Genomic DNA, 71,375 nt, shown 5'->3' on the forward strand with positions numbered 1-71,375 from the left:
TTTCAAAATGTGTGTACAACACACGCGTAATCTAAGAGCTGGGGGAAAGGATCCGTAGATAGTGTTTCCTGCATACATATATCTGGGTTCGAATTCCGAGCACCCAGTGAACGGCAAAGCAGCTCACAACCTAGACGCTGGCTGCCCAGCTGATCTAGCTGAAAGGGAGTCAACAAATATGTCTCAGGGCTGGAGAGACTGCTCAGTGGTTAGAGCACCAACTGCTCTTCCAGAGGTCCTGAGTTCAATTCCCAGCAACCACATGGTGGCTCACAACCATCTGTAATGGGATCCGATGCCCTCTCTGGTGTGTCTGAAGAGATGAAGAGAGCCGGGGGAGGGAGGGGACAATGTCTCAAAAAGGAAAGAAAAAAGGTAGATGAGCTGGCAAAATGGCCCAGTGGGTAACGGTGCTTCCTGCTAAGCTTGATAATATAAGTTTGATGCTTGGGGCCCCATGTGGTGGAAGTGTGACAGGAAGTGTTGGTGAACCCCAAAAGACCACGAAGGAGCCATCTTTGATGTAATAGCATTAGGGTCTCTTTATTACAAGCTAGGGCTTGGGCTCTCCTCTAACCCGACCCTGACACCGCAGGACAGGAAGGGAAGGTGGGAAGGTAGAGCGGCCTTTGGTAGGACAAGGTTTTATAGGAAAATGGGAGCAAGTGAGGGGGTGTAAGGGGGTGTCCAGTCTGGCAAGCGTCTAATAGGATGACTATAAGCTGACAGGTCCTCTGAAGCAGAACCGTATATAATCACAGTCTGAAAGTACATTGGAAATCTTTGATTAACTGTTGCTAGGAAGTGGCTAGGGAGTAACTCTGGCCAAGGACAAGGGTGAGGTCCTTCTTGGTGATAGATATAGCTTAAGTTCTGCTGCAGGTCAGGTTCTCAGGCTGTTTTTCTTTAAGATGGAGGCTGGGCCCAAGATGGAGTAGGTTTGGCCTCTCAGAAGAAGAGAACTGACTCCCTTCTAAGGGCTGCCCTCTGACCCCCACTTACTTTACTTGTGTGCTATGGTGCACATGCCTGCACACACACACACACACACACACACACACACACACACACACACACACACCCTCTATAATGTAGCTGTAAACCCACAAGTATGCAACTGTATTTTGGTGGTTTGGGCATTCCCATAACCTCATCCCTAAGATACAGAATAGTATCTATATCTATATTATATACATTTCTGAGTTGCAAAAAACTAGCAACTGTCTTGCTTGGGGCTGGAGAGATGGCTCAGTGTTTGAAGTTCTCGTTGCTACTGAAGAGGACCCAGGTTTGATTCCGAACACCCATATGGTGGTTCACAGCCATGTGTAACTCCAGTTCCACGGGACATAGTACATGCATATGGTACACATACATGCATACAGGCAAAGCATTCATACACATAAAAGTAAAGTAAGTCTTGCCAGTTGTGGTAGCCGATGCCTTTAATCCCAGCAGAGTTTAATCCAGAGGCAGAAGCAAGAGGATCTCGTGATTTCAAGGCCAGCCTGGTTTACAAAGCAAGTTCCAGACAGGCAGAGCTGTTACACAGAGAAACCCTGTCTCAAAAAACAAACAAACCTTTAAAAACAAAAATAATAAACGGTTGTGCTCTGTCTACTGAAAAGTGGTTGTCAAGGGTTTTACCTGGGGAATGGAGCTCAGTGGAGCTGGTCTTAAAGGCTGGAGACCCCAGGCTGGTGTCACGCAAGCCTGTATGTAATCCCAGCTGCAGAGATGTCCGCAGAGACCGAAGTCCTAAGGCTTCCTTGGAGTCTGCCAAGTTCTTAGCCATCCTATGAGGCACAAGGCTCTGCCTCAAAGCAACAGGAAGCAAGAGTCCAAGCCAGATATAAAAAATGTTTATTATCAGGATAGTGCAGTTCTCGTGGAGCCTATAAACAAGCTCCAAATTACATCCCCCAAGGATATCAAGGCTCCTTCACAGGATAATACACGCATGCTCTGTGCATGAAAGGCCCAGTCTTTGCTTTTTATCTTCTTGCTTCCCGCTGGAAGCTCAGCTGCTGTCCTGTCTTTTTTTTTTTTTTTTTTTTTTTTTTAACATTTTTAGCTTTGGGTGGGTTTTTTGTTTTTTTTTACAAAGTTTGCCACTTCCTCCCATGTGACACTTTTATTAAGTGGCTTATAACAAAGGCAAGTCAGTTTGCTGGGGACAGAAAGATGTTAAAAAACACAGCAAATAAGAGACAAGCCACATAGGCCGCGATCGCGATCCAGAACCTGGGGTCTTTGAGCAGGGTCTTGTCGAAGCAGCTGAACACAGTGTAACCTACGGACATCCCAGCAAATCCGCCTGCAATGTGAGCAGCGAAGGACACCTTGGAGAGAGGGGAAAAGAGAAATGGATGGAGAAAATGCTAATTGTGTATTTTAGTTGTGGCTCTTTTTAAAAAGAATATCTATCTATCTATCTATCTATCTATCTATCACATATAAGTACACTGTAGCTGTCTTCAGACACAGCAGAAGAGGGCATCAGATCCCATTACAGATGGTTGTGAGCCACCATGTGGTTGCTGGGATTTGAACTCAGGACCTCTGGAAGAGCAGTCAGTGCTCTTAACCACTGAGCCATCTCTCCAGCCAAGTTGTGGTTCTCCTACTTGAGTGTAAATATCGTAGTCTTAAAGTCTGGGTCTTGAGGTTAGACAGAGGAGACACAAACTCCTTTGTCCCCCAAGACACGGTAATGTTATAAAGTACAGAAAGCCCAAAAATGTGACCAGGCATGATGGCGTACACCTTTAATCCCAGCACTCAGAGGCAGGCAGATTTCCATGAGTTCAAGGCCAGCCTGGACTACAGAGTAAGTTCTAGGACAGCCAGGGCTATACAGAGAAACCCTGTCTCAGAAAACCAAAGCTAAACTAAAATGTTTTCCTTTTTGTTTATGTAACTTGTTATTATTGTGTATGCATGTTATGATGGGGTTCACATGCCACAAAGCACATGTGCCAGACAGGGTAACTGTGAGGTCCTCTCTCCTTCCACCATACATGGCTTCCGGGACTGAACACAGGTTTCCAGGTTTGCAGAGGAAGTGCTGGACCCCTGTGCCATCTCACCAACCCAAATCTCTCTTTCTTCCTGTCTTTCCTCTTTCCCCTCTTTTTCTTCCCCTCCCTCTTTCCTTCCCTCCCTCTTTCCTTCCCTCCCTCTTTCCTTCCCTCCCTCTTTCCTTCCTTCCTTCCTTCCTTCCTTCCTTCCTTCCTTCCTTCCTTTTTTCCCTCGAGACAAGGTCTTGCTATATAATCCTGGCTGTACTGGAACTCACAGAAAGTCTCCTGCCTCAGTTTCCTCAGTGTTAGAATTATAGATGTGGACAACCAACCCTAATAAAACATGTCACCCGCCCACTCTAAGCACACAAGGCAGAACCCCGTTCCTCTTATCCTCTTGATCATCTTTGCCTTTCGGATGCCCTCCCTCTGTAAAGTCAGCCCAGAGACCACTGTTGTCAAAAACCATTGAAATGAGAAGCAGAATTAAATGACATTAAATAACAATAAAAACAAACTATCACATTCAAAGACTAACCCCAGAAAAAAACTGAACATTACTTTTGTCAGCTTTTTCTTATAGTAAACTTGGACACTTTTTTTTTTTTTTTTTTTTTTTGCTATATCCTCCCTCCCACCCCCAGACACAGTTTCTTTGTGTAGCCCTGGCTGTCCTAGAACTTGCTCTGTAGACCAGGCTGGCCTCGAAGTCACCAGTGCCTGCCCAGATCATTGCTATGTTTTGATCCACTTTTTTTTTTTTTTTTAACAGACAGAGCCTCCTGGTCTTGAACTAACGATGCGGTGAAGATGAGCTTCACTGCTCACAAGTGGGGAGATTACAGGCATGCACCACTCCATCAGTTTTCCACTCTAAGTTCTCTGTGGGCGCGGGAAGCCCTTGTCACCTATTTTTGAATAGCTATCAGCATGGCAGACGAGAGCCAAATGACAATCTGAACTCTGATTTCCTCAGAACTCTTTAATTTTTTTTGTTGTTTGCTTTTGTCTTTGGTTGTGCATATGTGTGTGCATGTACATATGTGTGTTGGATGTCTATGGTTACACATGAATATGCAACCACATGTGCATGTATGAATGTGGAGGTCAGAGGCTAGCTGTTCTTTTCAATCAGTTCTCCAACCATCTATTTTATTATTTATATTGAGATAGGTCTCTCTCTCTCTCTCTCTCTCTCTCTCTCTCTCTCTCTGTCTCTCTCTCTCATTCTCTCTCTCTGTGTGTGTGTGAGTGCGTGTGTCTGTGTGTGTTTGTGTGTGTGTGTGTGTCTCCATATATTTCTGAAACTCAGTATGCAGATCTGGCCTCAGACTCACAAAGATCTTCCTGCCTCTGTCTCTGCCTCTGCCTCTGCCTCTGCCTCTGCCTCCCCTGCCCCTGCCCCTGCCCCTGCCCCTGCCCCCCCTGCCCCTGCCCCTGCCCCTGCCCCTGCCCCTGCCCCTACCCCTGCCCCTGCCCCTGCCCCTGCCCCCTGCCTCTGCTCCTGCCTCTGCCTCCCAGCGCTGGAATAAAAGCTCAATGACCTGGTTGACTGGCGGGTCAACTTGCCCTGGGGATCCCAGTCTCCACTTATCAAGGGCTGGGACTGTGGGCTGGCCATCATGAGTGCTGGGAATTTGGATCCATTGAGACATCTCCCCAGATCTATCTTAGGAAAAAAAAAATTTTTAACTTCCAAATGGAAGTTTGAGCACTTTAATTAGACTGGAGTTGTAATCTCTATTTGATATCCCTTTTCTGTTTGTTTGCTTTATTTTGTTGTTACTATTGTTGCGGTTTTGAAACAGTCTCAGGTAGCCTGGGCTACCTTTGAACTTGCTGTGTAGCTGAGGATGGCCCCAAGCACCAGATCCTCCTACCTCAGCCTCCTGAATACTGAGATTACAGGATGACTCTTTTCTATGGGAGAATAAGTTTTTCCGTTTTTTAAAAAAGGGGGGGGGGGTGAGGGTGGAATTGAAGCTGGAGAGATGTTCAGTGAGTAAAAGTTCTTGTCTCAAAAGCCTGAGAACCTAAAATTGAACCCTGGAACCCATGTAAGAAAGCTGGGCCCAGCAGTGAATACTGTAAGAGAGCTGGAGTGGGTCTCTCTAATCCCAGACTTCCTATGGTGAGACGAAGGCAGAGGCAGGGTGAAAGGCAAGAGCCTATTCTGTGGGTCGTCTTCTGACCTCCACATACACAGCATGAACTTATGTGTGCATGCACATGTGAGAGCACACAAATACACACAAACACACACAGACAAATACAGAAAGGAAGGGAGGGGAGAAAGAAAGTAAACTCACCGGAGACCCATTTGCAGGGACAAAGAATCTTCTGTAGAGAGCGAATCCCATGTCTGAGGCAACTAGAAGAGAAGACGCCCAATGAAGCCTGGGATCTCCACAGTGGGCAGGGTTTTGTTCCCTTTGGCCATGTCTTGCTTTACTCTGCTGCCGTGCCGGTTGCTGGTCTCGGAGCTCTCCCTCCATTAACTCATTAATTCCCACAAGAGCTTAATGAAGTGGACATTATCAGTAACCCATCTATGGACATATTAATCAAACAAGGGACAGACTATTCTCATGGTAGACGTAAGCAAAGAGCAGACCAGATGGCCCTGACTTATGGAGGTGACTGTCCTGGTGGGAGAGGGAGTGTGTGCACTGCTAGGTTTGTTAGCTGATGTCTGTAATCCCAGCACTCAAGAGGCAGAGGCAGGCAGATCTCTGTTAGGTCGAGGCCAACCTCATCCACATACCAAGTTCCAGGTCAGCCAGGGAAACAGCGTGAGACCCCCCTATTTCGAAAACCATTCAAACTAACAAAAGATAACAGTGTCCACATTGTGCCAAGTACCACAGTGAAAATACAAAGAATCGAGGATTGGGGGTGTTAGGAATAGTGTTAAATAGTGATAAATAGTGTTTAAAATACTATTTTTAATTAGTTCTCTCTCTCTCTCTCTCTCTCTGTGTGTGTGTGTGTGTGTGTGTGTGTGTGTGTGTGTGTGTGTGTGTGTGTGTGTGTGTATTTATGTGCCACAGTGACTGTGTGGAGAGAGAACAGCTTGCAGAAGTCAATCCTCTGCTTCCACCCTGTGGAAGTCCTGGGACTCGAACTCCTATGTCTGGATTGGTGTCAGGCACTTTTTCCTACTGAGATGTTTTATCAGCCAAGCTATTGTTTTTAATAGGAGGATCAGGGAGCGCTCTAAGCATCCTTCCCTAGATGGAGCAAGCCATGTTGATATGTAAAGCAAGACTCTTGCAGAGTGAGGAACAAGCATGAAGTCCCTGAGACTGAAATGTCCCCTCAAACCAGCAATATCAAAAGCACTTAGGAACGTCTGCCTTATTTTGCTTGAGATGGGGTTTCACTATATATCCCAGGCTATCTTAAATTTATTATCCACCCCAAGTGGGCCCACACTTGAGGGCATCTTCCTGCCTTGGCCTCTAGAGTGCTGGAATTATCAGCAGGCACCATGACACTTGGCACCAGGAACTTATTAAAGATAAATTCTCTGGATCATCCTATACAGGTGAATGAGAAACTAAGGCTGAGCTTCCTGCTTTAAAGAGATTTCCAATAATTCTGGTGGGACCAGGCAAGGAGCTAGGGAGTGCTTGATCCTCAGAGGCCTTCTGAACCAGGGCCTTTGACATATGACTTTGACATCTGGATGACAGGAAGGCTTTGAGGGTTTGGGGCATGGATGACGTACGTCTGATGAGATTTTGGTTTGCTTTGCTTTTGTGGTGCTGGGGAAGGATCATTCTGGTTAGGTGGGAAATAGGAGGCAAGAACGGGAACAGAGAGAACAGATTCAGGGCTGCCTCAGCAATCCTAGTGAGGGCAATGGTACCATCCTATGCTCAAAGAAACCAGGACAGAGACTATGGCTGTAACTCACTTGCTGGGGTGCTCCCCTGCAGTGCGGGAGAGCCTGGGTTGGATCACTATATAAAACCAGGTACAGGTATGAGAGCAAGGTCTGTAATCTCAGTGCTCAGGAGGTAGGAGCAGGAGGATGAAGAGTTCAAGGCCAGCCTGGTCTACATGAACTTATCTTAAACCTCCCACTGCCCCAAAAGTTGAAAATGGAGAACTTTAGGAAGAAGATGGATTATCGTAGCAGTTTTTAAGCTGCTCCTTGCAGACAGAAGTCGTATATGTCCCAACGTCTGAAACAAGAGTCTGGAACGTAAGCGAAGCTATTCAGGGAGGCGAGATGCACAGCTCACAACACCGAGGAACATCTATCAGCAGCCAGTTCCTCCCGAGGCTAGACTATCCACCGTCCCTTCCCAAGAAGGCTGAAGATAAGATGGAGGGTGTGAAGTGTTAGAAAGTTCACTTACCTATCAGAATGATAACGAGTAGCCTGACGATTCCAAGGGCAGGAATCATTTCTCGAAAATTCTGGGAAAGAGATAAGAGGAAGAATACAAAGTGTAGGCCGTGGCGTTCCAACACCACGTCCTCATTTGCTTTTCCTTTCTTTTTTTGTTTTGTTTTGCTTTTTGTTTTGTCTTTTTGCTCTTGGTTTGGTTTCAGGTTTTTTGTTTGTTTGTTTGTTTTATTTTTCAAGACTGGTTATCTCTGTAGCCCCTAGCTGTCCTGGAACTCATTCTATAGACCAGGATGGCTTCAAACTCACAGAGCTCTCTCTGTCTGCCTCAGCGTCCTGAGCGCTGGGATTAAAGGTGAGGGATACCACACCCAGTTAAAAGCAGTGTTTATGTGTCAAATATTTGCAAGGCAAACCAGAAATGCAACAGCCAACTTTTAAAATGCATCAGGGAAGAACAATACTGCTATACCTTGGACCACAAAACAAAACATAGTGTTTAATTTTATAATGTAAATGACACAATTTCATTAACCAGTAATTAAATACAAGTAATATAAAAATCAACATTTAACATGTCAACAAATGAGGAGAGAAGTCTTTAAAATACATCTAAGGGGGTTGGGGATTTAGCTCAGTGGTAGAGCGCTTGCCTAGGAAGCACAAGGCCCTGGGTTCGGTCCCCAGCTCCGAAAAAAAGAACCAAAAAAAAAATACATCTAAGGCTTTCTGGTTAATATTCTTTTACTAATTCATCCTCTTTCCCAGGAGCAGTTAAGAAAGATTTAACTAACATCTTTCATTTTTTTTAACAATAACTAGAAATGGCAGGAATAGACTATTATTTTTAAATTATTTTTTCAAAATCGTAGTGCGCCTGTATGTATGTATGTGCACTCGTGCGTGTGTGTGTGTGTGTGTGTGTGTGTGTGTGTGTGTGTGTGTACATGCCTTGCATGTGAAGACCATGTGAAAGGTTCTCTCCTTCCACCTTGTGGGTCCAGGAAATCAAACTCAAGTGTTGGACGTCAGCGACAAACGCCTTTACCTGTTGAGTCATCTCACTGGCTTTTAAGAGGTTATTTTTAATCAGACTTTAGTTCCCTGGGAAGAAATCTTATTGTTTGAAAGGGGAAGGAAAAACGACTGAATAAATCAAAATGCAGAATGACTAAGCAGTATCCTGGTGACATCGTGGCACGAAGAGGTCACGGCTACTGGATGGAGGGTGGCCAAAAATCTCTAAAGTCATAAGAACTCAGTGAATGTTGATAAATCAGAAAACAGGAACAAAAAAAAAAAGTTCAGGAGTTGGAGAGATGGCTCCCGAGGACCTGGATTTGAGTCTCACACCTACACAGTGGGTCACAGCCAGCTGTAACTCCAGTTCCAGGATTCGACATCTCCCCCTCCCCCTTTTTTTGACTACCACAGACTCCAGGCGTGCACATGATGCCCACGGTGCTCACAGTGCCCACGGTGTCCACGGTGTCCATGGTGCCCGTGTGCACAGGCAGGAAATACTCACATAACATAAAATAAAATCTTGTTTTTAAGTCCAGAAATGGGGCTGGGGATTTAGCTCAGTGGTAGAGCGCTAACCTAGGAAGCGCAAGGCCCTGGGTTCGGTCCCCAGCTCCAAAAAAAAGAACCAAAAAAAAAAAAAAAAGTCCAGAAATGTGGTATGGTGGTACATGCTTATAATTTTGGCAGGTACAAGGGCAAAGATACGAATCTAGGTGAGGATAAAGTCAAGGCCATCCTCTGCTATTTATCAGGACCCAGGCTAGCCTGGGCTACACGAGAGACCCTGTCTTTAACACTTCCATTCCCAAAACTCTTACCACTATAACATTCATAAAATAGCCTCCCATCAAGGCATAGACTCCTCCTGAAGCACCCACGAGAGACTTAAGGGGGTCAAAAATGGAGCTGGCCAGGGAACCTGGAAACATAAAACACAAAAGATCAGACAGAACTGTAAGAATTATGAGTGAAGTAGGATTTAAAAGAAACACATCTAACGTAAACATATGGGAAGTTTTGACCGTTTTTATATTAACAGGCAACAACTCGACCTTGCTCTGTGTACTGTGTGGATTCCGGCATGCAGGTTAACTGCTTCCGCATCTCTGAAACATGAACATTTATTAGAAATGCAGTAAAAGCCGGGCAGTAGCGGAGCACGCCTTTAATCCCAGCACTCAGGAAGCAGAAGCAAGTGGATCTCTGTGAGTTCAAGGGCAGCCTGGTCTACAGAGCTAGTTAGTTCTAGGACAGCCAAGGCTAGACAAAGAAACCATATCTCAAGAAAAAAAAAAACTGAAGAGAAGAAAAGGAAGAGGAGGAGGAGGAGGAGGAGGAAGAAAAGCCATAAAACAGCGACAGAAGCTCAGATCCTGGAGCCAGAATCACACAGAGTGGCTTTTGGACATTATCTAGCCTCCCGTCTCTGTAACGTGGAAATATTAACTAAGCAGCTCCCAATAGGCAGTGAGGGGAAATAAGAGTTGATACACTGTGTGTGATGGGTTTCGGAGCCTTGCTATTACTTCACCTTCCAGTGAGGTGGTTCGGCCGGTAAAAGAGCTGCTGCTTAGCCCCATAACCTGAGTTTGATCCCTGGGGCCCACATGGTGGGAGGAGAGAGCCGAGCTGTCCTCTGACCTGCACAAGGGTCTACACACACACATACCCACACATCAGTAAGGGTGATAAATCACGCTGTGTTCACGCTCATCTCCCATAATCCTAGAGAAGAGCTGTACCCACTGAGCTATCTCATGGTGTGGAGTGGACTCAGAATCCTTCTTAGCACAAAGTTCAATAACATTCTGGAAGCGAGGCAAAACTCATTTCCTAACCTAGCGCTTGACACCGGAGTCAAAGAACACACCATGAACATTAAGAGGTCTTCTCAAAGCTTCTTACTATTATTACTATTTGGTATCTTCCTCTCATGACCTTTCATTCTTTAGGATGGGATACAATCTTTATTATGTGTAAAAATAAATAAATAAATAAATAAATAAATAAATAAATAAATAAATAAATAAATGTATGTCTCGGGGCTGGAGAGATGGCTCAGCTGTTCAAGCACGGGCTGCTCTTCCAGAAGAGCAAAGTTTGGTTCCCAGCATGGACATAGTGGCTCACAACTACCCCTAACTCCAGTTCCAGAGGGATCCGATGCCCTCTTCTGGTGTCTGCAAGTATGACATGCACGTGACGAAGATAGACAGGAAGCACTCGGGAAGGAATGACTTCTCAGAAGAGATTTCTCTGTTATGAGGAAAGGAGGGGAGGGAAAGGAGAGGGAAGAGAGGGCGAGAGAAAAGGAGAAGCCTCTCTCTTCAAGGTGCATGCCAGGGAACCCTCAAATGTACACATACACTACATACATACATACAATGAGAGGCTGGGCGTAGAACCACATACTTTTAATCCTGACACAGAAAGCAGAGGTAGGAGGACTGCCATAAATTCAAGGTCAGCCTGGTCTATGTAGTAAACTCCTCTTAAAACAAAATTCACCACAGCGTATTCACCAGATAATAAGTGAAAAGAGAATTAGATTTTTGTTGTTTTCTGTGCTTTGATTTGTTTGTTTGTTTGTTTGTTTGGAACAAGGTCTAGCTATGTAGCCTTGGGCTGTCCTGGAACTTACTATCTATGAAAGCAAACTGGCCTTGAACTCACAGAGATCTTCCTGCCTCTGGCTCCTGAGTTCTGGGGATTAAACTTGCGTTGTACCACACCTGGCATGATAACTATTTTCAAAATTGAATTAAAGTTTAAAATCTTTCCACGGAGCATATTGCATGCTGCGGTGGCTTTATTTGCTGGAGGTGTTTGCTTTAGTTTTGGTTTTTGACTCAGCATCTCACCTAGAACAAGCTACTTACAAACTTGTTGTGGAGTAGAGGATGGCCTTGAACTCCTGATCCTCTTGCCTCCACCTCCTCAGCGTTAGGACTATAAGCATATACCCTGCTTCACTGCTTAGTTCCGACAGTCATCTAAATAAGAAGTGAGAACCAGGGCTGATGGGTTGGGGATTTAGCTCAGTGGTAGAGCGCTTGCCTAGCAAGCACAAGGCCCTGGGTTGGGTCCCCAGCTCTGAAAAAAAAAAAAAAAAAAAAAAAAAAAAAAAAGAACAGGGCTGAGCACATGGCTCAGTGGTAAAGTGCCTGCCTACTGTGTGCAAGGATGTGTGATTCGCAGCACCACTGCCTCCTTCCAAGTACGATTCTGCCTAACCCTGGCCATAAGCCTGACAAGGCTAAGACACTTTCCTACCTGCTGTGTGAGGGGAGCGCTACCTTAGTGCTAAATGAGCAAAGACATTACAAGAGAACTAACCTCCATGACTAAGTGACTCAGTGGGAGAGAGCAGATTGATGAGCGCCCTGGGTTCAATCTCCAGCAAAGGAAGGAAGGTTCAGAGGGAGGGAGGAAGGGGGGAATGGAAGTGAGGAAGAGGAAAGGGAGGAGGAGAGAGAACCACGCTTCTGGCCACTGTGGCTGATACTGCAGTCACGTACATACCTGCACACATATGAATAAATAAAAACAAAATAAGCCTTTAAAATTTTGAACAAATTGAATCTAATTATGAAAATCATAATAGACCATGACCGAGTGTCATCCCAAAAGCAAGCTTGGTTGAACACTGGGAAGTCAGTCAATGTCATTCTCTACATCACAAATCAAAACAGACAAATTATACAGAGAGACAAAATAAATTAGTAGGCAGAGAGGGAGGGGGGAAGAAAGGGAGTGGCAGGCGGAGCTCAGCTGGACGCACGCATGTGAGTGGTGGCTCAGTCCCCACTAAACCAAAAACCAAGAAGGGAGAGGAAGGCAAGATACAAACAGGGAGGAAATACCTGCATGTCTTTTTTTTTTAAGATTTATTTATTCATTTATTATATATAAGTACACTGTAGCTGCCTTCAGACACACCAGAAGAGGGCATCGGATCTCATTACAGATGGTTGTGAGCCACCATGTGGTTGCTGGGAATTGAACTCAGGACCTCTGGAAGAGCAGTCGGGTGCTCTTAACCACTGAGCCATCTCTCCAGCCCATACCTGCATGTCTTATACAGTTACATTCCATATAGAATGCGAGCCAAAAGTGTTAAGTGAGCAGATGATTTAAAGAAACCTTTAGCAGAGACGATACGGTGGTAGGAGGGAGCCATTATTAGGAACGCACATTTAAACCCACCGAGTCACCAGGAGGTGCAGAACAGATAGGGTACTACAAGGAAGACCGACCACACTAAACTACGAATCTGTGAAAGAGCAGAGGACATAAAATGCTCTGCTTTGCTGTCATATGCCCTACAAAACATAGATCCCAGGGCCATGTCCCCAGAGAGTCTGGGTCAGTAGGTCAGGTGGGGTCTTCGAGGTGTACTGGGCTCTCCCACTGACTCGAGCACCAGTCAGCTTTGGGGTGCAGATCTGGAGGCAGACATCTGGTCTTTAATGTGTTCTTATGAATTTACAAAAAGAATTCAGATCTGGCCTGGCTCCAACACCCTGCCTGAGCAGTTTCTCCCGATGCTGACACTGTGGATCGGTGGGCGCACCTCTCAGGTAGCCAAGGCAGAGACGGTGGGGTGACACTGCCTATGGAAAAGTAAAGAGAAAAGGCAAACCAGGGACGGCAACTCTGCCAGGTAGGCAAAGGTTACAGCTTTCTTGGCGTCTTGGCTTTCTTTTGACCACAGTGAGTTGCTAGGAACTAATCTGCTTGCCAACGATGATGCCAACAGCAGTGGGAAGCATCCCCGAATAGCAAGAAACACCTGCCAAAAAGCGACGGCCGAAATCACCAGAGGATGCGAATCAATCGTTCACATTCCCCCGCAGGGCGTCTTCTCTGGTGCTGAGGCCACGCACGGACACCAAGCCACGAGCGGAGGGGGAATGTGTAATGGATGCAGGAGGTGTGCAAGTCCACACCTCTGCATTCAAGAACAGGACAAAAAGCTGCATGAAGAAACAGAGAAGATGGAGAAACAGGATCCCAGACAGGTAGGTGGGTGTTCACTAAGCCCTTTCAAAGCCCTCTGTGTACAGTAGCTCAAGACTGCTTCCTGCTGTCCGCACTGCTGCCACTGCACCTTACAAAGCAGGCCCTCCTGGAATTCTCTCAGACAGTGGCTGGCAAATACCTCCCTCACCTCCCATCAGCTGGAAGGAAGGAAGGAAGGAAGGAAGGAAGGAAGGAAGGAAGGAAGGAAGGAAGGAAGGAGGGAGGAAGGGAGGGAAGGAGGGAGGGAGGGAGGAACAAGAACAAGAAGGAAAGGAGGAGGAAGGGATGGGGAGGAGGGGGAAGAGGGGGAGAGGAGGAGGAGGAGAAGCAAACATAATTGAGTTGAATTGTAATCCTTAAGCCACATACATGTTGACATTCAGTTCCCAGGAACAATATTTGAAATCAGGACATCTTATTTGAAAATAAGGCTACACAAGAAAGGGGAAAAGTCAGCAGCAGATGTGGTGGTTCCTGCTGGGTAATTTTATTCTGAGAAGAGGGTGCCTTAATTAAGAAAAGGCTTCCGTAAGATTGGGCCATAGGTAACTGTGTAGGGTATTTCCTTCGTGATAGATGTAGGAGGGCCCAGCTCACTGTGAATAGTACCATCCCTGGGCTGGTGGTTTTGGACTCTATAAGCAAGCAGGCTGAGAAAGCCGCGATGAGCAAGTCAGTAAGCAGCATCCCTCCATGGCCTCCGCATCAGCTCCTGCCTTCGGGTTCTTTGAGTTCCTATCCTATTTCTTTCAATGATAAACAGTGATGTGCAAGTATAAGCTGAATGAACTCTTTTCTCCCCAACTTTCTTTCTGTTCATGGTGTCTCATCAAAGCATGCTGCAGTCCCAGCACTGAGAAGGCTGAGCAGAAGGATCTCATATTTGAGGCCAGCTTGGGCAACATGAGAGAGCTCCTGGACAGCCTGGGAATGTAGCTCACTAGAATGTTTACACAGCATTCAGGAAGCTGCTGAATCCCCAACAGCACACAAATCTGCAGTCCCCTCACTTGGGAAGTAGAGGGAGGAAGATCAGGAACTCAGGAGCATCCTTGCCTACTAAAGGCCAACCTGGGCCACAAGAGACCCACTCTCAAAAAGCAATGGGGAAAAGGTAAAACAATGCAGATATCCTTCAAGGAGTGAACATCTAGGAGGGCCATAACACAGAACTGCTCAGCGGGGGAAAAATAACTGTGCATTCCGAAAAAGGGCACAAACAAAAGACGTGGGAGCAGGTTAGCGCTTGTCAGTGGTAAGGGAGGCAGAGAGGTGGGAAGACAGAGGCAGAGTGAGAGCTCTGGGGTGTTGTGGGTATTTACTGTCTTGACCACATGACCCTGAACATCTTGGCTGTGCTGCTGTGTTACAACGTACAGGATGGCAACATTGGTGTCCAGAGGTACTTGGGGTCTTGAGGTATTTCCGATAACTCATGTAAACCTATAGCTTTCTCAAAATTAAGGTATTTGTTGAGACATCTGTATACTCTGGCTGTCCCAGAACTTGCTATGTAGACCAGACTAGCTTTGAACTCACAGAGATTCACCTGTCTCTCCCTCCCAAGTGCTGGGATTAAAATTGTTCACCATACCCAGCAAAATGTCTTTCTTTGCCAATCTGGCCCTGTTCCTTTCCAGAATCATTAGTGTAGCATATAAGAGGCTTCAAGATCCACACACCAAGCTGTTTGTAGTTCCCAGCTGTGCAGCCTCTCTGGGGATGTGAGATATTTGAGGACAGCCACCGTGACTCATCTTTGTGTGGTTGTATTATCTCTAATATCTAATTACATTATCTCTAACTCTTACCCCACTCCCTAGCATGTTGTATGACATGTTTATACTACGTTACGGTGCAATAAATATTGACTTCAGTTTTTGAAAAAAAAAAAAAAAGTCCATTGTAAACGTCTATTACCTTTGGTTTCCATCCTAAGAGCCCAGAAGTGTTTGTTCCATTACCTCAGAACACTGACCTGCAAGCACGCCTGCCAGGTACACCAGCCCCACTCGGAGGCCTTTGTGGACCATCTCCAAGGGAATACCCAGGACGAGCTGCATAAAAAGATTCCCCACGATGTGCTGGACTCTGCAGAGACAAACAGGGGTCAGATATCCAATAGCCAAGCAGCAAGCAGTTGTCGTGGGAGACTTGCATGCGATATATCTAGAGAGAGAGAGAGAGAGAGAGAGAGAGAGAGAGAGAGAGAGAGAGAGAGAGAGAGAGAATGCCCCTATGGCAGCCAGAAGAGGGCTCCAGATCCTAGAAGCTGTGAGTCACTCCTCGTGAGTCTTAGGATCAAAGCTGCAGTCCTCAAGATTGAGCAGCAAGCCCTCTTAACCATGGAGCCATCTCTCCAGCTCCTATATTCTAGTTTTTCAAAGGGTGAGACTCTCTTATCTGTTTTGCTGCTATTATTTTGTTTTGTTTTTTCTCTTATCTGTTTTTATTGTTGTTGTTTTGGGGTTTCTTGGTTTTTTTGGGGGGAAGGGGTGCATTTGAGACAGGGTTTCTCTCTGTAATAGCTCTAGCTGTCCTGGACTCGCTTTGTTGATCAGGATGGACTTGAACTCACAGAGGTCCACCTGCCTCTGCCTCCTGAGTGCTGGGATTAAAAGCATGTACTACCATTCCCGGCTCTCTTTTCGTTTTTAAATAAAATCTGACATGAAGCTTTAATATGCAAAGCAAATAAAAGTCTTAGAAATATAAATGTGGGGATGGAGAGATGGCTCAGCAGCTAAGAGCACTGACTGCCCTTCCAGAGGTCCTGAGTTCAAATCCCAGCAACCACATGTTGGCTCACAACCATCTGTAATGGGATCCGATGCCCTCTCGTGGTGTGTCTGAAGAGAGCAACAATGTATTCATATACATAAAATAAATAAATAAATCTTAGAAAGAAATGTAAGCTATAAGCATGTTGTAAATTCTGCTTTACGACATTGATTACAACAGGAAACCATGACCAGTGAAGCTGACTTAAGGAACGAAGTCAGGTGTGGTGGTGCACAATCTTAATCCCATTTCCTGGAAGCAGAGGCAGGTGAGTTTCTGTGAGTTTGAAGCCAGCCTGGTCTACATACTTAGTTCCAGGTCATCTAGGCTACATAGTGAAACCCTGTCTCAAAAAACATTTTTTAAAATAATAATAACAATAACAACAACAACAATAATAATAATAATAAAGAACTTGAGGGCTGGGGCTGAAGGTCAGATGAAGGTCAGAGGTAGGAATAGCACTTGGTCGCTTAGTATATATGAAACTTTGGGTTCTGTCCTCAGCACCAAGTCTTTGCACCCTGCCCTGTATGTCTAATTAGCCACTGACCAAAAATGTAACTTAACCGGGGTGGGGTGAGTCACATGGGAGAAGCTCAACTCACCTGATACCACAGGGCTCCCCCCAAAGAAATGAGATAGCCACAAACTATTTACTGACCACCATGGACATGGGCCATAGATCTCTGATTTTTTTTTTTCTCGAGACACAATCTATGCTGGCCTTGAACTCCTGACCCACCTGCCTCTACCTCCCACACACTGAGGCTGCAGGTATGTACCTTCAGTTGATGCTGAGCAAGGTCTGGAAAGGCTCTCACATTTGGGAAACTGTAAACAAAGCCAGAAGGTGGTAGGACACATCTTTTTTTTTCCCCACGTGGAAAGGTTTAATGAGAGAAGAAGAGTAGAAAAGAGGAGTAGAGGCTGGCCATGAGCACGTAGAGGGCAGGGGGAGGGGAATGGGGAGGGAAGGGACAAAGGAGAAAAGGGAAAGAACAAGGAGCAAGAGCGGTAGGACACATATTTAATCCCAGCACTCAGGAGGCAGAGGGAGTCAGATCTCTAAATTCAAGGCTAGCCTGGTCTACAGAGTGAGTTCCAGGACAGCCAGGACTACACAGAGAAAAGCAGTCTTGAAAAACAAACTAAAAAGAGAAAAGAAAAAGAAAAAAAAGTAAAGAAAATTAGAAAGAAAAGCAAGGATAGCCTCTCCTGTTCGTTACCCATCTTTCTCACCGTGTATGTGTGTGTGTGTGTGTGTGTGTGTGTGTGTGTGTGTGTGTGTGTGTGTGTGTGTGTGTGTGCACGTACAGGTGTTGTATAGTGGCACCAGGATCTCCTCTATCATTCTCTCTTAACCTTATTCTTTTGCGGCAGGGTCTCTCTGGAACCTGAAGCAAGTGTCGTTCAGCTAGACTGGCAGCTGGCGAGCACAGCGATTCTTCCTGTGTCCAGCACCGGGACTGCAGACGCATGAGCCACGCCCAGGGGGCGGGTCCTCTTCGTGCCGCCCCACCGCCCCGTCCCCCTGCCCTCTCTCCAGCTCCACCTCTACTGCTTCTCTATACTGTACATACCTCCTTATGCTGCTCTTCAACTGATACACAGCAAGTCCCTTACATCAGTCAAAACGCTCACAAGTTAATTTTTTACAGAGTGTGTTTGCAGGAGGCAGTCTGGTGATTCAGTTTGACTCCTTCATCACCTAAATGGAGCACTGGACAACATCCAGTAAATATGGTGGTGACCTACTCTTGGTTTGATAGCGATTTGGTCTCGTCTCATTAATATTCCTATATTAGTATCAGATTAGACAGTTATGCAGAGCACAGCACTTCTACCTTCCAAGCACTGCCCATGTGGCACACACACACAAATAAAAATAATAACGATCATAATAAAAGTTCCAAACAGATTAGTGGTGATTTGGGTATCTTCATTCACTCCCCGTCCCCTAACAGGGTTTCACTATGTAACCAAGGCTGACCTGGAATTCTGTGTAGATCAGGCTAGCTTTCAGAGATCCACCAGCCCCTGCTTCCCTAGTGCTGGGATTCAAGGAGTTGCTCCACTTCTCTCTGCTGTGGTTTTTAATTAATTAATTAATTAATTTAAAAATCTTATATTTTCATGTGTGTGTGTGTGTGTGTGTGTAAATATCAGAAGACAATTTTCAGGATTCAGTTCTCTCCTTCCACTATAAGTTCGGGGATCGAACTCAGGCTGTCGGGTTTGGCAGGTGTCTTTACCCACTAAGTCATTCCTCACACACACCCTGGTTTTGTTTGTGTTTTAAGACAGAGTCTGGGGCTGGAGAGATGGCTCAGTGGTTAAGAGCACTGACTGCTCTTCCAGAGGTCCTGAGTTCAATTCCCAGCAACCACATGGTGGCTCACAACCATCTGTAAAGAGATCCGATGCCCTCTTCTGGTGTATCTGAAGACAGCTACAGTGTACTTATATATAATAAATGAATAAATCTTAAAAAAAAAAAAAAAAGACAGAGTCTGGCTATGTGTCTGGCTGGCCTGAAATTCTATATGTAGGTCATGTTGGCCTCAAGCTTGCTAAGATCTCGCTCTGGCTCCCTAGTGCGGAATGTCAGGCATGCACCACCTTGCCCAGCCTAACAATTACTTACGATCTCTTCTGACAGCATTGGCTGGGCCATCATTCCTTACCCAGCATGGACCAGCATGTATGAGATAAACCTCCAGGCTTCCTCCCTCTTCTCAGGGCGGTACGTCAAGGGACTTTCCAAGATCCCTGTGTCCAGGGTGATCCACTGCTTCTGAGGCTTCCACACCGCATAATAAATAAACACAGCCAGCTGTCAGGGAGGAGCGATCATGCGTGTTAACCAAGCTCTCTTAGGAGCAGGGCCCCATTAAATCCCACGAGCAGTAATTGTGTCAGAGTGGTTAGCTCTTTGTGGGCTCAGAAGATGTTGAAATTAGATCTCTCCACCATGCCCCACCGTGGTCATATGCCCTCAGAACGAGCAGGCGTTAGAACGGATTGTAATTCGACCTTCTGAGTCCCCTTCTCCTGCAGGCAAAACACCATACACATAAAAAAATAAAAAAATTAAAAGCAAGTTTTAGTTTGTGTGTGTGCCGGTGCTCATGTATGTGCTCATACATGTGGAGGCCAGAGGAAACATGGACGCTGAAGAGATGATTCAGTGAATAAAAGCATAGACTGCTCTTCCAGAGGACCAGAGTTCAGTACACATAGCAGGTAGCTCACACCATTTGTTAACTCCAGCTCTAGGAGGGATTCAATAACTTTGGCTTCTGCAGGCACCGGCACTTACGCACAATTAAATAATAAATATAAAAAAGGAAAAAAATAAGTATTCAGAAACACAAACATCTGATGCGAGCATTTCTGCTCATGGCTGCTCAGCCAGTGATATCCCCACACCAGTGTTTTAGATCTAACTAAGGTACTTCGTAGCTATGTGGTATTAACAATGGAAGAATCGGGGACTCTGTTCTATTTTCTGCAACCTTTCCTTTCTTTTCTTGTTTCTTAAGATTTATTTGTTTATTTTATGTATGTGAGTCCACTGTAGCTGTCTTCAGACACACCAGAAGAGGGCATCAGATCCCATTACAGATGGTTGTGAGCCACCATGTGGTTGTTGGGATTTGAACTCAGGGCCTCTAGAAGAGCAGTCAGTGCTCTAACCACTGAGCCATCTCTCCAGTCCCCCCTTTTTCCTTTTTTTTCTTCCTCCCTTCCTCCCTTCCTTCCTTCCTCCCTTCCTCCCTTTCTTCCTTTCTTTCTTTCTTCCTTTCTTCCTTCCTTCCTCCCTTTCCTTCTTCCTTCCTTCCTCCCTTCCTTTCTTCCTTTCTTCCTTTCTTTCTTTCTTCCTTTCTTCCTCCCTTCCCCTCTTTCTTCCTTCCTTTCTTCCTTTCTTCCTCCCTTCCCCTCTTTCTTCCTTTCTTTCTTCCTTTCTTCCTCCCTTCCTCCCTTCCTCCCTTTCTTTCTTCCTTTCTTCCTTTCTTCCTTCCTTTCTTTCTTTCTTTCTTCCTTTCTTCCTCCCTTCCTCCCTTTCCTTCTTTCTTCCTTTCTTCCTCCCTTCCTCCCTTTCCTTCTTTCTTCCTTTCTTCCTCCCTTCCTCCCTTTCCTTCTTTCTTCCTTTCTTTCTTCCTTCCTTCTTTCTTCCTTCCTTTCTTTCTTTCTTTCTTCCTTCCTTTCTTTCTTTCTTCCTTTCTTTCTTTCTTCCTTCCTTCCTTCCTCCCTTCCTCCCTTCTTCCCTTTCTTTCTTCCTTTCTTTCTTTCTTCTTTTCTTTCTTCCTTTCTTCCTTCCTTCCTTCCTTCCTCCCTTCCTCCCTTCCTCCCTTTCTTTCTTCCTTTCTTCCTTTCTTTCTTCCTTCCTTCCTTCCTTCCTTTCTTCCTTCCTTTTTGACATAGTTTCATGAGTCCCAGGCTGGCCTTGAACTTGCTATGCAGCTGAGGGTGATCTTTCTTGAACTTCTGTCTCCGGTTTTCAATTGCGGGGATTACAGGTGTGCCCCACTGTGCCTGGTTTTACAAAATGTTGGAGAGTCAAATGTTGGCGTGCTAAGCAAGCCCTCCATCAGAGGCAATACCTACAAGTGGTCCTCTTGTATGAGGCAGCTACTATGGCACCTGCCCCAGGACCTCTGGGCAGCCGTGTTCTCAGAGCTCACAAAACTCACAGCTCTCAGAGCTGTGCTCCCTTATTCTCAGACATGCGAGCATCTCCCATTATTCTCCAGTGTCTCCCTCACACATGTCTATTCCCACATATACTCAGAATGGTATGTCAGATGTAGCATCATCCGGGAAATCCAGGTACACAGTGACTTCAGACACAGAGCCTGATGCTTACCAGTCTTGCCATAGAACCCCATAAAAAAGTTGAGAGTTATGTCCTTTAAACCCAATCGGACTTGACAAAGGAATCTTCTGGAGATGCTCGCACGTTTGCCATGAAAGGTTTGATTCCTCCACAGTCAATTTTATGTTCAATTTGGCAAGGTTCAGGTAGACTTGAATATCTCTCTGAACATTATTCCAGATGTTTCTATGGATTTTTTTTTTTACTTTTCATGTATTGTCTATCTATTAACTAACTAAGTTAGTTAGTTGGTTATTCACTCGTTAGTAAATTTCTTAGTTATAGCATCTCACTATATAGCCTAGGCTAGCCTCAAAGTTTCTATGTAGTCCAGGCTCCCTTAAACCCCAGGTCCTCCTGCTTCGGTTTCCAGGTTCTGAGATTACAAGGCCATGCCACCATGCTCATCTGAGATCAGTTTTTGAGGTGAGGACAATATTTAATTTGGTACCCCTTTCTCTCCATCTTGTGGCTGAGTCCCACCCAATCAGATGAAAGCCTTAATAGAAAAACAGTATATTTGATGAGGAAAAGAAGTATACTAGTAAGCGGCCTTGGACTCAACACAAGGTGGGTGGGGTCTCCGGCCTACCAGCCTGCCCTGAAGACTGTGGAGCTGAAACCTCCCTCACAGCCTATTGATTCTCTTCGCCTGGGGAGCCCCAATTATTGCAGTCCCTGACACCAAAGCTGGGGCGTTAGTGAGAATTAAAAGGACATCTTAATGCCCTGAAGTCATGCCCTCCAGGCAGTGATCTCTCCTAAGACAGAGGTAGAAAAACCTTTGTATTACAAAGCACAGAAGGAGACTGGCCCTTACTAGTCACTGAGACGCACCCTTGGGTGACTCATCCCACCTCTCTGAGCTTTGCCCTCCTTCTGGAAACCAAAAAAGCTAAGCAGGTCATAGTCTGAGAATATATCCCATCCACCCAAAGTAGACACCCACAGCAGATGCCACAATTTCCCTGTGAAAGCCTGGGCAGCTGGCAACTGTTCTAAATATATACTCCAGACTGACCTGACCAACCAGTCTATTTTGTTTGATGAGATAAAGCCAATTTGCAAGCTGAACAAGGTGGTGCATGCCTAGAATCCCAACACCCAGGTGACTATAAGGAAAGAATTATAGAGAGTCTGTGGCTAGCCTGGGCTACATAGTGAGTTAGAGGCCAGCCTGGGCTACAATGCTAAATCCCATCTCAAAAAATTAAAATAAAATAAAAATAAAAAAGCAGGCTGGAGAGATGGCTCAGCGGCTACGAGCACTGACTGCTCTTCCAGAGGTCCTGAGTTCAATTCCCAGCAACCACATGGTGGCTCACAACCAACTGTAATGGGCATCTGATGCCCTCTTCTGGTGTGTCTGAAGACAGCAACAGTGTACCAGTGTATTCACATACATGAAATAAATAAATAAATCTAAAAAAAAAAAAAAAAAACGACTACTTTGCAGGCCCAAAGTTCCCTATTTTCTAAAGACCACACCGGCTAGAATGAAATTAAGCTAATGAAGTCAGTCAACCCTGGGCAGCGAATTTTCATCGTGGATGAAACCTGCCCAGTGGCCGTGACTGGGCAACTCAGCTCTGGGAGGTGTGAGTGCTTCATGTGTGCTACCCTATCCCTCAGTGCCTGCTTCCTACATGGTTTCTTCTCTAGGTAGGTTTGGTCCCGACTTTGCAGCCTCCAGTCTGAAGTGATGTGAGGCTCTCACCAGAGCGGTGTTTACCTCAGCCAGGCTGATGAGAATGATGAACAGGGGCGGGGGGAGGCAGTTGGCTCTCTCCAAGTATGTTCTTCGGACTGGCTCAGGAAGCATCCACTTGGAGACAATCCTATGGACCTTTCGGCCCCTGGGGAAGTCTTTACCTTCCCCATCCCCTCTCATTTTCTCCTCCTCCAGTTCTTCCTTTCCCTCTCTCTCCATATTCAGATTCACACTCTCCATCTCCATCTCATGAGCAGCAGCCATTGTCCTGGTCCTCCCTCTGCCTGAAACAGACACGAATGTGAATGGGGGCGGGGGGGGGGGAGGGAGGAGGGGGGGTTTTGGTCAGCGGGCTGTGGTTCTTTCCTGGGCTCTTTGAAAAACTGTTTTCCTGGTCCTTCCTGTTTATAGCTAGGAGGCAGCTTAAGAGCATCAAAATGACCCAGACCTCCTAAGTGGCCCCAAGTCAGGTTTTCACCATATTGTTGTTTTTAAAAGTTTAAAATGCAGGGATTTGTGGCAGCGAGTCTCTTAGTCTCTCTCTCTCTCTCTCTCTCTCTCTCTCTCTCTCTCTCTCTCTCTCCTCTCTCTCTCTGCCCCCCCCCCCCCCCCCCCGACTGTAAAGAAAGTTGCTACCAAACCTGGCAACCTGAGTTTGAATTCTGGGACCCACGCTGTATTATTGTAGAACAGAACCAAATCCTACAAGTTACCCTCTGACTTCCGCACGTTCATTGTAGTTCACACCCAAAAAAAAAAAAAAAAAAAAAAAAAAAAAAAATGCTTAAAAAAAAATTAAAGCAGGGAGTCTAATGCTCACAGACCTTAGGGGTGTAGTAAACTGTGTGTGTTCTTTTCTTTATAAAACCAGCAATAAGCCCTGAGGCAGTTGTGTTCTGTCCTCTAGACCCACGTCGTGGAAGCAGAGAACTGACTCTTGAGAGGCGTCTTCTGACTTCTACCCAACACACAGAGAATAAAATGTTTTAAATGCAATTTACAATAGATAACTAAGCCGAGTGTGTTGGTGAGCACCGGAAACTCCATCCGTTGAGAGGCAGAGGCAAGAGGCCAAGGACACCACAGCAGTATCGTGAGGTCCAAGCCAGCCTGGGCTGCAAGAGACCTCATCTCCACAAGTAAGTAACAGAGAGATGAATAATTGAATTCATTCTTTGAAATAAAAAAATGCATATTCACAAAGACCAAAATTAAAACACAGTTTGGGAATAATGTCCCTCGATTGGCAAAGGGTCTGTGTAGCACATGAAAGCCTTTGGTTTTGATCCCCAACACCATCTAAGCTAGGTGTGGTTGCTGTTCACCCCAGCACTTGGATGGTAGCCACAGGAAGAGAAGTTCAAGCTCTTTCTCTGCTACACAGTCATCTGGAGGTCACCCTGGGATACGTGAGGCCAGTCCCCAAGCAGAAGTGAAGAAGCATTGTCCCAGCCGAGTGCCGCACAGTGGCCTGTAGTTCTATCCCTCAGCAGCCTGAGGTGGGAAAGCACCTGACCAGGGGTATGGCATCAGCTAGACGCCGTCTCAACCACAGAAAGGCCAAGTTCTTTCATGTGTCAGCTGTACTCATACCTCAACCAAGTCCTACACATTGAGCCCCAAATTACTTTTTTAAACTTTGGTAAATAACAGGAAACTTGGGCTGGCAGGGTGGCTGAGCGTCAGGCCTGAACTATGATTTTCTCTCTTACATGAATGTATATATTGTACTGTGTAGGTACCTCACACTTGGGGTACCCAGGCATCTGCTGACAGAGAAGTTGTTTCCGCTATGCACCTGTTGCGAGTAAGCTGCCAGGAACAGCTCTGTACGAGGTCTTGAATGCCTGTCTAGCTCTTTAGTGCATATAACCTATGTGCTGAGGGGAGGTAATTCTAGGCTTGACTTAATAGGTGGCCCTCAGAAGCCCTTCTGAAGAAGAGATAATGAGAGACGATTGGGGGGGATGATTTTGACTAATGTTTAAAAGACAGCTGGACAATGTCTGGTGCACAGCAGGCATTCCATAAGCATTCGTTATTACTGGCAATGGGTGGGTGTGTAGGTGTGTGGATGGATGGATGGATGGATGGATGGATGGATGGATGGATGGACAAATGGATGGATGGACGGACGAATGGATGGAAAGGCTGAACCCAGGGACTATTTTTACAAGCATCTTATTGGGAATCAGATCGAATCTAACTTATTTCCAGATGGAGTCCTTTTAAGCACGACTCCATGTTACAACGGACTGGTTCCACTTGGTGAATTCGGCAAGAAAGCAAAGGTTTTCACCTTTCTTTTCTGAAAGTAAAGTCTCTTTCCCACCCCAGCCCCTTCTGCCTTCACACTCACAGATGCCCCAGAGTCAGACACTAAATCCATCCACATAGTATTCTATTATTTTTTCTTAAAAATTGGTATTTTTTTTCTCTAATTCTTTCAACTTGGAGAACAGTGGAATGGGGATTGGAAAAGTACTGAGATGGGGGTTGGGGAGGGAGTCATGCTAGGTAGTCCAGGCTAGACTGAAATCATTGTATAACCCAGGCTAGCCTTTAATTCATAATCCTTCTGACCCTCTGCCTCAAAGCTGACAAAGCGGCAGTTAAGGACTGCAGCTTTTAACCATAAATACTAATGCATTTAAATAAGCTTGGGTTAGGAAGTCAAGTGCTTAAGTACATAAGCATGTTATGGGGTGGATCCCCTGCAACACAAACAAATAAGTTTAATTAAGACTTATTATGCTTCTAGGAAGCAGCCCCATTATAAATTTAATTACCACAGATGATCATTGTATGAGGGAATAAAATTCCACATTGTCGACAATGTAACTTTACATTTATAAAAGGCACTAGAAAAATAAGGATGATTAGATTCTCTGCCATCTTGACACAAGCTAGAGTATCTGGGGAGAGGAACTTCAATTGAGAAAATGCCTCCATAAGATTAGCCTATGGGCAAGTCTTCTTGATTGATGATTGACGTGGGTAGGGCCCGCCCACTGGGGGTGTTGCCACTCCTGGGCAGGTGGTCCTGGGAAGTATAGAAAAGCCAGTTGAATAAACTTGGAGGGAAAAGCTAGTAAGTAGCTTTCCTTCCTGCTCTGTGCTCCAGTCCTGCCTGAGTTCTTGTGCTGACTTCCGTTTGTGAAGGACTGTAAGCTGTAAGCTGAAGGAAACCCTTTCCTCCCCAGTTTGCTTTTGGTCATGGAGTTTTATCACAGAAATAGAAACCTAAGATATGTTCTTAGGTTTTCTCTTCCTTCAGATCTCCAGAAGTTTTCAGTCTCACAGTGTTTGCTATGTAAATGCCTGTACGCACGCCCGGTGATGAAAAGATACCAAGCCCACACGGAGGAGCCAAGGCTATGCACGCATGTCCGCCATCTTCCCTGGCACTGCATTGAGGACCTCTGATACAGAATCCTAGATACTTACGACTGGAACAACAGACCAGCCATCAGAAGCCATTTGTTTTCGCCTCTCTTCAGAGGCTATCCTGCTTGGACCTCCCTACCCGTCTGCCTCTCCCTGATTCATCATAACCATCACCTGAACCTATGACACTCGCAGGTGTCCTTTCCAAATCTCAACCACTCTGCAAATCCTCTTACGCCTTTTGATCTCTCCCACGCCTGAATTCCTCAGTGCAGTCAAGTACATTGGCAACTGTGAAGAAGACTGATGACCCCATACCGAGGAGGCTATATGGAAATGAGGCTAGTGTGTGAGGCACAAACTTACGCAGCCTTTGGAAGGCAGTCAGGAGGCTCTCAAGATGTTAAACCAGCCATTGAGATGGTTTAGTGGATAAAGGAGTTTGCCACACAAGCCTGGCAGCCTGAGTCCAATCCCTAGAGCACACACAAAGGAGAGAGGAGGGAACTGACTGCAGAGTTGTCCTCCGACCTCCACCTGCACATCATGGCACATACACAATGGTGACATAAGGTTTAAATATAAAAGATACTTCTAGAATTCTACCCAGCAAAGGCATCTGAGTGAGTCCACAAAACTCTGCTCCAGGATGTAAAATGCAGAACTATTTACGAAAATTAAAAGGCATAAGCAACCCAAATATGGGGTTGCTGCCTTTTTTTTTTTTTTTTTTTCTCTTTAGGAATTAGTATGAGTATCTACCTGCATAGATCTATGTGCACCATAGACATGCCTGGTGCCACAGAGGCCAGGAAAAGACATTGGGTCCCCTGGGACTGGGTTGCGGATGGTTCTGAGCCACTGTGTGGGTACTAGGGAGTATAAATCTGGGTCCTCTGCAAGAGCAGCAGCCAGTGCCCTTAACCATGGAGCCATCTCTCCAGTCCTGGATGCTGCATTTTATGACAGTTCTAATTTTCAGTTGTTTTTGTTGTTGTTGGTCATTGTTGTTGTTTTTGTTTTTTGACAGAGTCTTGCTATGTAGGCTAGGCTGTCCTTGAACTCACGAGATCTTTCTTCTCTGCCTCCCAAGGGCTGGGATTAAAGGTTTGTACTACCACGCCAGGCTTTAGGTTATGTTTGTTTTACAGCATACATCATATCCATTTTTCCCTATGTAGGGCCTCAGAAAGCAAGTCCAGTCTAAAGTAATTCATTTTGCCCTTGCCTGGGTGCAGGTTGTGTATAAATTCCATGGGGTCTGGACACCTTGTAGAAGCACAATTATTAATTAATTAACTTTGGTTTATTTTTATTTATTTATTTATTTTTTTTTGTTTTTGTTTTTCGGAGCTGGGGACTGAACCCGGGGCCTTGCGCTTGCTAGGCAAGCGCTCTACCACTGAGCTAAATCCCCAACCCATTAACTTTGGTTTTATGACACAATGTATCCTATAGCCCAGGGTCCCCTGCTGCCATTAATTTGATATATAGCCAAGGCTAGTCTTGAACTCCCTATCCTCTTGCCTCTGCCTCCCAGATGCAGAGATTACAGGCACATGCCACCACAGCTGACTGGAAGCCCCTTTTAGTTAAGCAACAAACCCAGCATGGCCCTCAAGGCAAAGCAGGTGGCAATGACCTCAGCATGTGGTAGTCTCTCTGAGATACAAAAGCACCCACAGCTATCCAATTGTCTGTTCACTCCATGACCGTGTAGCTCAAGTGGATATTTACTGCTCTGACTGTTGCATTAGTCATTAAGCAAAGATCACGAGGGTTCCTGGCTTTTCCTTTCATGTTGGCATGATTCACCTCCTAAAGTGCTGCCAGTCTCTGCTGCCTAGTTCTTGTTGAAATGCACACACACACACACACACACACACACACACACACCATCACACACACACACAGACACACACACCATCACACACATACACACACAAACACAAACACACACACACACATACACACACACACACACACACACACACACACACACACACACAGACACACACACACACACACACACACACACACACACACACACACACACACACACACACACACACACACACACACACACACACACACACACACACACACACACACACACACACACACACAAACACACAAACACACACACACACACACACACACACACACACACACACACACACACACACACACACAAACACACACACCCACACACACACACAAACACACACATACACACACACACACACACACACACACACACACACACACACACACACATACACACACAAAAACACACACACACACAAACACACACAAACACATACACACACACACAGACATGCACACAAACACACAAACACACACACACACCATGCACATACACACACACACTCAGAGAGAGAGAGAGAGAGAGAGAGATGGGATGATGGGATGGCACTGCTGTGAAATGTTCTCACCCTGCCCATGGGAACAACTGGGTGGGCAGTTAGTAGGCCTCCAGCCTTTGGTTTACCATGAGCTGTTCTCCAGGGAACCTTCCTCCTCAGCCTTCTAAATAGGCACACCAACAATCCCAGCTAGCAACATCCTCTAACAAAAATAAAAACACAGGTGCTAACAGATGCCTGTCATCCCAGTTCTCTGGAGGCTGACAAGGAGGGTTGAAAGCGCCCACCAGCCTGATCTACATAGCAAGACGGTCTCAAAAGCAAAGAGCCAGCAAGGTGGCTCCTCCGGTAAACACACTTTCAGGGCAAGCCTGATAATAGGGGCTTGATTCCTAGAACCCCTCCCTTAAAGTGTGTGTGGCGGGAATGAGCCAGATGTGGTGGCCCAGGCACTTAGGCTGAGGCAGAAGGGCTACAACTTCAGTGTCTGAGATCTGTGCTAGTAGAACTGTCTCAAAGGTAAAACATTGTTTTAAAAAAATTAAAATATGGAAAGCACTTTCTTCCTTTGGGACTTCACCTGGAAAGGGGAGGACTTTGCTTGTTTACCCAAAGTAGCTGCCTTAAAGATAATAACCAAATAAGGGCTGGTAGACAGCTCAGTGTTTGAGAGCCCTGGCTGCTCTTCCAAAGGACTTAGGTTTGATTCTGAGCATCCATAAGGAGGCTCACAGCATCTATAGCTCCAGTCTGGCACTTTCTTGGGTCCTCTGAAGGCAGCACCATACACATGATATATATGTGAAGGCAGAACGCCCAGACACATAGAACAAAGCAATAAAAGAAAAAAGAAGAACAACAAAAACCAGTAGGATTCCTCAGATGAATCACTCCTGCTGCCAAGTCTGAAGAACGGTTTAATCCTTGGGACCCAGTGGGTGGAGGGAGAGAACCAACTCTGTAAATTGTCTTCTGACCTCCACACATGCACTCGCCTGTGTGTCAGGCAGGAGTTCAAGATCAACTTGTCCAAACAAATAAATACAAAAAGGAAACAAAACTTTACTAAGAGATACATAAAGACATATCTAACTAACCAAGTGTTTCTTTTCTTCCTTAGGACCTCAGTGCTATTAGCACTGTCAAGTATTAGTACTCCTGAGTATTAATGCTGCTGAGTATTGGTACTGCTGAGCATTAGCACTGCTGAGCATTAGCACTGCAGAGCATTAGTACGGCTGAGCATTAGCACTGCAGAGCATTAGCACTGCTGAGCATTAGCACTGTTGAGCATTAGCACTGCTGAGCATTAGCACTGCTGAGCATTAGCACTGTTGAGCATTAGCACTGCTGAGCATTAGCACTGCTGAGCATTAGTACTGCTGAATATTGTTAAACCTGAGTATTAATTCTTCTCAGGCAATTTATTTCAGAAATAACTTTATACCTTTGCTTTTAGACTCATATAGGGGCTGAAATGGAATCGCTTAAAACTTTCTGGCCAGGGTTGAGGATTTAGCTCAGTGGTAAAGCGCTTGCCTAGCAAGCACAAGGCCCTGGGTTCGGTCCCCAGCTCCAAAAAAAAAAAGAAAAAAGAAAAAAAAAAACTTTCTGGCTGTAATTTGACCTGTGACTTCAGGAGATATTATGTAACATGTGGTGAACTGAGGCAGCTGAAAGGTGGCTGGGGAAGAAAATCCCTTGGTGACATCCAGGGTCTCTTATGAAACTCCCTCCTTCCCTTTTCTTTCTTTCGTCCCAGGACTTCACATAGGTGAGTACTCTCTCACTGAGCTATGTCTCCAGCTATCTTTTTTTGCTTTTTGTTGTTTTGGTCTTTGAGATGGTCTCTCTGTGTAGCTCTGGCTGTTCTGGAATTCCCTATGTAGACCAGGCTGGCCTCAAACTCTCAAGAGACTTACTAGCCTCTGCTTCCCTAAAGGCTGGGATTAAAGGCATGCACCGCTGCACCTGACCCTACTGATTTGCATTTTTTTATTTATTCATTTATTATATATAAGTGCACTGTAGCTGTCTTCAGATACACCAGAGGAGGGCATCAGATCTCTTTACAGATGGTTGTGAGCCACCATGTGGTTGCTGGGAATTGAACTCAGGACCTCTGGAAGAGCAGTCGGGTGCTCTTAACCACTGAGCCAACTCTCCAGCCCCTGATTTGCATTTTTAAAAATTGCACTGAATTTTTTTACTTAATGTGCATCCATGTTTGTGTCTCTGTGTGTGTACCCATCTGTGTGTGTGGATGTGGACATGCTACAGTGTGCATGTGGAGGCTGGGGGATGACCATGAGTGTTGATTCTCTTTTTTCATCTTGGTTTTTGAAGCAGTGTCTCTTGTTTACCGCTGTGCAGCAAACTCCAGCTTCCAGAGGACTCTGCTGGGATCACAGACACCTACCAGCCCATCTGGCTCTTCTTGGGTTCCAGGGATCTGAACTCAGCTGGTGAGGCTGTTATGGCGAACCGTCTCCCTAGCTCTCCATCTCCCTGGATTTGGCCAGGCTGGCTGGCCATAATCGTCAGAGATTAACCTACCCCTCTTCCCAGTACTGGGATGACACACTGTCTCCACTGCACCTGGCTTTTTAGTGTGTACAGCAAGCCCTTTACAGACTGTGCCATCTCCCTAGCCCCTCATCTCTCTCTTGAAGACTAATCCCTATGCTCGGTGGCACTTCCAAAGCTCTTCCTGTACCTAAGAGACACACAGAGTGGACCTACGAGTATCAGACATTCAAAGCATCACTGAATTTGATATTCTACCCCACTCCATCCAAAACTTTTATCTGAGGCTGAAGAAAACCCACCACCAACAACAACAACAATAAGAATAAAAAACCAAAACCAGGGGTTGGGGATTTAGCTCAGCGGTAGAGTGCTTGCCTAGCGAGCGCAAGGCCCTGGGTTCGGTCCCCAGCTCCGGAAAAAAAAAAGAAAAAAAAAAAAAAACCAAAACCAAACCTCACTTTCTCAGGCCTCCTTAACTTTCTTCTTTTCTATCCCCAGCCTTGCTGGTCCTAAACCCCCTAAGTAGGCAGAGATGGCCTTGAATATCTGCTCCTCCATCTCCACTCCCCAGGTGCTGCAATTAAAGATGGGCAGTGCCACCATCCCAGTTTATGATGCTGGGGATCAAACTCTGGGACTCTGTTACCTAGGCATGCCACCAGCTGAGATGTGTCCCCAGCCACTGGGAGTCTTTTCTGCTCCCCAAACAAGAAGCAAAGGCTATCACTACTGGAATCACAGAAAATACATAATAAATAAAAGTTTATCCAGTAAAACTAGTCTTTCAACTCATGTTCATTCACACAGGCTCAGGCTACAGGCGACTGTCAATAAAATACCAAACTGTATGTGTTTAGTCTTTCGAAGTCAAGGACTTCCAGTAAAGTCCCTTGATAACACTGGGCAATTGTCCACTTTCTTGGGGAATTCCAAATCTCTCTGTTTTATATATCTTTTTTTTTCTTTTCTTTTCTTTTTTTTCAGAGCTGGGGACCGAACCCAGGACCTTGCGCTTGCTAGGCAAGCGCTCTACCACTGAGCTAAATCCCCAACCCCTATATATCTTATTATTTTTATTTTTATGTGCATTTGGGCAGCATGCATGTCTTTGTAACATTGGGTCCTCTGGAAATGGAGTTATAAACAAGTGTGAGCTGCCATGTGGGTGCTGGGAATTGAACCTGGACCCTCTGGAAGAGCAGTCAGTGCTCTTAACCACTGAGCCACCTCTCTAGTCCCCCTAAATCTCTTCTTAATGGGCAGCAAGGACCACCTCCTATTATAGAAACCAAGCATGCCTGATTCCTCCATTTCCCCTGCCCTAGGTGGCTAGGGTTGAGGTGTGACCTAAATTTGTGCATTTGCTTAGATTTATAATAACAAAAACAAAACAAAACAATATCTTACTATTTAACTCTGACTGGCCTGACACTTGCTATAGAGACCAGGCTGGCTTTGATCTCACAGAGATCTGCCTGCCTCTGTTCTGCAAATATTGAGATTTAAGTCAGGCACCACCATGCCTGGGATAGGGGGAGTCTTGAGGAATGATAGTCTGGCCCCACTTCCTGTCCATTCTCCATTTCTGACTGAGGAATTGACCAGATGCCTCAAGATCCTGAGGCCATGTCTTCCCAACCATGAAAAGTTGTGTCCTTCCTTAAACTGTAAGCCAAAATAAGTCCCACCCCTTAAAAATGTAAACAGAAAGGAAGGGTGTAAGAAAAAAGGAGAAATCAAGACGAATAGGTAATAGGACTGAATCCACACATCACCTAGTCCTTTTTTTTTTTTTTTTTTTGGTTCTTTTTTTTTCGGAGCTGGGGACCGAACCCAGGGCCTTGCGCTTCCTAGGTAAGCGCTCTACCACTGAGCTAAATCCCCAGCCCCCACCTAGTCCTTTTTTAAAAAAGATTTATTTATTACTTTATGTATATAATAAATACACTGTAGCTGTCTTCAGACACACCAGAAGAGGGCATCAGATCTCATTACAGATGGTTGTGAGCCACCATGTGGTTGCTGGGAATTGAACTCAGGACCTCTGGAAGAGCAGTCAGTGCTCTTAACCACTGAGCCATCTCTCCAGCCCTCACTTATTAACATTGCCTAGTCTTATGTTAATGTTAATATCTTCTATGCTATATCTATGCTAATATCTATGCTATATCTATGCTCATATCTTCTGCACACATGCAGACTATCACTGTTCTGCCATCATGAAGTTGTCAGCCTAGATCTGTAGAGCCACCAGGCTGTGATGGCTGACAGGGGGCCAAGACAGCAATATTCCCAGCATCCATGTTTAGCTCCAGTGGACATTGGTTTCATCAATTATGAGCATTCTTTCTTGTTTGTTTGGAGACTGTGTGTGAGAGTGTGTGTGTGTGTGTGTGTGTGTGTGAGAGAGAGAGAGAGAGAGAGAGAGAGAGAGAGAGAGAGAGAGAGAGAGAGAGAGAGAGGCGAATGCATGTGTGTACATGTAGAGTCTAGAATCAACATATGGTGTCTTTTATGGCTATTGTTGTTGTTGTTGTGTTGTTGTTATTTAGAGTCTCAGCAAGACTGGTTGACCAGTAAGCTCCAGGGACTCCCATCTCTGGCTCCCCAACCCTGGGATCACAGGTACACACTCAGCTTTTCACATGGATTCTAGGGACCTGAACTCAAGTCTTCATGATTGTTCCACAACTACTTTGCCATCCCCCTGGCTGCTTTCTTGTTTTGTTTTGTGTTTTTGAGATGGGAACCTCGCTCTGTTGCTGAGGCTGACCTTGAACTCACAGTGACCTAACTCAGCCTCCGAGAGCTGGGAGTATAGGTGTGAGCCACCTTGCCCAGCTTGAAAGCATCCTTGAAAAGTAGGGCACTGCCACCCCATCTCCTGGATAAGGAAACTCAGGCTCCCACAGTCAAGGTCCAGCCCAGTAAGGCTGGGAGGGAGCCTGGGACTTCTGACTCCAAACTTCCTGGATATTTCCCTTCCTCCATATTTTCTTTCTTTCTCTTTTTTTAAAATTCATTTTTTATATGTGCGGGTGTTTTGCCTGCCTCCGTGTCTGTGTACCTGTGCATACCTGATGCCTGTGGCAGACAGAAGAGGGTGTCCGATCCCCCGGAAGTGGAGTTACAGATGGTTGTGAGTCACCATGTGAGTTCTAGGAATTGAATCCAGATCCTTCAGAAAAGCAGCCAGTGCTCTTAGCCACTAAGCCACCTCTCCAGCCCCTTCCTTGGCATTTTCTAGAACACACGTTATGGAAGTGCACATCTTCATTTTGATTTTGTATACACACACACACACACACACACACACACACACACACACACACACACACATACCTCACCTTATCTCCTCCCTCTGGCTGCCCACACAGACCCAGCCCAAACTCAGGGAATTCTAAATTCTAAATGGAAGTGTATCTTCAGGTCACCATGCAAGCCAGGCTAGGGCTGGACATTCCCATCACTGACCTGGCTACCACAAGGACAGCAAGTGGACACAAGTGCCCACACAAGAACAGGATTCACCTCTCTCTCTCTCTCTCTCTCTCTCTCTCTCTCTCTCTCTCTCTCTCTCTCTCTCTCTCTCTCGGGACTGGAAAGACTAAGTCAGGCTCACCGTCTCTTCTTTACCTAGTTCAGGAGGATGCTGGGAGAACACCCTGTGGACATCTCTTCGTTAAAGGAAGACACTTTGGCCATCCGCTTATGTTGTTTCCTAACTGCAGGGAAGGAGTGGGTTGCAAACAGCTGAATTGTTTTGTTTTGTTTTGTTTTTTCACGCAGCTGGTCCCACCCTTTCACCAGTACCAGGCGAGTCCCTCCCCGGGGCTGAACGCAGCCTTCATGTGGCCAGAGAGGCAAGCAGTCTGTACTGGGTGCACCCACTTGCTGCCCAGCTGGGCCTAGTGGGAGGTTTTTGGTGGCGTTGCTAGGCAACCCGGGTAATTGGTGAGGCCAGGGATTGGGCTTCTGAGCCACAGAGATTAACAGTCTCCTTCATCACACTGTAAACCATCATTATGCCTTGGTCCAGAGCCTGCAGGGATCTCTCTGTGGCCATGGCCTGAAAGGACGCTTTTTTAGCTACTGAAATTAAGAACTGGTTTTTTCAGTATTATAGGTTTGTGGCTGTGGCTTTTTTCTTCTTGCTCCCTGTATGAGCACACAACTTGAAATAAATAGACAAAGGATTTTAAAGGACAAAAATGCCTTCACAAGTCCCATCTCTAAAAGTTTCCGTTCTGGAGGCGAAGCCCACTGGCCCTCCCTAGAGAGGGCAACTAAGGTAAGGAGCCTTGCTTCCCCAGGCCTCTCCGTGGCTCACTCTGCACTCAAAGCTCCTTCCATGAACTCCACCACCCTGGCTGTGGTTCAGGGCTAGGAATCAGAGCTTGGGTGGTATGCACAATAGTATGTTTGTGTTACTTCCACTGAAAGACTGTCATGATTCCTCCCTTATCCAGTCTTCAGAGTCCCTCCTACTCGTGCTATTTTGGGAGATGCTCCCATTCACCCTGGGCTGAAGATATTGTATCCACTTACAGGTAAAGCGAAGGAAGCACCAAAGCTTGCATTCCTGGTGACTGCGAAGTCGGTCCCCTGGGGCCCTAAGCTCCTCCAAGAGCTACTTAACACATCATGTAGGTGCACACACCTAGGTAAATTAGTAGTAGTGATTATAGCATATGCGGCTGAGCTGCACGTGGGGTGGGTGATACACAGTGATCCCAGCACCTTCGAGGCACAGGTAGGCGAGTCAATGGATGTTCAAAGCCAGCCAGACATACGTAGTACATTCCAGGTCAGCCAGGACTGCCTAGGGACCATGTCTCAGAAAAAGGGTGAGGGAGGGAGAGACTACGGAGATGGCTCAGCAGTTAAGAGGACTGGCTTCCCTTACAGAAGACAGGGCTTGGTTCTGAACACCACATGGTGTTCAGAACTGTCTATAACTCCAGTTTCAATGGATGTGATCTTTCTTCTAACCTCCATGGACTCCCGTACACATGTGGTATATGTACAAATATAAACTCAGGCACATACACACACAAAATTAAAATAAACAATTGTTTGATTAATCTTATGTCATACACATAAGTGTTTTCCCTGCCAGGTGCTCACAGAGGTCTGATGAGGGCATAAGATCTTCTAAAGTTATGGATGGCTACAAGCCACCATGTGGGTGCTGGGAAAAAAACCTGGGTCCTCTAAGAGCAACAAGTACCCTTAACCGCTGAGCTCCTAATGAACATTTCCTAAAAGTACCCACCGTTACAGAGGACACAGGACTCCATCCTGGACCTTGTGTTATCTTCAACACATCATCATCCTCACTGATCATGACTGAGCTTTCAAAGCTGCCACATGTACACTGAGAAAGGCACTATCCCGAATTTTTTCCAAAAGTAGTTAACATTATTTAAGTGATTTGACCGAGCTAGCATTCCAGAGCACAGGACTAAAGAAACTCTGACATCATGTCAGTACTTTAAGAAGGTAAAATCATTGCGTTTGTTAGAAATCTGTAGTCTGGTGGTGGCACAATGCCTTTGATCCCAGCACTTGGGAGGCATCTCTGAGTTCAAGGCCAACCTGGTCTATAGAGCAAGTTCCAAGAACCACACAGAGAAACCCTGTCTTGAAAAGAGATAGGAAGAAAGAAAGAAAGAAAGAAAGACAGAAAGAAAGAAAGGAGGGAGGGAGGGAGGGAGGGTGGGAGAGAGAGAGGGTGGGAGAGAGAGAAAGGAAAGAAAGAAAGAAAGAAAAGAAAGAAAGAAAGAAAGAAAGAAAGAGAGAGAGAGAAAGAAAATCAATATGTGTTCTTCCCAACTATCTTCACTTCTGTGTATATATGTGTATCAGAGTACATGCTGGTACACACATGGATCATGCATGTGTTTGTGCGTGGAGACCAAAGGTCTAGTCCCAGGAGTTGTCCACCTTGGATTCTGTGTGTGTGTGTGTGTGTGTGTGTGTGTGTGTGTGTGTGTGTGTGTGTGTGTGTGTGTGTGTTAGGGTCTCTCCCTGGGACCTGGGATGCCTGATGGTAGATTAGGCTGGCTGGCTAACTAGCCCCAGAGAGACTTCCTGTCTGCCTCCTCAGGGCTAGAATTTCTCTCCCGCCCCCCCCCCCCCGTTTTTTAAAACAGGATCTCATGTAGACCATGCTCCCCTCTGTGTAGCCAAGGATGATCTTAAACTCTGGTCCTCCTACCTCCACTTCCCAAATGCTGGGATTGCAGGCATGCACCACCATTCCCTACCGAGATGCCTTTCGTGGATTTATTTATTTTTGTTGTATTTTTTTGAGACTGGGTCTTTCTGTATAGTCCTGGCTGGCCTAGAAATCACACTGGAGTCTAGACTGGCTGCAAACTCAAGAGGTCCTTCTGCTTTCGCCTCTGGAGTGCTGAGATTAAAACTGGGGACAACCACACCAAGCTTCTGTTTTTTTAAGATTTATTTTTATTTTCAATTTGTTTTTATGTGCATTGGTGTTTTGACTGCATGTATGTCTGTGTGAGGGTGTCAGATCTTGGAAATGGAGACAGTTGTAAGCTCTCATGTGGGTGCTGGGAATCAAACCTGGGTCCTGTGGAAAAGCACTCGGTGCTCTTAACCTCTGAGCCATCTCTCCAGCCCCTAAGGATTTGTTTTTATTTTTAACAGTTAGGGGTAGACATGGGTACATGAGTGCAATGTCTCAGGGATTTCCTACAGCTAGAATTGCCGGAGGTTGTGAGCCTCCCAATGCAGGTTCTGAGAACTGAACATGGGTGCTCTTAACCGATGAGCCCCTGGGCATAAGACTTTTAAATGGGCGTCCAAGACAGACAGACAGGAAGGAAGGAAGGGAGGAAGGAAGGAAGGGAGGCAGGGAGGGAGGGAGGGAGGGAGGGAGGGAAGGGAAGCTAACAGAGTCCAGACCTTAGCACAACTGACTCCATGATAGAAGTGCCATTCAACTCAGCATGAAGACGTCACCACCTGCCAAATGAAAACAAAGGCCTAGTCCATCCACATCCATAATTAATGAAAAGTCCCTAAATGTACTAACCTTGCTTTCTGGTTTCTGTAGTTCTGCTTCTGGCTAACTGTTCTTGTTAACTGAAGTTCGTCAGTCAAGAATGTGATTTTTTATCATCCTGAGTGAGGTAACCCAATCACAGAAAAACACACATGGTATGCACTCATTGATAAGTGGCTATTAGCCCAAATGCTTAAATTACCCTAGATGCCTAGAACAAATGAAACTCAAGACGGATGATCAAAATGTGAATGCTTCACTCCTTCTTTAAAAGGGGAACAAGAATACCCTTGGCAGGGAATAGAGAGGCAAAGATTAAAACAAACACAGAAGGAACACCCATTCAGAGCCTGCCCCACATGTGGCCCATACATATACAGCCATCCAATTAGACAAGATGGATGAAGCAAAGAAGTGCAGGCCGACAGGAGCCGGATGTAGATCGCTCCTGAGAGACACAGCCAGAATACAGCAAATACAGAGGCAAATGCCAGCAGCAAACCACTGAACTGAGAATACGACCCCCGTTGAAGGAATCAGAGAAAGAACTGGAAGAGCTTGAAGGGGCTCGAGACCCCTTATGAACAACAATGCCAAGCAACCAGAGCTTCCAGGGACTAAGCCACTACCTAAAGACTATACATGGACTGACCCTGGACTCTGACCTCATATGTAGCAATGAATAGCCTAGTAAGAGCACCAGTGGAAGGGGAAGCCCTGGGTCCTGCTAAGACTGAACCCCAGTGAACGTGATTGTTGGGGGAGGGCGGCAATGGGGGAGGGTGGGGAGGGAACACTCATAAAGAAGGGGAGGGGAGGGATTAAGGGGATGTTTGCCCGAAACCGGGAAAGGGAATAACACTCAAAATGTAAGTAAGAAACACTCAAGTTAATAAAAAAAAAAAAAAAAAAAAAGAATGTGATTTTTATGCCTGAAAGCTCACCCTGAGAAAGGCTCAGGGCTACACTGGGATCCTGATGCCAAATGTAGCCACTGACCGGCTAATAAAGACTTTCTATTGGCTTAAACCCATGTCCAAGCAGTCTTCTCTGGTGAACACCCCCAAAAAAACCAGGCAGGGGCAGAGAAACAGAGACACAGAGAGAAGAAGTGGAGATGGAAGTGGCTTCTGCCTTAGAGGTTTGTTTTCAGGCTTGGGAAAGCAGCTCAAAAGGTTAAGTGTTCACTGAGCTGGATCCCAAGTGGGCATGGCAGTGCACACCTCTAATCCTAACACGAGAGAGACAGAGAGAGAGAGAGAGAGAGAGAGAGAGAGAGAGAGAGAGAGAGAGAGAGAGAGAGACAGAGACAGAGAGAGACAGAGAGAGACAGACAGAGAGACAGAGAGACAGAGAGACGGAGAGACAGAGACGGAGACAGAGAGACAGGGAGGGAGGAGAGAGAGAGAGACACAGAGAGAGAGACAGACAGACAGAGAGACAGAGAGAGAGAGAGAGAGAGAGAGAGAGAGACACAGAGAGAGAGACAGACAGAGAGACAGAGAGACAGAGAGACAGGGAGGGAGGAGAGAGACACAGAGAGAGAGAGAGAAAGACAGAGAGACAGAGAGACAGAGATGGAGACAGAGAGACAGGGATGGAGGAGAGAGAGAGGGGAGAGAGAGACCAAGAGACAGATACAAACAGAGGCACAAGAGAATCAAAGACAGAAAGACAAAGAGACAGAAAAACAGAAAAGAGAGAGAGAGGGAGAGAGGGGAAGGAAAGGGAGAAATGGAAGGAATAGTGATAGAGGGAAGGGGAGCTTGAGGAATGAAAGAAAGAGGAGGAGGGAGAGAAGGGGAGAGAGGCAGAGGTGGGAAGATGAGAAGGGGAGAGAGGAAGAGAGATTAAGAACCAGCATATGTTTTTAACCACCACTCCTGGGTATTCTTACAATCCTGCCATTCTCTGGTGACCACCAAAGCTCACAGGATGAGTGTGTGTTTTGGCAAACAGTCCCTAGATGCCTGGTATGTGTTAGACACTAGAAAGACACAGAAGAAGAAAAAGAAAGAAAGCAAAACAACGGAACAACAACAGTCTGCTCCTCTCCTATTCAGAGAGAGATACAAAGTCCTAAGAATCGCTGCACCGCCGTATCCAGTGATTTAGATGAAAAGTGGGTCAGCCCGGGCACAGTAGGGCAGGCTATTCAGTTTCCAGAGCCTATTGTGGGACACTGGAGATGAGCACACTAGTTACCATCCCTTCCACTAGGAAATGGAACAGGTTTTCTCTCTTCATAAGTCACGGGGCCAACCTGTGCCTGGCTTTAACCAATACCACATGACAGAAGGAGAGCTGGGGACTGAAGGCCAGGCTTTGAGACATGTGTGTGGACTACCCTCAGGCCACCATGCTCAGCAGAAGGTCATACTCCAGCATGGAGGCTGAGGTCATGTAGAGGAACAAGGCACCAGACCGATAATGACACTTCCTTGGACTTCCCAGCCAAGAACACGACGATGGAATGATATGAGTTGACAGCAAAGAGAACAGAAAAAGCGTATGACCTCCCTAAATTCCTGACCCACTGGAGTTACTTATGATTACAGCATTAGCTATCAATATAGAGAAGCAGACTGTAGAGGTGGTGCTGATGCTAAGGTCCGGTTCCCCTATTGGTTCTTGATCTATCAGTAAAGAAGCCATGGGCTAATTGCTGGGTGGAATGAATAGGTGGGAAACAAGAGAGCAGATACAGGAAAGGAAGGAAGAAAGAGTTGGCCATACTTTGGAGAGAACAAAGCCCAGCAGCTATGTGAGCTCTCGGGCTGAGCAGCCATAGGGCGCTTCTACAGGTAGGAGGTTGACCTGGGACTAAAGGTAGCCGAGTGACCGAAGTTGAGGACAGGTTTAGGGTGCTGAGCTAAGAGCACTGGGGAGGGCGTGCTAGCCATGCTAGCTGAGGTAGTTTAATAATGGCCAGCAATTGAGCCAATAAGGCAAGTTGAAATTGAGCGGCACGTAAGTCTGTGTTTTTATCCATGGATTCAAAGGAATCTGGGTGGGGACTGCTAGCGCTGCCTTTCCCAGATCTTAGGTGGGGTAGCCAAAGCTGCGTGCAACACCAGATGGCAAGAGGAAATCTCACTATGTCTCCTCACTGGCATTGGTCACTTCCGTATCCCTCTCTACAGTAGAATGCAGATGACGCAAGTGAAGCAGCCTCCAAAATTAGCCTCCACCTCCACCCCTGTTCTCTTTACAACAGCCATACACCAGAGTACACCGACTTGCTCAAAAGCCATGGCAAGGCCGGGGTGTACCCCAGCCGACAGAACACTTGCTCACAGGTACAAGACCTTGGGTTCCATGGCTAGCACCCCAAAGGAGAGGGAGAAAAGCCTTCAGCTGTCTGCAGTGTCTTTGGGATAAGCACAGCAGTTGCGTGACTTAGCTCCCGCCTTTTTATAGGATCCAGCTTCCATCAGTCTCCCCCAACAATGTGCTGCAGCCATGGGGACTTCTTCCTATCTGTGACACTTGCCTCCTGTCAGCCTCCCTCCTGTCTCAGTGTCTTTGCACTTGCTGCTCCTTCTAACCAGCCATCCAATGTCAACACAGCAACGCCGACCCCCCCACATAGGGCTGGCACCTCCCTAGAAAGCCTCCCTGCCCACACCTTCCTCCACTCCAATACTCTAGTACGTTTTCTTGCTTCCTGACTCCAAACACTTACCGAACCTAAAAATATCTAGCGTATTTATTGTCTGTCTGTACTAGCTGCAGGAAGGTCGGGATTGTTCATTTCCTGTTCCACCTGCACCGTACCATCTACATAGTGAAAGGCACTCAGTGAACCCCGAATGGGCCAATCAAGTAAATGAAGAGAGGAAAAAGAGTGAGAAAACCCTGGTTCTTGTTCCAGTGCAACCCCTGCTTGACTGTAGAAAAGTCACTTCCCCTAATCCTGACCAGGAGCTAACCCCCACCGAACAAAGCCCATGTCTGCTGTTTAGCCACTGTCTTGCCCCTGTATCCCATGGGAAGTCTGAAATGCTATACTCTTTCTTTGTACTTATGGAAGGGTTCTAGAGATCAAACCCAAGGCTTCATGGGTACCAGAGAAGTGCTTTACCGCTGAGCTATTTCCCCAGCTCTCTTTTAACTTTTTGACAGTCTCACTAGGTGCCCAGGCTGGCCTTGAACTACTGAGATCATAACCCAGACTTCACTTAGGCTTTTGTGTTTTTGAGAAAGAGTGTCACGTAGCCCAAGGTCTTCTTTGACTTTGTAGTTAAGGTTGGCCTTGAACTTCTGACCTTCCCTGCTCCACCTCCCGGGTTGGTTCTTCTCAGCTCTAATTTTACAATCCATAAAATAAAGTCCAAAGGACTTTAGAATTAACAGACTGACGTGATGACTAAGAAGCCAATTTCCAGAGAAATTCAAAGTGACTGACTACAAATCCTGATTTCATTGCTTAAGAGCTATGCAACATAAGCAAAGCACCAAACTCCCCTTCTCTCTTTCTTTCCTTCTTTTTTAAGTTATGGCGATGGAACCCAGGGCTTTACATAGTAGGCAAGCATTATATCACCGAGCTACACCCCCAGCCTGTATTAAACCTCTTGGTGCTTCAGGAACTTCATCTGTAAAAGGACTACACGAAGTTGAGTATTTAATCCCAGCACTTGGTGGCAGAGGCAGGTGGATCTCTGTGAGTTCGATGGCCAGCCTGGTCTACAGAGCAAGTTCCAGGACAGCCAGTGCAGTTACACAGAGAAACCCTGTCTCCACCCCTCCTTCCCAACCCCCCAAAAGGACTGTGTGATGGTTGATACTTTCAACTTGACAGGGCCTCCGGTCACCAAAGACAAGCTTCTGGGCTTGTCTACGAGAGATTGATTCTCTTAGTAGATTGAGATAGGAAGGATAATTTTGGGCCATCATTCCTTTGGCAAGGACCGCAGGTGGAATAAATAAAAAACTCATATTAGACCAAGCTGGCCTCAAATGTCTTAAGATAATCTTGAGTTTCCAATCCTCCTGCCTCTGCTCCCCAAATGCTAGGATTGCAGGTGTGCACCACCATGCCCAGGTTATGCAATGCTGAGGATTGAACCCAGGGCTTCGTGTGTATGCCTGTGCGTACTAGGCAAGGGTGGGAGGGAGGGAGGGAGGGAGGGAGGGAGGGAGAGATAACCAGAGACCTCTTTGGTTTTGAGTAAGAGCAAACAAAAGAGATTTGGTGAATAGAGGGAGGGACTACACCTTACTAAAAACTAATAGTACTGGTTTTACTTAAGTATATTCATTCATGCTAATTATGAGCTGGACACTATTCTAAGGATTTTCACAGAAAAATAAGCCTATTTAAACTCAGACCAAACATTTGTGCTAGCTAGTCTATGTCAACTTGTCGCAAACTAGTTATCTGAAAGGGGAGCGCCCAAATTCAGAAAATGCCTCCATAAGAACTGGCTGTAAGGCATTTCCTTAATTAGTGGTTGGTGGGGAGGGCTCAGTCCACTGTGGGCCATCCCTAGGCTGGTGGGCCTGGGTTCTATAAGAAAGCAGGCTGAGCAAGCTCATGAGCTGCGCTCCTCCACAGCCTCTGCATCAGCTCCTGCCTCCAGGATCCTGCCCTATTTGAGTTCCTGTCTTGACTTCCTTTAGTGGTGAACAGCGTTATAGATCTATAAGCCAAAGAAACCCTTTCCTTCCCAACTTGATTTTCGGTGATGGTGTTTGAATGCAGTACTGGAAAGCCTAGCTACGACAGGATTCTTACTGCCTGTACTAGTGACTTGCTGTGATCCAATACCTGGTAAAGCAACTTAAAGGAGAAAAGGTTTCTCTTGTCAGTTTGAGAGTTCAGACCCTCGTGGCCAGAAACCACAGCGGCAGGAGCTAGAAGTACCTGATCACATTGAGTCTGCAGTCAGGAACAGTGAGTGATGCTGACATTGTGGCTACTCGCTGATGAGGCTCTCTGGCTACTCAGAGGTCCCCAGGGATCCTCCTGTCTCCGCCCCCTAGAGCTGAGTAAGGATAAGAATTACGTGGTATCACACGCAGCTTTTTTGAGTCCGGGAGATCACTCTCATACTTGTGCAGCCTTTCGCTTTACCACCTGACCGTCTCCACAGCCTCTCAGTCTCATGTACTGGAGGCTGGCCTCACACTTAGTATGTAGCTGAGCTATGGCCTTGGATTCCATCGTCTCGTATCCTCCTGCGTGTTGGGATTGCTGGCGCCATCACTGCTTCTGGTTTATGCAGCACTAGGGATGGGACCCAGGGCCCCCTGCACGCTAGGCAAGCACTCTACCAACTGATCTACATCTCCAGCCACTCTCACCACCCATCCCCCCCCCCCGCCCCCCACTACACCCTGTACTGTGTCCACACTGCGCCAAAGCAGACCAGGTTCCCGTTCTCCAGTTGATCTCCTCATGAGCTCTGCCCTCCGTGGAGCATCTTTCCTCCCAGTTTGAGTCCCTTTCCATCTCTTCTGCAGGAAGCCTTGCCATCTCCCTAGCGTTGTGGATGTATCAGAACCACGCACGCTACAGCAGGGAACATAACAGACCTGGCCAAAGTGAGGGCCCCTCTGAGGTGGCTCGTCAGCCTCTGCTGTGTCTGGGAGGCTTTCTCTCACACTGCGGGCATCCTCAGTCTGAGACGTCTGTGGGAGCCATTCTGCGTCCCTATTGCATAGTCCCAGGAACGCACCGTTGGAGACTGCTCGCTCAGCTTCGGCTACTCACAGACGGCTCGCTGAGCACTTTACAGCAAGGGCACAGAAGCTGCACCGTTTATGCAATGGTGCTGACACTCTCCCTGGGTCCTTGGCTGCCCAGGTTGTTTTGGTTTTGGTCACTTGAGACAGGGTCTTACTCTGCAGCCCTAACTGGTCTAGTATTTGCTATGTAGCCCAAGACATACTCAAACTCACAAAATCCTCATGCTGGCCCCTCCCAGTGCAGAAACTACGGGCATGAATCGTAATCTCAGGTTAGTTGCCACCCTTTGGGACCTCCTAGGACAGATAGAGCACATGAATGAATGAATGAATGAATGAATGAGGAATAACTACAAGAGTGTCTCCTCCTACCTGGATGAAACAGCTCAGAACAGGAGAAGGGATTACGACACCTTCACTTCTGCCCTCTATACAGAGACCTTGAAAGACATCAAGGAACTGAGCAGGCAGCATGGAGTCTGCTCTACAAATCTGAATCCTCGATCCATTATGGATTAACCTTGGGTAAAGCTTATGGAGATGAGAGTAATGTGGCAGGGTTTTGATTTAATGAAAGAATGTCTTTGTGTTTGGTTGGTTTGGGATCTGAGGCAAGGTCTCTCTGTGTAGCCCGCTGGCCTTGAACTCAGCCTCCTGAATGCTGAGATCACAGATTTCACAAACCCAAGACCATGCCCTTGAGACGGCTGAGTGCTCAGACCCAACTAGGTTTGAGGGACTATAGGCAATCACCACTTGTTGGGGAAGGGGCGTCACTTTCTTCTGTAGTGTGACACAGATAATTAATCTTTTTGACACTAAATAAACCTCACTCCCACTCAGCAAATAACTCCGAACTCAGTAGGCCACACACTTAATGTAGAAGGGACATTGAGAAGAATATCAATGGGAGGAAGAGGACTGGGGTGTCTGAAACTGACTAAGATTTATTTCATAAATGTTCAAAATTGCCAAACAAATCTTTAATGGGGAAGGAAGGCTGGGAGTGGTGGCACCTTGGGAAGGCAGAGGCAGGAGGATCTCTGGAAGTTCAAGGCCAGCCTAGTTTACGCAGTGGGTTCCAACCAGCCCGGATAACATAGTGAGACCCTGTTTCAAAAAGAAGTAATAAAACAGAATTTTCTTAAGTATGGGAGGAGAATAATGACTCTGACAGTTCTCAAGTCAGAAACACAACATCATGGTTTAGTCCAGTGTTTGTACATTCAGCCAGAGGCTGGCCTCCTTCCTTCACAGTCTCTGGCCTCCCACACCCTAGAGCACCTGCCTCCACTACTCAGTTCAGTTTACAAGCCATCTAGACACTGTCAAGGCCAGGGTTTGTGGTCTATAACTTTACAAGCCTACAGCAAGGGAGAGGCCAGTTAGGGAGGGGCAAAGAAGAAGAAAACACAGATGTTTACCCAGGCCCCACTGTGTGCCAACCACCTGGCCGGTCTTGATTCATATAGTTCCTTATCATCTTTAAAAACAAACAAACAAACAAACAAACAAAGCCATGACCTTACAGATGAGGATGCTCAGGTCCAGGAAGTAAATAGGAGATGAGGGAATTAGCAATCCAGGCCTGTGACTCTCGCCATACCCCGCGGCCTGCCTGTCAGCTTGTGGATACGGGTGGATAAATTTCAACTTTCTTTATTCACAGCAGAAAGGACGTGTCCCCCCCCCCGCCCCCCGGACAACTGAGGTGTGTGCTCAACTCATGAGTAAACAAAGGACCAAAAATAAACGACGGATTACTTGAGGTAAATCCCTTAGGTGCCCATAGCAGGAAGGAGGAAATAGTACACGGCAGAGCTCCCTTGCTGGAATTGCTGAAACCTCTTCCTGGCAATCTCCAGGGCAGAGGCAGGTAGAGGCTAAGGAAACAGGTAGCTACCAGCTCTGGTGGTGGTACAGCCAATCATGGGTGTAGCTGCAGGTGTAGCTGACGTAGTAACACACACACACACACACACACACACACACACACACACACACACCACCAGTCCTCCCGCCCAGAATAAAAATTAAAATAAGCCCTGGGAGTCTAAGGGCGCTGGGGAGAAAGTAATAAAGCAGTGCTTGCTTGAACAGTGCAGTGAGGTAGCAGGACTAAACTCCCAGCCATTTCCAGAGCGCTGCCAACTTTGAAAAGTTTCAGAACCCGGAGCAGCCTCTCTAGGTTCTTCCGGAAAGTTGATTCTGGAAGCAGCACCCTTCCTTCCCCTCATCGGGCTAGCAGTCAGCAGGTTTAGGAAGCTACCTAGAATTCCTGCTTCAGCACCACCAGCTTCCTGCTTCAACACCGGGCCCCCCACTGCCCGTCCCCAACCCCTGCACCTTACCCGGGGAGGCCGAGTCACAGCGGTCCCACTCTGCAGTCGGATCTTCCACGTCAAGGGGCCAACGGAGCTGCCTGGAGGCTCCAGCCGCAGCCTGCCAGGCTCCTCTCCTGCCCTCCCAGAACTAAAATTGTCCAGACAGGTTCCTACGCGGGAGGGAACCAGAGGAAATCCCCTCCCCTGGTGGCCTGGCCTAGGCTGGGCCAGCCTGCTAGGCAGTCTTCCTTGGGCTGGCCCTGGATGAATGAGTCCTGGCCTCCTCCTACTTGGGTTTGTGCCAGGGAGCCTGTGACAGCCACCCTGCTCTTTCTCCTGGGCTATCCATGTCTCTCTCCTTCGCGTCCTGCCTTCTTGTATGTGACTGAGTCCAGCGTCCGTTCTCAGGTCTCTGGGAAAGGTCTGCTCTGCTAGGTCTCAGTTACTTTGCATGGGATTGTCCTGGATCACACTCTAGTGTGACCCAGGCCTGGTACTCTACAACAACTGAGTAATTTGATAGTGCTGGTGGGCAGAAGCTTAGCCACAAGCTCCTAGGCTCTGCACACAAACTCAATGTACCTTAGCCCTGGTGCGACGGGCTTGCCAGTCTGGGATTAGCCATTCAAAGTACGCTGAGGATGACTGGCCTTGTGCCAGGTCCTGAGAGTGGAGAAGTAGGTTCACCTGGTGCCTGCCCTCCTGGACCGGCAAGCCAAAGAAAAGTCTTCCACCAAGATTCTGGCAGCATGATGAGGGAGGACTTGCCTGCGTGGGAGAGTTCTAGAAAAAAATAAAGAACACTTAGATATGACATACAAGATAAGCCGCCGAAGTTCAGAATTGTGAGCAAGGAGTGTCAGGCCAGAAAGGGCCTTACAAGTCTTGCAGAGAAATATCCAGACTTTACCCTATACACATGGAAGGACTCGGAGAGAGCTTAAACATGAAGTCAGACTCAGATTGTATTTCTCTTCTGTGCTGGGGATAGAACCTGTGGCCTTACACAGGCCAGGCAACTGCTCTACCACTGAACTCTATACCCTCAACATCACTTAGAGTGGCATTTATGTGTTTATGTTTGTACCTGCTTACCTGTATGTGGACTCTGTGTGTGTGTGTGTGTGTGTGTGTGTGTGTGTGTGTGTGTGTGTGTGTTGATGTGCCTGCAGATGCCAGAGACCAGAGGAAGAGAGGAAGATACTGGATTCTCTGGATAATGGATGCCTGATTCAAAGTGTTGACCGGGATGTATAAAGGAAGGGGCAGAATCAGAGCCGTTAAGAGGAAGGCAGAACATGGTGGCACACGCCTACTGTTGTGAGGTATCCACCAGAGAGAAGACTGCCTGGACATGGGTTTAAGCCATTGGAAGGTCTTTAGTAGCCGGTCATTGACTACACTTGGTGTTTGGGATCCCAGTGTAGCACCGAGCCTTACTCAGGGTGAAATTTTAAGCACAAAAACTATGTCCTTGGTTGACATACTTCAGTTAACAAGAACAGTTAAGCTAAAAGTAGAACTACAGAAACCAGAAATCAAGGTTAGTTCACTTAGAGACTTCCATGCAGACTTGGATGGAGTAGGCCTTTGTTTCTGTTTAGGTGGGTGGTGCTGTCTGCATGCTGAGTTTTATGGCCTGACTGACACTTCCAACATGGAGTCAGTTCTAGGGCCCTTTTACCTATCATCCTAACATTTAAGGTGTGGAGGCAGGAGGATCACAATTTTGAGGCATGCCTTGAGTAAATAATAAGGCCTTGTCTCAAAAGAAAAAAAAAAACAATGAGCTGGGAGACACAGCTCAGAGGTAAAGCAATTGCTAAGCACGTGTGAGGCCCTGTGTTTAACCCCCAACAATGTAACAAAAAGTAAAGAAGGGGGAAAAGCATTAAGATTGTAGCTCTGGGAGTAGGAGAGATGGAGGTCCTGAGTTCAATTCCCAGCACCCACATGGCAGCTTACAATCATCTGTAACTCCAGCTTCGGGGACTTCAACACCTTATTCTGGCCTGCACAGGCACCAGGCATTCACAAAGCACACAAACATACATTCAGGCCAAACACCAATCAATCAATCATTAAATAAATGCACAAAGACATAAACATATAAAAATAAATAATATTGTCACACTGGTGAACTTAAGGAGGAGTCTGGCTTGTAAGGATGAATCCCAGGTGTAATGGCGATTTCAGTTGTCAACTTAAATATATTTCATTAAAACCCCAATTAAAACCTGTGAGAGATATTTGCTTAATTACGTCATTTGAAGTAGAAGGATCCACTTCTAATCTGGCTTACACTTCCTGCTGGAAGTAAGTAAAGGACAAGGAAGAAGGAAGCCTCTCTCTTTGCCTCTTGTCCTTGACCCTTGTTAAGGGAAATGAAGACCAGGAAAATGAGAGGAAGAAGCGGTCAGGGTACAATTTCCCTGGTCCTGCCCTCTCCATCGGTAACTATCTCTGCAGCTCCCCTTCCAGCCTTGTCTCCAACTCCACTGGGAACTGAGTGCAGTAAACACTGCTGCTCAGCTCACTGCCCCTGGAGACACAGAGGTGGTCAAGGCTTCCCACTGACGCTGGTCCCTGGGTTTATTCAAATGATTTACAGGCTATGGTCCTGCTAACCTCACAATGGCTACCTATGAACAGAAGGTCCAAGAACCCAGTCCATTCCTTTCACTGGCATCACAGCCTACGTCTTCAGGATTTCAGTGTCTACTGAAGACCAGCTAGCTGAAGCATCCAGCCTTGCGGACTGAACAACTACTGGATTCAGAGGAGTTGGAGACAAGGTTGGAAGGGGAGCTGCAGAGATAGTCACTGATGGAGAGGGCAGGACCAGGGAAATTGTACCCTGACTGCTTCTTCCTCTCAACTTCCTGATCCCCATTTCTCTTATCGGCCACTGCTCAAGGCACAGCACACCCTACTAATGGATGGGGGTCTTGAGAGACAGCAAAGTCTCCCCATTCCCTTAATGGGAGAAAATAGAGGTTTAAAAGTTTCAAAAAGTATAGTGTAGTGCACACACCTTTATCCCCAGCACTCAGGAGACAGAGGTAGACGGATCTTTATAAGTGGAAGGTCAGGGGTTGGGGATTTAGCTCAGTGGTAGAGCGCTTGCCTAGGAAGCGAAAGGCCCTGGGTTCGGTCCCCAGCTCTGAAAAAAAGAACCAAAAAAAAAAAAAGAATAAGTGGAAGGTCAGCCTGGTCTACACAGTGGGTTATAGCCCACTGAAAGCTATATATAACGACCTCTCTCTCTCTTTCTCTCTCTCCCTTCCTCCCTCTCCCCTCTCTCTTTTCCTCCCTCCCTCTCTCTCTCTCTCCTCTCCTCTCATCTCCCTCTCTCTCCTCTCCCATTTTTGTTTTTTAGGACAGGGTTTTGCAGTGTAGCCAAGGCTGTCCTGGAACTCACTCTGTAGACCAGGCTGGCCTCAGATTCAGAGATCCACCTGCTTCTGTCTCCCAAGTGCCGAGATTAAAGGCTATGTGTCGCCACCAAGCTAAGGCTTATCTTAAAAAGTTGGGTTACCTAGACATGACAAGGTGATCTATGTAGGAAGATGAGGTCACACAGGGAGAAAACTCAGGGGGAAGAAGAGAATCTGGGACAGGACTCTAAGGAGTTCCAACAAGGAAGATGTAATGAACGTGGCCAGGGGAGGTAGAAGAGAGGCCAGAGCCCAGAGCTCAACAGGAAGTCTGTAGGCAGGCAAGACCCAGAAAGTAGGTGAGAACCGAGCCACAGAGTACATTGGACTGCTCTGGCCACTAGAAATGGGTGGCTGTGGCTTTTTGCAAAGATCTTATACCTACATATGAGGGAATTTCACTCAATCAGTCTGTCCATCTGTCTGTCCGTCCGTCCATCTGTCTGTCTGTCTGTCTGTCTCAAAGTAGGTGACACAACTTGCTTGCCAGGCAGAGGATGAGAGCTGGCTGGAAGACAGGAGAGTGTCACAGTCAAAGCAGATGAGCGTGTAAGAAAAGTGAGCAAGGCAATGAAGAAGAGAAGAACCTAGTCAGAGGGGCACACGCTGCACGAGCCAGGGTGCCTTGGCATGAGGAACTAAGGAATTCAGGGACCGTCCTGAGTGATGGCAGCATGGTCAGTACAGCACGGTGAGACTCAGGATGCATCCACTAATGCTTCACACCCAGGACTAGATGCTAGACTCTTAAATATGGCAGTAACTGTATGTAGAAAGAAGAATGGGGGGGCAGGAAAGGAGGGAGGGAAGGAGGGAAGGAAGAGAGGGAGGGAGGAACCTTGAGAGGCAGGATTGGAAGGACAGAAAATTAAGGGAATGGGGAGGAAGAGGAGTCCTCACTCCAGAGCCTTGTTCAAGCCTCTCGGCAGCATGAGAATCGAGAATTCCAGCACAGTTAACATCTTCTGTGAAGGCTACCTGGAGAGATAACAATCCCTTTACAGTCATTTCAAATAAAAACGAACCATGCTTAAGGCTCAAGCACGCATGCCTTTTCTCCTGTCGCTGTATGGCCTTTTCCTCCTGGTATAGCCTTTTGCCCAGTAGTCTTTCTCCCTTTTCAGATGTCAACCTACAATTTTTGAGGAATTTAAAAAACAAGCCCATACAATTCAAGGCATGTCTTAACCACCCGTGCAAGCTTTGAGATATGTGGTTTGACCTTATCAGGCACTAATCTTATCCAAGGCACTTCAGTAACCATCCCATGATCTCATTCACCAGAAAGAAGGGGGAAAAGAAGCCCCTTAGTCTCTCCGGACAAAGCGATTTCAGGAGAACACACCCTGTCAGCAGCTAGGGAAGCCCCAAGGGAACCTGGAGGCAAAGGGTCTGAAAACCACACCATGGATAGTGGTTGTTTCATCAACCTGGTCAGCAGAGGTCCCAGCTCCCGTTATCCGGCCCTGTGGCCAGCCATTGTTAGGATTTCATGCTGAACAGGCTACCTCCTGGTAGAGAATTGGCTGTGTCATTTCAGAGAGGCACCTGCCCACAGCCAAGGCACACACAAGATAGGGAGCCCTCAGGGAGCAAAAGCTGAGTCCTATTTATCTCTCCATTCTGGTCAACTGGTCAGAACTAGTCAGAACTGGTCAAAACTGGACTTGACATTTAGTTGGGATTTTCTTTCTCTTTTCCTTTCTTTTTGTTTGTTTGTTTTTGGTTTGATTTGGTTTGGTATTGTTTTTGTTTTTTGGTTTGGTTTGGTTTTGGTTTTGGTTTTTTGAGACAGGGTTTCTCTGTGTAGCCTGCTGTCCTAGAACTCACGATGTAGACTAGGATGGCCTTGAACTCACAGAGATCCCCACCTATCCCCAACTGCGTCTGCCTCCTGAGTACTGGGATTAAAGGTGTGCCCCACCACCACCCAGCTTGAATTGGGATATTCAAAGGTGTTTGCAAAACAGACTCAGGGAAGGCTAATGCATCGGTCATCATTTTAAATTGATACATTTCCATTTAGGATTTGGGTTTCAGCTTTTTCATTTTATTTTATTTTTTTTTTATGTATGTGATATATATGGGCATACGTGTGAACGGTGAGTGTGTAGATACACATGCATGTGTGTGCATAGGCATGAAGAGACCAGAGGTAGATGTCACTCAATCACTCTTATGTTGTTGTTTTATTTGTTTTTCTGAGACCTGGTTTATTTGTATAGCAGCCCTGGCTGCCCTGAAAGCACATAGATCTGCTGGCCACTAAAGGCGTGTGCCGCGCCACTGCCACCGCCACCACCGCCACCGCCACCGCCACCGCAGCCAACACATGGCTGTTTTAGTGTTTTTAATAGTGTTTCTTATGGATCCTGGAGAGTGGTGATTCTGATTTGGCATTGGCTGAAGGATGAGCCCCGGGAGTAAGCACACCTCCAGCTCCTCCGTACTGTGATCCCAGGACCGCACCCAACGCTTGGGTTTTTATGTGGATGCTGGAGAGCCGAACTCAGGAATTCCTGTTGTAAGAACTTTACTGATGGGGCCATTTCCCTTATATACCAGCACTTTTCAAAAATCACACACGCAGGGCTGGGGAGATGGCACAGTGGTTGAGAGCACTGACTGCTCTTCCAGACGTCCTGAGTTCAATTCCCAGCAACTACATGGTGGCTCACAACCATCTGTAATGGGATCTGATGCCCTCTTCTGGTGTGTCTGAAGCCAATGATAGTGTACTCATATACACTAAATAAATAAATCTTTTAAAAAGGAGAATTATTTATTTTATGTATGAGAATACTGTAGCTGTCTTCAGCTAATTCTTAATAATAATTCTTTTTAAAAAATCACACACACAGATTCACATGCACACTCAGAACACATGTGTCAAGGTCAGAGGGCATCCTGCAGGAGTAGATTTCCTCCTTCCACCTTGTCCATTCCAGAGTTCACTGTCCAGTCATCAGGCTTAGCAGCAAATTCTTAACATGATGAGACATCTTACAGGCTTTCTATATCTGTTTCTTAAAAATCTCACCAATGAATTGCAAGACTAAGTTTGTAAAATCCACAAGCAGGTTCTAAGCTATGGTAAATTCAACAAGGTCATATCTCTTTGGAACCAACAGACCAGGCTTCACTGCAACACTGTTATAGCCACACCATCCTTGTCCATCCAACCAACACTGGGAGAGACTCACAGGGCCTTTTCTTATTTGAAATTTCCCTTTGTGGTTTCTACAAATAGATGGACAGCATACTATTTCCCCTCTGTAATAGTTTAAATAGGAATAGCCTCCATAGATTCGTATATTTGGATTTTTGGTCCTTAGGAGTGGCACTATTAGGAAGTGTGGCCTTATTGGAGTAGGTGTGGCCTTGTTGGAGTGGGTGTGGCCTTGTTGGAGTGGGTGTGGCCTTGTTGGAGGAAGTGTGTCACTGGGGTAGGCTCTGAGGTCTCAGATGCTCAAGCCAGGCCCAGTGTAGCATTGTCTTCCTGCTGTCTGCAGATCCAGATAGAACTCTCAGCTCCTTCTCCAGCACCATGTCTGCCTCTATGCCACCATGCTTCCTGCCATAATGGACTACATCTCTGAACTGTAAGCCAGCCCCCAATTAAATGTTTTCCTTTATGAGAGCTGCCATGGTCAAGGTGTCACTTCACAGCAAAAGCCGCCCTCCAAGAGCAATGAGCTTGCAGGTCAAAGAGCAGAGAAGGAGGGAGGTCACTGACTGACCCCATCTGGGTTCTCCCACTTAAACCTTTCTCCAAGAACTCCTACTTTTTCCCACCCCACCCCACAACACTTGTGTGTATCCTCCATGGCCAGCACTGTTCACAGAGTCTAGACCAGGGAAAAGAACATTTGACCAAGGACCAATTCCCTTTCCTTTTCTGAAAATGTGAATGTACAGCAGACAGAGGCGCTCTTGTTGTAGATGAAACGGAAGGCAGCAGGTCTGGAATGGCGGAAACTCTGGAGCAGGTGCAGTAGAGACACATCCTCAGGCCACTCGGTTCTACCTGCATGATACCGTCAAGGGACTTGAAACATCTGCAGCATTCTCTTTTCTTGTCAAGGGTTGTGTATTTCGCAAGAGCAAAGCTTTCTCTACCCTGAGCTGAGCCCCGGATCAAATTGAACAGCACCATCTGTTGAGTTGTTCACACTGGGAGCTGGAATGGTTTCAAACCCACGTTTTAAGTCTCCTGTCTGCACTGTTTGGTATTTAATTTGGTCAAGGTGGGCACACTGGGCTGAGGGACAAAGAGATCCAGCAAACCCCTCCAGTCGTTAAACTCCTATAATGAGTTCAAAGTTTAAATGGAGAGCCAAGAGTGGATGTGCACATGTAAGCAGTTCTGGTTAAGGTGTGGTCCCACAATGATCTGGGCTTCAGTCCCAACCTGTAGGGTGATAGGACATGTTGTTGGGACTGTTTGAAATGTCTGGGAGACCAGCTCCCCCTTGACTGGGGACTTTCCTTCTTCTAGCATGAGATTCCTGGGGGAAATAACCATTTCCTTGAGGCCCATTGTTTTAGTAGTTGATGAACTGAGAGACACAGTGTCTCTAGAATTTCTCCATTCCTGCCAAAGCAGTTGTGCTATCATATGCATATATAACTCAAAGACATTCTGTTTATGGGGTATGGGATGCTAACGATTCATGGAAAACCCAGTACAAAAGAGCAAAGAGAGGGAAGAAGATAGCTCAGTGCTTACTGGGGAGTGACTTTGTCTGCCTGGTGCGTGAAGGAAGCCTCAGACTCCATTTCAGCACCATCTCCCAGCTTCCGCTGGGAGTCAGAAGATAATGGTATCCACAACTGTACAGAGAGCTGGAGAGCGGCCTGGGCTGTAGGAAACCTGTCTCAGTGGGAGGGGGCATCGGCAGGGGAAGGGGTTGGGTGGGCTAAGAGATAAAATTTCTTTTGACTTATGAGTGATTTTTGCTAGAATGTAAGAAATCCTGGGAAATAAAATAAAATTTAAAAACAAACAAACAACAACAACAAAAACAGAAAACAAGAGTAAGTGTTGAGAACCAGATTTGCCCCAAGAGCATAGAAGGGTCCTGAGTGCCCAGAGCGTTTTCTCAGACTGTGGGAGGAGAGAAGGGGACAAGAAGTGAAGCTGGAGTCTTCCAGGGCTCGAAGCAGACAATGAACTTAAACATGAGCCCCCACCACAACTAGTATCACCGATTAATGAACCAAACAAAACACTGGTGGTCGTGCCTTCCAGACTCTGCTGCCCTGAATGAATCAGGCCTTCCCTACACCCTACACACCCCACAAACCCACACTCCCCTACAAAAGGAAATGTTGCTATGGAGATAACAGGCAACACCTGCTGTAACCCTGAAACCCCACTCCACCCCAATGACAAACAGGGACTATGGAATACTTACAGGCCTTCCCCTCCCCCAAGACACCTTATGAAAAGGGAAACCCAGCTTGTCTCCTGGGCCCAAATTCTCTTAAGAACTCCTGAAATGCTTTCTGTGGCATTAGTAACTCTCTTAGTAAAAGGGACAGTCTGCCTCAGTGTCCCTCTGTCCAAACTAACCTAGTAGTGCAGTTCCCTGGGCTAGCTCATTCCGAGTACTCAGAGGACAATAACACAAAAATCTTTATCTACTGAGAATTCTGATTAGGGGCATCTACTTTGGTACACTGGCCAAGCAGTGGTGGCACTCTCATTTAATCCCAGTCCTCAGGAGATAGAGGCAGGCAGATCTCTGAGCTCAAGGCCATCCTGGTCTACAGAGAAAGTTCCAGGACAGCCAGGGCTATACAGTGAAACCCTGCCTTGAAAAACCAAACCAAACCAAACCAAACCCAAAAACAAACGTTATTAGGGTCAGAGCCTGGACCCTGGACCCCCCAACTAGATTTGTCCACTCATCCTCAAGAGGCCAACTAAATAGACAAGTGTTAGGGTAGAAAACAAAACAAAACAAAACCTCTTGGTCCAGAGTGGAGACTTGACATTCCGGTTGGGCTGGTTCAATCACTGGCTAGAGTGGGCTCACCATAAGCGACAACACTGCAGAGATGGACAGGATACGTAGTTCCTCAGTGAGACGCTGTACTTTTCCTATCAAGATCCCCTTCCCAAGTGCAGAAGCTCAGAGGTTACAGCCCTGTAAGGGTCTTAAATCTGATGCTTTTTCTGAATTACGCAATAAGACATGACTTCCCTCTTCTTTCTCTCTTTTCTAAGCATGTTTTCCTTAACATTTTGGGCTCCCCCACTTTTGGGCTTCATTATCCTTTCTTTAAAGCCTCTCTTCCTGCTATGTGGTTGCTTGTCCACCATACGTCTGCCCTCCATGCCATGACATGACCTTTGACCTCTGCTATGACTCACAGCTCAGGTGCTCTGGGGTTTCCTTTTAAACTGTAATAAAATTGTTCTTGAGTTTCTATTTGAGTCCATTCTTACAATTCTTTTACCAATGAGGCTAAGAATCTCAAAGGAGGACCCTGACTGATTTCCCTGTATCAATAGTGGAAAGCGAATGTGGCCATACTGGGGACAGAAACATCGAGAAAACACTTCCTGCTCTCCCCAATCCATCATCAAGATTCTGACATGAGGTTTAGATTTAAAAAGAGTACAAAAAAGTTATCCATAATTAAACAGTCCTGAACAAGGTGTGGTTCCACTCGTCGTCGTCATCGTCATCATCACCATCTCTGGAATAAGGTGGCATGACAAGTTGTCAGAATTGTGTGAAATCTCTCTCATGGAGACTTTATTCCTCCAGCTAGGGCAATGCCTCAGCCTTTTCATCCAGCACAAGAGTCCCCGTTTTAAGCACCAGGACTACAAAAATAGACAAATCAAACAAATGAATGCAAAGGAATTAGTGCTTTAGAAGCTGGGTGTAAAGATATTACACACAGTTGGCCATGATGGCACAGGGTGTTTCCAATGCTTGGAAGGTAGAGGCAGGCAGATCTCTGTCAGGCTAGCCTGATCTACAGTCTGATCTACCAAAAGGAAATGGCTAAAATTTACCTATCTCTCTCTCTCTCTCTCTCTCTCTCTCTCTCTCTCTCTCTCTCTCTCTCTCTCTCTCTCTCTCACACACACACACACACACACACACACACACACACACACACACATACTCCATTGTAGGAAGGATGGCAAGATGTCTTAACAGATAAAGACCCATGTCACCAAGTCTAGTGACCCAAGTTCAGTCCTTGGAATCCATAGTGGAAAGGAAAAACTGACCACTGAAAGTTGCCCTTTGACCTCTACTTCTACACGCATGTGCACGCACTCAAACAGATAAGTAATTAATACTAAGAAAGATGTTTTCAGGTTGTAGAAAATGTGCAAAGCTCAGCAACCTTGTGCTCCTCTTGTCTTCTCTCCCCATCTATTCCCTAGTCTTTGCTTTGATCTTGACCAAATTCTAAAGACTACTCTCCCCAGCTCATATGAATTAACTTGCAGAAAACAAAATAAAATTTGTGTTTATCTGAAAGGGAAATGCAGATGCTAGCCCCAGGAGGTTGAGAGCTGGATTCTTTCTGAAAGAGGCAGATCCTAACCATTGCCTCATCCCCTCAAGACCTTCATCATCAGAAAGGGGGGGAGGGGAGAAGGAAAAGGAGGAAAAGGGAGAGGGGAGGGGGGGGAGAAGGAGGGGAAAAGGGAGGGGAGGGAGGGGAGGGAGAAGGAGAGGGGAGGGAAGGGGGAAGAGAATGAGAAGGAGAGGGAGGGCGGAGGGAGAGGGAAGGGAAGGGGAGAAACAGGGAAAGGGAGAGAGGGAGGGGAGGGAGAGGAGGAGGAGAAGGGAGGAGGAGGAGAGGAGAGAGAGATCCTCTGCCTTCTTTAGAGCCAGCTTCAGTGCTTTGCTTTTTTAAAATAGGCTTCTATATATGCCTGTGCGCAGGCAGTAGCCATGAAAGTCAGAGAAGGGCAGTGGTCCCGGAGCTGAAGTTACAGATGACCATGAGCTGCCTGACACAGGTACTGCGGACCAAACCCAGGTCCTCTGCTAGAACAGCAAGCACTCTCAACCCCTGAGCCGGCCTGGATTGCAGGTGAAGGAGTCCAGCCAGCCTGGCAAACATGGCTCTGGCAAGCCTTGCCCTTGTCCCCATTCCCTCTGCCTTGTCAAAAACCATTAGATTAGATTCCTAAAGCTGGCCACCAAGGTCTAGTCCCTTATTTGGCCACTTCCTTCTCCTGAGACTGACTACCAGTCCAGCTATCCAAGTATTGAAATCCAGCAATTAAAGGCTCACCTAATAAACATTCCCAATTAAAATTAAACACCTTGTCCTAACACAGGGTTTCCCCTTTACCTTTATAAACCACCGTTTTCCCATGTGTCAGCTCTGTCTCTTCTCTATCCAGAGGCAGGCCTTTGTCCCCCTCAAGGTCAAATATCCTTCTCCCTTGTTCCTTTCCCCTCCATCCTCTATCTTCCCTCTTTGTCTCTTATTCCCTGTCCCCGTCTCTCTAGGACAAGTAAATCTCCTTTGTGGTGAGAGCTTGATCTTGTGGGTTTCCTGGTCTTTCCTTTCAGCAGGTAGACACCACCACACCCTTGCAGGCCAGCTTTGAATGAACGTGGTTCCTTCCACCGGTTTTTGTCTCCTGGTTCTTTGGCTGTGTTTAACTGCACTAACTACCATGACCCAGGAACACCTATTCAAGTTACTCTGGGTGGCATGTTTTGCCACAGAGAAGGTTATACGAACCTTTCCTACCGTCCTGCCAAAGTCTTTGACAAATACTGTACCCCTAAGCTATACCCTAGCCTGTATTTCTGTAGTCACAGAGCATAGAAACCACAACTCAGCCAGGCACAGAGGTACATATCTTTCTTTAATCACAGTACTCAAGATCTCTGTGAGTTCAAGGCCAGCCTGGTCTACATAGCGAATTCCAGGACGGCCAGGATTACATAGTAAGACCCTGTCTCTAGAGAAAAACAAAAACAAAAGAAAAAGAAAACCACAAATCAATATGTTTGATAAAGCTGGGTATGGTAGTGTATGCCTGAAATCCTAGCAATAGTAGATAAGACAGGAGGGTTGTCAAGACACCACCTTTGGCCTTAGTAGTTCAAGACCAGCCTGAGGCATAGCTCAAGATTGTGTCTCAACAAACAAGCAAGCAAATTTAATAAGTTCCTTGGTAGAGGCAGTAGGTAAGCAGACTACCTACTAATGCAAGGCTCTTTGCTACAGGTTTCAGACACGATAGATAGATAGATAGATAGGTAGATAGATAGATAGATAGATAGATAGATAGATAGATAATTTCCTATATATATTTCCTATTGTTTCTATATTAAAAAAAAAACTTGCGAGTGAATAATATCAGATGCTAGTTTATAGGATTCCTGGTATAAGGTTGATGAAGGCTAGAGGTCTTCAAAGTTTAAGTATATATTCCTCGTAGTCTTAAGGATGTGAGGTCAGTTACAGAAACTGTAGTAAATGGTTATTATAGGCACTCAGAGAGGCCAAAGCAATTTTGGCTTCAACCTACAGCATTCCTCCTTCCACAATCACCATGATGTTCTACTCAGCTAAGGTCAGTCTGTGGGATCTTTAATACAGACTTGGCTTCTTCCTAGAACTTCAACGCCATACATACTATTAAGGAAAACTTTGAAAAATTCAACCACATTAAAATTACTATATTCAAGGCCAAACATAGTAGCACTGTCTGTAATCCCAGAACTTGGAGGGGGAGGTTGGGAAGGATCCTCTAAACTCAGGAAATTGAAAGTGGCCCAGGCAGCAGATGGAACCCTGGCCTCATGACATCCCTCCAATTAGCAGCTTTGGGCTGGGGTGTGGCTTAGTAATAGCTTGTTTTTTGGTATGTTGGAGGCCCTATGTTCTACTCCTGACCCTACAAAAGAAAAAAAAAAAAAAAAAAAAAAACCTAATGCATTTTCACCAAAGCATATCAAAGAGAATTTGGAAAGACAGCCAATTAATTTGGGGAGATGGGGTGGGGTGGGGCTGGAGAGATGACTCAGCCGTTAAAGGCTAGGCTCAAGATCAAAAAAAAAAAAAAAAGATATCCATGTATACCTATACATGTGGAAGTTAGAGATAAACCTCATAAATCTACCTTTTTTATTTATTTGATAAATCAAGACACGGTTTCACTAGTTAGCTCTGGCTCACCTGAAACTCCGTGTAGACCAGGATGGCCTCCAGGTTTAAGGGTCCACCTGCCTTTGCATTCCAAGTACTGGGATTAGGCTGCGTGCACCTAGGTGTCCAGAAGACCCTCTGGGATCTGGAGCTAGAGGTGGTTGCAGGCCACCTGAAGTGGGTGCTAAGAACCGAACTCCAGTTCCCTGCAAGAGCAGCAAGTGCTCTTAACTCTCTCTCCTCTGAAAGGAGGAGTCCTTCGTTGAAAAACTTTGGGGAAAGCTGAGTATCCTAAGCCTTCCAGGAACTCATGGCTCATGTCATGTCACGGGGCACTCAGAAGGCCTGAAACAAACAAGTCTGTTAACTTCGTTTCACCAGACACTTTCCAAACGTGTTCGACCTCTCTCCTCTGACAGGTGGTGTCATGCCAGGCAGCCACTCATCCTGCACCACTGACAATGCCTTCTTGTCAGAAGAGTGCATCAGATCCCCTGGGGCTGAGGTTGCGGGTGTTGTTAGCATGTGTCTGAGCATTAGGAATTGAACCCAGGTTCTACGGAAGAGCAACAAATGGTCTTCTAAGTCTGAGGACACCCTCTAAGGTTTTCAGATTTGGGGTTCCAGGACAAAGACATGCACCAGGGATTAGTAATAAAAATAAAGTGTGTTAAAAAGGAGGACAGGACTCCTGAGTGAGAAGATGCTTACTGAGTGGAGAAAAGGCTGGGCCAGTTGTTTCCTGACCCTTCACAGGCCATCCCCATAGCAACCGCCTCTCCAGAATTTCTTTGACTCAACCTTTTCCTCTTTTAAAAATGTTTTGTTTTATTTCTATATGTGCATTGGTGTTTGACCTGCATATATATGTCTGTGTGAGAGTATCAGATTCCCTAGGACTGGAGACGGTTGTAAGCTGCCATGTCGGTGATAGAAATTGAACCTGAGTCCTCTGGAAGAGCAGCCAGTGCTCTTAGCCGCTAAGCCATCTCCCCAGCCCCCAGCTTTTTTCTTTATTAATTATTATCTTGTTATTTCATTGTCTGCATATATGTGCATGTACCACATGCATGTCAGATGTCTGAAGAGGTCAGAAGAGGGCATCTGATACCATGGGGCTGAGGTTACAGATAGTTGTTAGCTGCATATGGGTGCTGGGAATTGAACCCTGGTCCTATGGAAGAGCGGCAAGTGCCCTTGTGCCCTTGAGCTCCAAGCCAACTCTTTTCTTTCTTTTTTTTTTTTTTTTTTTTTTTTTCGAGCTGGGGACCAACCCAGGGCCTTGCACTTGCTAGGTAAGCGCTCTACCACTGAGCTAAATCCCCAACCCCCCAAGCCAACTCTTAAGCCAGGCTTTTTCCATGAAAATCAGTTGCCGGTAGGTAGCCCGGCAGAGAAAAGGTTTCTATTCTTATGTCCATGCACATGTTAATCTTGTGTGTTATTTAATTTACTGTATTATTTTTCTTATAATTACTGATATGCTAACTATTTATCATTCATTTTGTATACATTATTTTCACATTTTTATATAGCTAGTACTTTGTAGCTTTTGTTGTATAATTGAACTTTCTTCTTTATGATGCTTTTATGTAATTTCTATTGCAATAATTTCTGAAAGTTTTCTTATATATACATATATAACTTCATGTCTATATAGATAGGTATAAAGATAGATGGATATATTTTTTAAAGATTTATTTTATTATTTACTTTATGTATGTGAATTCACTGTCAGTCTCTTCAGACACACCAGAAGAAGGATCAGATCCCATTACAGAGGGTTGTGAGCCACCATGTAGTTGCTGGAAATTGAACTCATGACCTCTGGAAGAGCAGTCAGTGCTCTTAACCACTGAGACATCTCTCCAGCTCTAGATATTTTTAAAAAAGAATTGTTATTGTTGTTCTAATTCTGAGACAGAGTCTCATGGAGCTCAGATTGATCTTGTACTCACAATATAGGTAGGATGGCCCTGCACTCTCTTTTCTTTTTTCTGCTTTCAATTCATGTGTATGTATAAAGGTCTGTGAGGTGGGTGCATGCACATGAGCACAGCTGCCTGAGGAAGCCGAAAGAGCCAGCCATTACATCCCCTGGGGCTGGAGTTGCTGGGTGAGGCACCCAATTTGGATGCCTAAGAACTGAACTCCAGTCCCCCAGTACAGTTGTACATGCTCTTAAGCACGGGGTTATCTCTCCAGACCCATCCTGGACTCTCTTTTGTTTTGTTCTGTTGTGTGCTATTCTGTTTGGTGTTGTTCTTTGTTTTGTTGAGATAGAGCCCCACTTTGCAGTAAAAGCTGCCCTGGAATTTAGGCCAAGTTGCATCAAATTTGTGGGCAATCTTCCTGCTTCTGCCCCCTTAATACTGGGAATACAGGCCTGAGCTACCATGCCCAGCTCTGAACTCTTAATCCTCCTGTCTCACCCTCCCAAACTCCCCTCCCCACAACCCCTGGTGCCCTTCTCCTTTTTGGCTTGTTTCATTTGGTTTTGTTTTTTGAAATAGGTTTTCAGCTGGGCATGGTGGCACACTCCTTTAATTGCAGAATTCAGGAAGCAAAGACAGATAGACCTCTGTGAGTTCAAGATCAGCCTGGTCTACATATTGAGTTCCAGGTCACTCAGACTATGTGATGGGACTCAGTCTCAAAAAATTAAATATATAAAATAAAATGAAAAAGAAAGAAAGAAGATCTGTAGTGGTTTGAATAAATGCAGTGGTTTGAATAACTTTGGTTCCCATAGACTCATGTGTTTGAGTGCTTGGCCCACAGGGAGTGACAGTATTAGGAGGTGTGTCCTTGTTAGAAGTGTGGAGGAAATGTGTTACTGTTGGGGTGAGCTTTGTGGTCCTATGCTCAAGCTGTACCCAGTGTAGAAGGGACCCTCCTCCTGGTGGCCTGCAAAAGACAGTCTCTCCTTCCTGGATGCTTTCAGATCAAGATGTAGTTCTCTCAGCTCTTTCTCCAGCACCATGTCTGCCTGAATGCTGCCATGCTTCCCACCATGATGATAATGGACTTGTGAGGTTCGAGTTGGACCTCTATTGGGACCACTTGAATGAGACTCACAGAGGTGGTGAACGATGCAAAAGCAAGAAGAGGTTTATTGTTCCAGCATGCTGGGGTCGCCCCACTTCAAGAGATAGACGACCCTGAGTAGACTCTATAAGGGAGTTATATATTTTTGATAAGGACAGAATTCAAACAATAGTAACTAGGCTGGGTACTATTGGTGTAGACCTTCAAACTGACTCATGGTCACTCAACTGTCTGAGACTTTCCAAGGAAAGTTGGGGAGTCACAGGTGGCTTTGTCTGATAGTTGGCTTACAGTTGTTCCAGGAACTAAACTGGCTCTACTCCTCCTGGAAGGGAGGGGTCTTAGTACTAGGAGGTCTGTGGTGGAATTTTCCCACTGGCCTTGGATTGACCCCAATTCTGGCTCTTTCAGACTGATCCTCTGAAACTGTAAGCCAGCCCCAGCTAAGTGCTGTCCTTTATGAAAGTTGCCTTAGTCATGGTATCTCTTCACAGCAATGAAACCCTAAGACAAGGTCTTACATCATAGTGCATATGAGGGTAGAACTCACTGTACAGCCCAAGGTCACTGGCTCAAACTTCTGCATTAGCCTAAAGAGTAATAGGGGTATAGTATGAGCCATCACACTTAATCTAGTTCAAGAATTTTCTATTTAAGTTCTGTTTTGGTTATTTCCTGAAGGGAGGATCTGGCCTTATCCTCTATCAACAGGTTGCTCACAAACTAATAGATTTGTGTCTACTCTACATTGTGAAATATGAATGCTGTCTTTCAAGCTTATGATTGAAGGAAGAAAAAGGAATACTGAAACTAAACTAACAAAGAGTTTTACTAGATTCTTGGTTTGTAAAATACCTGCAAAATAGACCTCAGAAAATAAGCATGAAATTAAAATGTATCACTTAACACTCTCGGATAAATTAAGCCCAGTTACTCTTCCTTGCAAGAAGGCTGAGCTTGGGTTAAATGTTAAGAGCCAGGTGTAGGTTTAGGTTGGTGGGAGTGGTGCACACCTTTAATCCCAACACTCAGGAGGCAGAAGCAGGTGGATCTCTGTGATTCACCTGGTGAATTCAGGGCCAGCCTGGTGTGTGGAGCTAGTTCCAGGACAACCAAAGAAACCCTGTCCCAAACAAACAAACAAACAAACAAACAAACAAGAGTAAGGTCTAGTATGCCATATCCATAATTCCATCGTTCAGAAGACTGACCTAGGATGATCGCAGGTTCAAAGTCAGCCTCAGCTACATAGGAAAGATTCCCTCTTGTGGGATGATGTCACAGGTGAGGCAGGTACAAGATAGAAGGATGCCTGTCATTAGACGGGAAGGGAGGATGGGCAGGAAAAGTTTGGAAGAAGAGGAGGAGATGAGAACGGAAGAGGAGAGGAAGGAGAGAAGCCTTGGCGGAGACAACATGGAAGCTGACGTTAAGATTCCATGCTGTACCTTTACAGGTTGTTATGAATGTTCTAAGAGATGGATGTGTACAGGGCTTTGTATGTTTAGGTGGGCGATTATATCTTATCAATTGGATCTGAGGTTATCTTGTTGTATGTTCTTTCTTGTGGAGAATTGAATTTGGGAGAGTGTGTAGGACGCCACGAAGTTGGGATGTGTGTTTCTGGCATGGAAACCTGCCTTGGGAACTGGATAGGTAGAGAGATTGCTGCCAGGCTCAGAGAGAGGCCTTCGGCAGTGTGATATGGGATGGAGCAAAGCCTGTGAGAGGCTTTGAGGACTGAGACTTAAGATATCTAGCAGATCTCTTGGGGCACTGCTGTGCCGGACCTAGGGATAAAAGACAGCATTTTATTTTTTATATTTTATTTTTTATAATTTTACAACCACACCCTCTCAGTAATAATGATGAGGAGAAAGTCTGGAGCTGGAGCTCAGTTGGTAGAGTGCTTGCCTAGCATACACAAAGCCCTGGGTTCAATTCCCAGAACCTCCTAAATCATATACTGATCCTGAGAGGGCAATCTCCACACTCTAAAAGGTAGAGTTGGGGGCTGGAGAGATGGATCGGTGTGGGTTAAGGCACTGGTTGGTCTTCCGGAAATCCCAGGTTTGATTCCCAGCACCCATGTGATGACTCCCAACATTCTAACTCCAGTTCCAGGGAATTCAACTATCTCTTCTTGCCTCCCTGGGAATCAGGCACGCATGTGGTATATATACATACATGCAAGCAAAATATATATATACATGCATACATATATGAAGTAAAATTAAAATTAAAAAGAAGGTAGAATTCAAGGTCATCCTCAGTTGACTTGGACTGTATAAGACCTTGTCTCGAAGAATAAGAAAAAAAGCAGGGGAGATTTCAATTGCAATAACTTTTGGATTGCTAGGTTTTTGTTTTTGCTATAACAAAATGCCCTAGACTGAGTAAGGTATAATAAAAAGAGGTTTATTACCAGGCTGTGGTGACTCATGCCTTTAATTCCAGCACTCAGGAGGCAGAGACAGGCAGATCTCTGAGTTTAAGGCTAACCTGGTGTACAGAGTGAGTTCCAAGACAACCCAGACTATACAGAAAAACCCTGTCTCAAACACAAAGCAAAACAAAACAAAACAAAACGACAAATTTGCTCCCCAGATTTGCACATTAAACAGAATGGTACCAATATCCTAACGAGTACTTCTTAACTACATCACAAAGTGTGTGGGTGCATATGAAAGAGGGAGAAATTTCATGTTAAAACAAGAAGTGGGGGTGTGCTGGAGAGATGGTTCATCGGTTAGGAGCACTGGATGACCTTTCAGAAGACCTGGGTTCCATTCCCAGCATCCACAGTGGTGGCTTTACAATCTTCTGTGACTTCAGCTCCAGGGGATCCAATACTGTCTTCTGGCCTCCAGAGCACTGCATACCACATGTACGTTGTACACAAGTATACATTCACAAAAACAAAAGCCCCAAATCAATCAAATAACAACGACAACAACAACAACAAAAAGCCCACATACAATACAAAGAAGTTTTCAAAAGAAAGAAAAAGAGGTGAGGAAGATTTAGGGCCCAGGTTTATCAGTTACAACAGTTTGCTCTCTGGGAGCACTAACCAGGCTCTTGGGGTAATGACATTTACCTCTTCCAAGACTGGTACCCTTAGTAACCTAGTCACCTTCCATTGAGCCCTCTCTCTTCCACCACCTGCGAACCATCATAATGAAGACCAAACCTCTGACACATGAACATTCAGGGACACGCTCAAGCCACTACATTCTTCCACTAACAACAACTGAGACTGTCTTCTCTTTTGTCTAAACACTTTCTGCACCAGAGTTTCTGTTTTTTGGGGTTTTTTTTTTTTCCTTTTCTTTTTTTTTCGGAGCTGGGGACCGAACCCAGGGCCTTGCTAGGGCCTTGCTCTTGCTAGGCAAGCGCTCTACCACTGAGCTAAATCCCCAACCCCCAGAGTTTCTGTTTTAATGTTGATTTATTTATTGTGATTTTTTTATTGCAACAGAGGCTTGGGACTTGTGGGTGATGTAGCCAAAGAAGACCTTGAACTCCTGATCCTCCTAACTTTTCCTCCTGAGTGCTACCTGTGTTACCACACCTGGAAAAACAACTTAAAATTTAACATGTCCATATATAATTCCTGAGAGTACAGGAATTAAAAAGAATAAACAACAACAACAAAAAAATCCCAGTTTTTCCTATATGTTCACTCAGGAACCAATACAATACAATTCTGCTTTGGGAGGCAGAGGCTAGCCTGGTCTACATGGTACAAGTTGCAGGCCAGAGGGCTACACAGTGAGTATAAATAAGTAAAACAATGGGTTTCGTTCTGATGCCTTCATACATGTTATTACCTTTGTTTTTATCCATCCTGCTGCCCTGGCCTATCTTACTCTAGTGTGCCTTAAATTAACAGTGACTTCCCTAGGGCTCTACTCTATTCAGGTGCCTGTTAACAATTTTATTTTGTTTTTTTAATATTCCCGACCAAATGACCAGGCTGTCAGTTACTATCTATGAGAATTCTTTTGTTTGGTTTTGTTTTGGTTTTTGGGGTTTTTTTGATGATAGGGTTTCTCAGTGTAGCGCCCCCGGCTGTCCTGGAACTCACTCTGTAGACCAGGCTGGCCTCAAATCAGAGATCCACCTGCCTCTGCCTCCCAAGTTCCCAAGTGCTGAGATTAAAGGCACGAGCCACCCGCACCCAGCTACTATCTATGAGAAGTAGAAACTTAAACAGAGGCTTTTCTCATTGCTTAGCTCTTCCATCACTGCTAGCCATTGTGTAGATTTAGTCTCTCTCTCCCACTATAGTTATCATTTATTTAATTATCTGGTGTGTGTCATGGTGTGTATACAGAGGTCAGAAGGCAGCTTAGAGGAGTTGATTCTCTTTCTACCGCCCCATATGGGGATTGAACTCCGTTAGTCTGGCTCGGTGGCAAGGGTCTTTACCCACGGAGCCATATTGCTGGTCGTAGACTTATTTTTTTTTTTTTTTTTTTTTGTTTTTTTTTTTTTTTTTTTTTTTTGGGGACCGAACCCAGGGCCTTATGCGCTTCCTAGGTAAGCGCCTACCACTGAGCTAAATCCCCAGCCCGTGAGACTTATTCTTGACACAGGGCCTTTGCATTTGCCAGCCTTCCAGCAGCAGCTTCTAAATAAGACGCTGCTGTTCCCTTTGGTATTGCCTCCAGTTGAGAGCTGCTCACATGGCATATACCCTAGATTGTTCTTCTGACAGCCCCTCAGAAGGTCCCAGAGTTCATGTTAGAGGGAAAGAGGCTTTCTGTGGACATGCAGTTCCTCTGTGCATTTGCCTGGCTGTATATCCCTGTATAAACTGTTTCTCCTTTATACTGGACTATTTCTAGGGCTCCTTCCTCATTAGTGTTTCTCTGACATTGCCCACAGCATGCGGGTATCTCAGGCTCCATGACTATAATATGATCTACAGGCACCAAAGCAGTCTTTTATTTATTAGTTTATTTTGGTATGACTGTTTGCCTGCATGTGTACATGTGCACCATGTCCTGGGGAGGGACCCTGGGTCCTCTGCAAGAGTACTAAACCATCTTCCCAGCCCAAGGCAGTCCTAATCAGTGACCAGTAACAAGCCAGCAATTTTTAAAAATGGTATGTGCTGAGCAGAAACATCTGCAAGGATTCTGATCTAATCTCCAGGGACTTCAGTCTGCATGAGCGCATATGACAAACACTTTCAAAATTATAGTCAGGGGGCTGGGGAGATGGAACAGTGGGGAGAGTTGCTTGTTTCCTGTGCAAGCATGGGAATGTGAGTTCAATCCCAGAAGCCATGTTTAAGAAAAGTGAGGTGGGTGTAGCGGCGTGCACATGTAATCTCAGGACTGGGAAAGAGAAGACAACTTGCTCCCTGGAGCTCGCTGGCCTGGCATTGCCTTCTGAGCAAACCCTAAGCTGGTGAGAGCTCTGTCTCAAAAAACAAAGTGGGGGCCAGAGAGATAATTTGGCAGTTAAGAGCACTTGCTGCTCTTCCAGAGGACCAGGACTTGATTCCAGCACCCACATGACAGGCTACAACTATCTGTAACTCTCAGGGGTCCTGACACCCTGCTCTAGTCTCCTCAGTCACTGCACATACATGCTGCATAGACACAAATGTGGGCAGAACATACATATAAAACAAATTAATTTTTAGCCAAGCATGATGGTGCACACTTATAATCCTAGCACTCAGGACTCAGAACCAGGTAGACCTCTGAGTTGAAGGCCAGCCTAGTCTACAGAATAAGTTCCAGGACAAACAGTCAGAGCTACAAAGAGAAATCTTGTCTTAAAAAAAAAAAAAAAAAAAAAAAAAAAGTAAATAAATAATTTTAATTTTTTTTTTTTTTTAAAAAAAGGTCACTAGCATCTGAGGAAAAACATTTGAAGTTAACCTCTGTCCTCTGTAAAAGTACCTATACCGGAGGAAATCACAACTGAGTGACCCGGAGGGGAGTCATAGAAGCTCAAAGGTGTTCAGAGAACTGCTGTGTCTTAATTGCTTTTCTTTTCTCTCCCACCTTCCAGACAGGGTTTCTCTGGAAAGCCCTAGCTGTCCTGGAACTAACTCTGTAGACCAGGCTAACTTAGAACTTAGAAATCCCCCTACCCCTGTCTACTGAGCGCTGGGATTAAGGTGTGGGCGCCAATCCCCTGGTGGTTTTAGTTACTTTTCTATTGTGATGCTAAGATACCATGACCAAGGCAACTTTACAGTTCCAGAGGGTGAGTCTACAGCCCTCATGGAAGCAGGAAGGCAGGGATGACACTGAGTAGTATCTGAGAGCTCACATCTGATCCACAAATGGGAGGCAGAGAAAGATAGCTAACGGGGAGTGGTGTGGTCTTTCCAAACCTCAAAGACCATTCCTACAGATATACTTTCTCCAACAAGGCCACACCTTTTTCTTTCCCCCAGAGCTGAGGACCAAACCCAGGACCTTGCACTTGCTAGGCAAGGGCTCTACCACTGAGCTAAATCCCCAACCCCTAGGGCCACACCTTTAATCCTTCCCAAACAGTTCCAGCAACTATGAATGAAGTATTGAAGCACATGAGTCAATGGGGGAATACCCATTCAAATCACTGTGCACTGCTCCTTACAAATTAGGCACAACCTGTTTTTGTTCAGGTCTCCACTCAAAGATGAATTCCAAGTGGATCTTTTTGTGTTTGTTTTCTTTTGTTTGTTTTTTTTTTTGTTTTGTGTGTGTGTGTGTGTGTGTGTGTGTGTGTGTGTGTGTGTGTGTGTGTGTTGTTTTGTTTTTGACGGTCTCTTGTAGCTCAGGCTATCTGGCCTCATCCTCCCTGTGTAGCTGAGGGTGACACTGAACTTCTAATGCCCTTCCCACAACCTCTCCAGTGCAGGGATTGTGGACATGTACTACCACACCCTGTTTGTGTAGTGTTAGGGACTGAACAAATTTTTCCCTGCGTGTTTGGTAATCGTTAGAGCAGTGGACAGGCATCCTCAGACTCCACATAATTTTAGAGATGGGAGGCAGAAACCTTCCTAGATGCAAAGACGTACTCTCCAAAGTTCCGATCAATTAACCCGATCATGAGCTTCATGTGACAGCAAGCGTATTTTCTGGGTGGCTTTTACCCAGGTGGCTCCTAAGACTTCACTATCTGTTCAGGCTCTTGGATCACCGGGGAATTTGGTGCAATGTTGCCTGGTCATTTGAGTCATCATGATTCTAGTCAGTTTAGTCATCCATAGCATTCAGCAACGTGGTTCATATTTTACTTCTGGTGTTACCATGGAATCAATAGCGAAGTATGATATTGCTCTTGAAGCCCACCCTGGGTCCAAATTCCCTTTGACCAAGTTATGACACTAAGCTGATGTATCTGGATAAAATTGTGCCTATGGATGTCTGTTTGACATCTTGCCATGTGAAGGAAGGAATTTCAGTTGCTTTGTTTCCCTGGGGGGTTATATCTAACACTTCCTGCATATAAATTGAGTGCTTTATCAGTGAGCTATATTCTCTGTCTTTTTTTTTTTTTAATTAAGTGTGTGTGAAATAACAAATATAATTCTGGGCACACACTTTTATTTCCAGCACTTGGGATTA

General features: G+C 45.9%; 1 protein-coding gene and 2 long non-coding RNA genes across 4 annotated transcripts; 1 reads left to right on the plus strand and 2 right to left on the minus strand.

Moving 5' to 3' along the window:
* Positions 1 to 1,846: 1,846 nt before the first annotated feature.
* On the minus strand, positions 1,847 to 23,074 carry Rhbdl2 (rhomboid like 2). Its single transcript, XM_032898510.1, has 7 exons — positions 22,821 to 23,074; positions 18,897 to 19,045; positions 15,407 to 15,519; positions 9,225 to 9,325; positions 7,391 to 7,451; positions 5,333 to 5,394; positions 1,847 to 2,342 (listed from the first exon to the last, which is right to left on the minus strand). The coding sequence occupies exons 1-7, from the start codon at positions 23,061 to 23,063 to the stop codon at positions 2,163 to 2,165; spliced, it is 909 nt and encodes a 302-aa protein (XP_032754401.1). The 5' UTR covers positions 23,064 to 23,074; the 3' UTR covers positions 1,847 to 2,162.
* A 777-nt stretch (positions 23,075 to 23,851) lies between these two features.
* On the plus strand, positions 23,852 to 31,238 carry LOC116896948. The gene is made up of 3 exons (XR_004387383.1): positions 23,852 to 23,938; positions 30,336 to 30,347; positions 30,947 to 31,238. It is a non-coding gene; the product is annotated as an uncharacterized LOC116896948 (long non-coding RNA).
* A 2,984-nt stretch (positions 31,239 to 34,222) lies between these two features.
* Positions 34,223 to 47,657, minus strand: LOC116896957. 2 transcript variants are annotated; one of them, XR_004387387.1, is made up of 3 exons: positions 47,180 to 47,657; positions 34,739 to 34,827; positions 34,223 to 34,260 (listed from the first exon to the last, which is right to left on the minus strand). It is a non-coding gene; the product is annotated as an uncharacterized LOC116896957 (long non-coding RNA). The 2 variants fall into 2 exon arrangements; XR_004387386.1 differs by lacking the exon at positions 34,223 to 34,260 and adding an exon at positions 34,308 to 34,345 and having other exon boundaries at positions 47,180 to 47,656.
* Positions 47,658 to 71,375: the final 23,718 nt, after the last annotated feature.

Source organism: Rattus rattus, chromosome 1 (assembly GCF_011064425.1).
Source record: "Rattus rattus isolate New Zealand chromosome 1, Rrattus_CSIRO_v1, whole genome shotgun sequence".
In the NCBI taxonomy this organism is placed as follows: Eukaryota; Metazoa; Chordata; class Mammalia; order Rodentia; family Muridae; genus Rattus; species Rattus rattus.

Coding starts and splice junctions, on each gene's coding strand:
- Rhbdl2 (XM_032898510.1), bottom strand. CDS start 23,063: ATGGCTGCTGCTCATGAGATGGAGATGGAGAGTGTGAATCTGAATATG. Junction 15,520..18,896: donor TACATGCTGGTCCATGCTGG/GTAAGGAATGAT, acceptor TTGTCTCTGCAG/AGTCCAGCACATCGTGGGGA. Junction 2,343..5,332: donor TCCCTGCAAATGGGTCTCCG/GTGAGTTTACTT, acceptor CCTCTCTCCAAG/GTGTCCTTCGCTGCTCACAT.